Raw genomic sequence first — 72089 nt, forward strand, 5'->3', positions numbered from 1 at the left:
ACATAAAGTTGAAACAACAGCCAACAACCACTGAAGAAAAACCACCTGTCCCAGCAAGACCTGTCTGGATTCCAAAAGTCGGGGATCTAGTCAGAGAAAAGATCGCGGTAAAGAAGGAATTTGGGCCTTCTTACAGAAAAGCAGTTCCTGTCTTGTCTATCAACGGGACAAGATCAGTAGTACTACCGCCCCTTGCTGGTAAAAAGGAGAACTGGGTTGTATCAATCGACCTGATAAAACCACAATCATGTGGCCGATAACAAACAGTAGGCCAAGTGGACTCCCGATAAGTAGTAGAACACCAAGGTTTGCTACAAACACAGAGGTTCAATCTAAGAGGCTACTCACATTTGAAATGCCAACAGAACAACAACAAGGACTATGCAACAATGCTATGGAACTTAAACCTCTAAAAACCCAAATAAAAACATTTAGCAGAGACACACCAATCTACAATGAAGTAACAAATGACTATGCTGCTGCAACAAAACACACTAATAAAGCAAACAGCAATCCTGAAACAATAGGACAATAGACAGAACGGCATCCGGTTACTTCATCAACTTCAATGATTCATCTGAAAACCTGAGTGAATCAAAGGAACAAACATCAACAAAAACCTTTAAAGATAAAGCTAAGGAACTTTTTCAACATCTGAAAGAAACCTATCTGATTTCTCCATGGATTGAATTCTGGGTGGCCTTAGGTGCAATAATCCTCATACTTTGGCTCATCATGGTACTATGTTTGGGACACTTCATTGAGGGAAAATATGCTAAAATGGACACAGCAAGCCAGAAAATCAACCTGGTCCTCAAACCACACACGTCTTCACATGTCGAGAAAAGAGAACTTTCTTCAGTCAACTTCACAGCCAATCCTATACCCGGTGGGGTAGCATGGGACAATACTGATTATGAAATCTATGGTCCGGTTGAAATCCTGAAGTATCCACATCAAATCAAGATCTCATTGAGTGACTTTGTAAAACCAAGCTCAGTTGCTGATGATTGGGACGTTGAAAGCATTAATAATATGATGTCTGACCTAGTGATGTCTGCTAAATTTACAAAACATGATTATTTGCAGGGTTCGTCTAATTATGATAAAATGTTCTGCTATAATCACTATAGTAATCATTATCTGCATAAATCTGCACAACCTAGAAATGTTTTAAATTATAATCAATGGGAACACTGTGCAACCCCTCCAAAAGGTAGCTCAAGAACTTTTTATGACAAATATTCATATTTTCAGGGTTCAACACAAGCAATGCAGAAACATTTTATTTCAAATTATCAAATAAGACAGGTACAAAGACCATGCTTACAAACACTAAATTGATATATTCAGACTCGTTTTTTGAGCAAATGAGTACATTTGGTTTTGATTACTGGGACAAAAATGTTGAAGTAAAAAGTGTTTGGGGTACAAAGGAATGGCAAGTACAAGGTATAGAATCATTGTTTAGAGCCTGCATGATCCCAGAACAAATTATATTTTTGAATGACACTGTTCAACAAACTACCTGTCTTGGCCTAGCCAAAATCAAAGACTTAAACAAACCGTCTATTCCAAAGCCATCAATGAACAGTAATAGCTCTATAGATGTTGAGATAGACGTAAACCATATATTAAGCCAAAACAGAACACATCCTGATTTAAAAAAGTGGTTGATCTGGCCCACAGATACAAATAACTGTCAAGACAGATTCCTGAACAAAATCCAAGGGTTCACATTGACCAGGCCAGACCCTAGATATTCCCAAAGACAACGCCCAGGGATAATTACCACGTACAGTGTGGGCAAGCTCTGCCTTCAATGGCTACAAACATCCACACTGGCAGAAATTAAGCAACACCTGACTTTACTTACTGATGGTGCTGACTTGCGTGATTTCATTATGGGACCGCGCAAACAGCGTCAAAAACGCTTCATAGCAGCCTCTGTATATGCAGCTTATAACGAAGCCTGGAAAATAACTCAAATTGAAACATCAGAGAGAATACGGGAAATTGACCGTATTCATTTGGAAAAATCACTTTCTGTAGTGGACAATGGGTTAATGACTCTGTCCTCCAGAATATACTCTTTGGACAGCATTGTGTCTTCAGCAATCGACATAATATCGCAAGACTTACTGTTGTTACAACACGGTCAGTCTCAATTGCGTTCTATTGTACAACTTGGCTGGACGTTACAAAATCTGCATTCAGGCTATGTGCCTTGGCGTTTAATCAACACAACGTCACTGTTCAATATCTTTAACCTTACTGATAAACAAATCAGTATGGCACGGGTGCTGATTATACAATCCTGAGCATTGAGAAACTCGAGAGATTACCATTGACAATGTCAGAACGACCTGTCAGTGAATGGATAATACATGGAATAATTAATATTCCAATATCTACTTTCAGGTTTCAATATTGCCAAAAATATATACAGGCTGGCATGTACGAAAAATTGGGTAAAGGGTACATTAAGTCAACATGGAACTTGCCCTATTCACATGCTTGTGTCAGTAATAAAGGCCGGAAAGTGTTTCTTAGTGGCAATAATTGTGCCATGTCACTAAGCGGTACACTTCTGTGTAATGGTATTAGTTTACACGGAGCCTGTGAAGGGTCCTCAAATAACCTTTCATGTCACCAGCTAGGCACACCTGCGACACAAATAGAACCATTCTTTAGGAGACTATCGAACGGGAGTTACATTATAATCGTAGACCGCAGATGTTGTAGCTTGGTGCCCGGAATAGCTTATCTCATAACTACGACTGCGAAGGTTATGTGCTGTGAACGAGTATTGTTCCCCAGCGCAATGCCAGACAGGGAGGCAAGGTTATGGCCGAATTTGAAAATTGCTTCCATTCGAGTTGATACTTTAAGCAGAATGAAAACAGTGCTCCTTCAGACGCCGACCAGGCTCACGTCATCAAAAGAAACGTATGATCTCCAAGTTGCAAGGACAACGGCAGAGATTCATTCATTGTTATCAACTAATTCCCCCATACATTTCGCAGAAATCCTGAACGAAATCTTAAATATTTCTGATACCAGTGGAGTCTCAAATGTATTTAAGACAGTGTTTTCGGGGGCTTTAACACCATTTAAAGCAATTCTGGGTATTTTTCCGGACTTTGTCCATTCCATCTTTGGTGGACTTCCTCTCCTTTTGGGACTAGTGGCAGGAATCCTATTTTTGATCCTGTTATTTCGCTATGGCAAACCGTGTCACAGACAAAACACCTGCAACAAGGGAAGAAACAATCCTAGCCATTGGATACCGGGACCGGATATCTAAAATCCTTGGACTGTCCCGGCTTAGAGACCTGAACATGACTTGGTTTCTTTCATTTAGACCAATGTGGCAAAGCTGTGTTTTACCTGTATTAAGGTGCTTGCTATGCGGAGAAGAATGCGTGTTGGACACCTGTCTGACGCTACAATCGGATGCGCCAATGGATGCAGAAACTTTGTTGGGTCCGGTCACGGCTCATGCATTGTGCTGTCCCCAGCGGCTACCAATCCTGATGACGGCATTCGTGGAGACTTCACCACTACGATTGAGGGGTAGTGAGGTTCAAGATGAAAGCAGCATCGATCAGGTACGACCTTCTGTCAGCTATGCTGATCGAAACATCAATGAAGGCAATCATGCTCATGAATGCATGGTAACATCTTTTTCCGAGTTAATGGAACTTTCACAGGAAACTGTTGACAGTTTTTTCGAGAGTCTAAATGATATGATGTTCTCACCAGAGCAGAAATAATGACTTTTGAGCAGGCTAGCACACGGCGTTCCCAACACCCTGAATTTGGCCTTCAACTTTGATAATAAAGTATTGTGAACAATTGTTTCCAGTTTATGGACAGCGGAACATAATTTTTTCAGCGGCCCCAAAATATTTTGCAGTTTTTCGGGACACTTATCTTCTGCTTAAAGTAGAAACTATTCTTAGGGAACTAAATTTCTATTTTAGGAACTTTAGAGACATTAGCTGCCCTCTGGCATGTTCATAAATATTTTATTTTGTGATGAAATGGTCTCGCATTTTTTTTTCTCTTCTGTATTAAGAGCCATTTCATGTGTTAATTTTCATATTTTATTAATAATGATGTATGAATATGCGTAATTTATTTAGCATTGTTATACTGCTTGAGTGCATATAATGCATATATATATCTTTTCGTATATTTCATGGTATCAAAATGCATATGGATGTATTTTGGGGTGGTACGGTATACACGTGCTCTACTAGTATATTTACTATGCCTAGATCTTGTAAATATGGACATAGTCTGCGTGGAGTGGGTGTGATGTATTCCTATAGGTTCTGTATCGATCCCCCTATTCCTGACCCTGCTCTGGTTAATAATTAACTAGCAGCCATCCCACGGTACAAAAAAACGTTATCTGATTAAGCCACACCACGGCACAGGAACGCGTTATCTGATTAGGTCCTAACGCTTGCCATCTAATTAGGCAAGCACTATTCCTCCAGCCCCTGATAAGGCATACGGAGTTCTCAAAACAAATCAAACCTATGACAACCTGGGAAAATCCCTGCGGCCATTGTTTTGATTTCACCGAGAACTTCAGCAAAAGAATGTGCGAACAAGCCCGTTCGTATGACATCCTTATTGACGTATCCATGTCCATCCTTACGTCAATCTCGGCACCTTACAGGTATAAATATTACCGACATTGCCTTAAGCAAACACACGCGGTGGTGACGAGATTGGAGCAGCGAGACGTGCTGAGGAGCCCAGCAGAGAGCGAAGCCCACACGCGCTGCCCCGCCTTCCTGACGCGCTGAGAACGAGACGCTGCTTTTCTCCTGCCGAGAAATCCAGCTCCGGCGCTTCCAAGCAGCCCTCGCAGGCAGCTGGAATATCAAGACCAGAGACGAGAGATACCAGCCCTCAATCATTCTAGACCTCAGGTACAGAACTGAACAACCCCTTGCAGAGAATTCTTGAGTCAGTCCCTTGGCAAAACAAACTTAACTTAAACTGCTACTTATCTACTCCCGCCCACGTATTAGGCTTAGGTCAGGTACACTGGGGTAGGCGTGGTTAGAAGCACCAGTTGAGTACGATTAGTCAAATGTATATATGTATGTATCTATTTTATCAGTTTTAAATATCATATGGCTTAGAAACCATATCAATGCTTCTGCAGTATTATTTTATACTTCTGCTTTTATTGTATGCACTTTACTTAACCATAAGTATCGCAATAATATCGATTCATTTCTCTTGTACGAGAAAAGAGACTGATCAATAAATACCATCTTTTATTGAACATGCCCGTCTCTTCCTTTTCTCTACAATCTGGTGAAACTAAGAATGCACGTACTGACTGAGTAAAATAAGTTGTCTTTTGTTTTCACAGGACTCTAGAGATACACTCTTGATTAGGGGAGAGCAAAGTTGTCATGTTCTATGATTGTCAGAAACTAAATCCCTTCTTGTCTATCCAGGGAGGTTAAACTCCTCCTTGCCTATTCGAGAAAGTTTCTAGTGAACTCTGAGCTAGCTGGCAAAACCAAAAACTTTAAGTCTAATATCGTCAGTGGAAGACCTAGTTAACCTCTGCCCTAGGTCTATACTATTGAAGATATTATTCCAATGCGCAGAGCCTATTGGGATAATAGGAACTACACTACAACGGGCTGGGTAAAAGACAGGACCCCGAAAGTGCAGGTGCCAACAGGATAGAACAGTTGCAGACCAGAATCAGGATAAGTATGAACCAAATTGGATCAGTACAGGACCACCGCTGGTCAAGACCGGCATCCACAGCTAAAGTGCAACGCCAGTGTCACACCCCTCTCTGCAGCTAACAGTCGGACCCCGATTGGGTTATCAAACTCCTTCCCAGAACCCTGATTGGGGTATTGATTCTTCTGACAGAGTGCTCCACCAGCACCTCTGCTCCCGAATCGTCTGACAGAGTGCTCCGCCAGCACCTCTGTTCTCGATCACCTATTGAGTGCGTTGGGTCAGTGACAGGTCAGCTAATCGGACAAGTCCGACAAACTAACTAGCTAAGCCTACCTTAGTTATACCATTTTCCAGGGCAGTGTACCACCCCCCCAATGTTGCAAATGTGTAAATTCCCGCAATTTGGTTAGTCAAAAGACGAGGCAAGGTCATCACACCATACCTGTTATGAGGTCATGCTCTTCAATATTCAGATTTATGTTCCCGCCCAACATTTTATTTTACCAAGCATTTTTATTCCACCCGGCAGTGAATGTATCAATAAGAACTACAATGTAATACAACAGTTCGAATGAGCTTCTTCTCCAAGGGTCAAGAGGTAAGGTTTCCAAGAACATTTTCTAGCAAGTCAGGACTTGGCCGGGTTTCAATGTCATGGCTTCTGGACTCTTGAGCTCTTCTGCACAGTCGCAGGATTGCAAGATGGAGTGCAGCAAAATTACATCAGGCCCAAAGTACGATACATGCAAAGTAGAGAAACAGTTTTAGAACAAGAAATAAATGAATGCACTGTATACCACTAATCTCTAATCTATTTCCATTACTTTATTTGAACTAAAGCATTAGAGATTATGCAGAACGAACAACTTAGTAAAAGCAGCAATGCAAGCTTTAGCACATGAGAACATAGAGCAGCAATCTTTCGTTCTAGTGCGCAGAAGCAACGTTTTCCCACCAAAGCAGTAAGTACGTCATGTCACGTGAGTATGACAGACGCATGCGCAGAAAAGTTCCCGCGTTGCGGCAGCCATCGTGGGTTAATCGAGTTACGGTTAGTAAGACGCACGTAGCAAAGCTTCCCATAGATACTAGAAATGTCGTGTTTTGCATTGTTAATAAGACAAAACATGTTTATTAGTATTTTACAGTTTATTTCGAGAGGGCTGAGTCCAAGCAAGGCGCTTTACTTGCGAAACCTTGCTCCATCACCTCCATTCAATCAACTTGTCCCATATGGTGGTGATGCTATTGGTGTAATCATCTCTATAGATGGGAATGTAAATTGTGCTGTCACTAAGTTGTCTCATGGCCTCAGTAATGTACATGCCTTTGTCAAGTAAAACAACGTTATCCCCCTTGTCCGCTGGATGTATTACAATCTCACTATCTCCCGCTAGTGAGACTAGTGCCTGTCTCTGTGTAAAGTTAAGGTTGTTGGGAGTCCTGTTCCTGTGATCAGATTTGTGACATAGCTATATGAGAGACTTGGAAGGTGTCGATGTTGTCATGTGGGAGTATGGGATAGAATGGTGAACGTGGCTTGAAACTCATGCTGGCTGTTGCATCGTGTGTTATGCCCAGTTCGTCTAACACAGAGGTTTCAGTGATTTCTAGTTCTGTGTGTTCTGGCTCCTGTTGTAATTGTAACAGAGTTACTACGGTGTCCATGCCCCTAATGTCTAGATCTCTCTTATTACCCTGGGTATGAGAGGGATCTCTACTTCCTGGTGCAGTAAGCCTCAATTTGTGCCACATCTTCAATTTAAGTTTGCTAATTTATTTGTATAGGTCAATCCTAGTGTTGGTGTAGTTAAAAGAAGAAGAGGGACAAAAAGACAGACCTAGGCAAAGGGTACGTTTTTCAGTGCCATTGAGAGGTCTTTTGGAGAGATTAATAATAGTTCTATTAACAATCTCGGGATACATTACATTGTCCTCTTGGAGCTCGCGTTGTTGTTTCCCATGCGCCCCCTTCCTCTCGCATAGTCACAATGATCTCTCCACAACTTTGACTGTTTTCTGGCTTTAATGTCATCTTCGTGGTTTCTGAGGTTATCTTTCATGCTCTCCATGAGTCTTTTCAAGTTGCTTTGTTCCACATTGTCTCGAGATCTTCCTGTATTGATTTTATTTCTGCCAGCAATGCCTAGCGGTCAATCCATGCATATTTCACCAATATCTCTGGCATGCGTCTTGAACTAGCAGCTGTATTTTCCAACCATTCCTGTAGCATTTCTGGATTAGGTTAATCATAGGACGGGATGGTAAATATCCTCAATCTTTTAGGTACCATATTGTTGTCTATATAATTCTGTAGTGAATCAGCCTCTCACCATTTGGAGATCTCAGTCTTCCTCAGTTTCTCACGTTTTCTTAGTTTGTCCTCCAGGGTTTGAACCTGGTTGCTTTTGGTTGTTTTAGACACCCCCATCCCTGGTGTTTGTGCAGGTGTAGGTTTTCTGTGTTCTTGTGGTAACGGTATCTATAATAGCAATGTCAATATTAGACACACCTTAGATAAGAGCAAGTGATCACCGAATGTCCTTCCAATAACCAAGCCTGGGTTCTATACGCTGACTTAGGCTACAGTATCCAACTAAATGTTATCAGCGTTGTAGATGAGGACTCCAAAGAACCACTGAATGCTATGTTTTAAGTCCAAAGTACATAAAGGTCATTTTAAAGATTAAGAGTGGCATGAACCAATGGAGACTGTAAGGTTACATATATTAGTGTAAATGGCCATGTATCTACTGCAGTCAGCAGACATCCCCACACTGCTACAGGTTAGTGCAGACCCGGATCTAAGGAGGGTCTGATGCACAGTGCTGGTAGTGGAATATCAATGGATAAGGGGCCCCCGCTTGTGTCACTAAAACCAGTATGGGCTTACCTTATATGTTGTTCTGCCTCATCTTATTCCTTATTGTTCCGATCCCGCCAAGCCTTCCAAGTTTTTCGCCGCCGTCACTGGTATTATAGGGTCCAAATAACTGGGTTGGTCAGCTTATTGCTGCAAGAAAATAGCAGTGGTGATGCTGTAGTCCCTACGTTAGCTGCGGCCGGATTGTTGCCTCAGAGCGGGTGCGTTCCTCATTGGTGTGGTTTCCTCCTATGCTTTGTTAGTCGTCTCGGAGTGTACATCGATATTGTTTCAGTAACATTTCATCTTCGTTACTGTGTGCAAGTCGATCCAAACACTAATCTTTTGATTTGCCTGACTTCCAATTGTTAACTTGGCTTCCGCCTGGCCTGCCCGTCACATTCTCAAAAGTACACCACGGTATATGGCTCGATTTTGCCGACCGCAGGGGTCCGCAATGGTCTCGCTGCGTTGCACAGGGTAATGATGTAGCACACCATACTTACCTCTACGTATTGGTTTGGAAATGGCAAAGTTCTCAAAATATTAATTTCGGTGGTCAAACACAGTAGTGAACACGATGCTCCAGTAAACCCAATGCCTCAGTGAGGTAGATCTTGGTTATGGTGCTCGAGTGTTGTCTCCTTTCTCAATGATGTGAGCACAATGGCCGGTCCAGGGTCAGTTCCTCACTTAAAGTCTTTTCCTTTTTACCCCTTCTGGAACTGGGGGACCCATGCGAGGTGGTGCGCATGCTGGCAGAGCGTACCGGCTAGAAATCCACTGCAAAGTTACGTAGGCGCAATCTCAGGATGCAGCAAAAGTAGTCACATTGGACTCTCATGTGTCCCTTTCTTTATTTCTATCATGCATTCTTAAGGACACCCTTATGGTGATGTAAACACATGTGACCAAGGATGCTGGGCAGTTGAAACGCGTTGTGTGAAATAAACAGCTTTCTGCATAATTGTCAGGGGCGTAACACAGGCCCTGCACCCACTGTAGGGCGGGGGCCCCCTAGCTGTAGGGGACCCCCTCAGCACAGGCCTGAGAGCTTTGGATTAAATCCGGAGCGGGGACCCCTCTGTGTACCTTGTAGGGAGGCCCCTTCAACTTCGTTACTCAACTGATATTTGTGACTACTTTTGCTGCATCCTGAGAGTGAGCCCACCTAACTTTGCAGTGGATATATATATATATATATATATATATATATATATATATATATATATATATATATACACAACAGTTTCCAGAGAAACAAATTAAGCCGCACACCAGTAGTCTTCTTTCAGGGTATTAATTTATTCTTGAATCATTTATTTTCACCAACACAGGACCAACCCACGCATTCCGGTATCTCCTATACCTTGTTCACGCATCGTGTGTTACATATTTTTTTATTTTTTTATTTTGAACTCTTCAGGTAACTCGTCATTTCGTCATTTCCTGTCTGTAGTTAGACCACTAACCCCAGGATTTCTGGTCTTGGTATTTCTAACTTCAAAAAACAAATCACTATTTACATATTTACACCAGTGATCACTATATTTTTTGAAAAAAGCATTTCTCTAAAAACAGAACATTATTGAATTTCATTTGGCCATTATTTTTTAGGCTTTAATCCATTTTAAGATTTTGAACTTTTCTTCGGCCACCCTTTGTGGATACCAATAAAGTTTTTTCAAAACTGGCGAACAAGACCGTCCTTTGTTTTACCTTCCAGGGACCAGCCCTCTCTTTGGAATAATGTTTTCTTTAGTACCTTTTCCTTAAGTTGTAATGAGTCTTATAGTTCAAACCAATTAGTTTCATTTTTTCCGGCCATTTATTCATTTTTTTACCACTAAATAAAGCCCTCCAGTGGGCCCATTTTGTCAATATCCTTTGTGTTCTTCATTAATTTCTATTTAATGTTTTCTGGTGTGTTTATATAATATATGATAGAAGCTAACTTTTCAATCACAGATGTATATAAAATTCTTCCGATTGATTTAAACCGAAAGGAATCATAGTTCGGAAATTAAGAATGTGTCGGGACTCTTTTTGCCGCAAAGTTTTTTCTCGGTGGCCCCCTCTTTCACTTATGGGTACCGAATCAATTCCATAGACTTTGACGACTTTGCAATTTCCAAATATGGTGGCTTTCCATATGTTTTGCCACCACATTATTCCTGTCCTTGTTTTTGGCGGCTCTGATGTGCTCCAAGATGCGTTTTGTAAGTTCGCAAATAGTGCTGCCCACTTATTTTAAAGCACATGGGCACTCGATGATGTATACTGCATATTGGCTCTTGCCCGTGATTAGATTTCTTATTTGCCAAATTTTCCCATTTGCCATTTTTTCATCTTTTGTGGGCTTTGCTATTTCACAGATCTTACAATTATGGCACTTAATAAAGCCCCTTGTATTCAGCCATGTTGTTTTCAGTGTTTTTGGCCTGTAATGGCTGTGGACTAGCTGGGCTTTTAAATTCCTCGCTCTTTGGTACGTTATAACCGGATGGGGCCCCATTTTCTCTCCTATGGTTGCATCCAATTGGAGAATTTTCCAATTCTTCTTTATTTTCTTTGTAATTTCTTTGTATTCTTGGCTATAATCCAAAATGAGTTTTATGGGTTCCTCCTTCGGGACCTCTCCCTTGTCTCTCGATGCTAGACATTCTTCTCTTGTTTTTTCATTTGCTTTGTTCCAGCATCTGTTTATTATGCCTTTACTGTATTTCCTTGTTTGGAATCGTTTAATCGTCCCAGCGCTGTGTTTTCGCCATTCATATTCTTCACTACAGATCCTTCGCAACCGGAGGAATTCCCCATAAGGAATACTTGAGAGTAAGGATGGCTGATGAAAACTAGTTGCCTCAAGAGTCGCATTGGTGGATGTGGCTTTACGATGTAAGGTTGTTTCCAGAGCATTGTTTTTTACATAAATTTCAACATCAACGAAGATCACTTTTTCTTTACACATTTCATAAGTGAATTTCAGTCCTTGTGTACTTTTATTTAAGATTTCGAAATACTCCTGGAACTCTTGATCGTTTTCATTCCAGACGATAAAAAGATCATCTATAAACCTTTTCCAGGTCACTATGTGTCTGGTAAACTGATCATTATTGCTGTCGCATGCCACTTCATTCTCCCACCAGCCCATAGCTAGGCTCGCATAACTAGGGCTGAAGGCAAAACTCATCGCTGCTCCATTTCATTGGCAGTACAATTCTTCTCCAAAGAGCAAAATATTGTTTGTGGGACAAAAAGCAATCATGCTCATCAACATATCATTTTTTTTCTTGTAGTGAATGTCCCTCTCTTTCAGAAAATATTGACAGGCATTTAGGCCAAGAGTATTGTCGATATTGGTATATAGGGCGATAACGTCCATAGTTATTAGATGGTAACTGTCCTGCCAGTTTAATATTTTTAGAGTTCCCAAGAAATCTGTTGTGTCTTTGATGTAAGATTTTAAGTCCACCACATATGGAATCAGGAATTGATCTATGAAGTTGGCCATTGGTTCTAGCAGTGAACCTTTTGCTGACACAATTGGTCTCCCTGGTGGGTTTGTGGCATTTTTGGGAACTTTTGGGAGGAAATACATAGTGGCTATTGCAGGGAAGTCCACAGTCAGATATTTCTTCTCATCATTGTCAATTAATTTCTCTTTTTCCCCATGTGCTTAATTTTTCATCAATGTCTTTTTTGATCTTTCCCGTTGGGTTGCTTTGTAGTTTTTCCTAAAATTGACAATCAGTTAATTGACGTTGTGCTTCCATGTAATACCGTTTGTGATCCCATAGCACCACGTTTCCTCCCTTATCTGCCATTTTAATCTCAATTTCATGGTCATTGATAATATTTTCCAGGGCTTTTTGTTCCATCATGGCTAAATTATCAGTATGTTTTGTTTTATTCATTTTATATAGATCATGTATCACCGCCTCTTGGAGAATATCAATTTTATTCCCAGATGTTAACTGTGGGTAAAATTTCGATTTAGGTTTTTTGTCACTCAAACCTGTCCTAGTTGCGTGCACGCTTGCTCCAAAGTGATTTTTTCACCTTGTTCTGCATTTAGATGTAATAGTGTTAGATAGCTTTCCGCCTCTCTTACTAGGAGTGTTGATGTTGGTTTGGTGGTCTCATTTATTTGTCTTTGTCTATTTGGATTTTCCATGAAGTATTTTGCCAGTTTAATTTTGCGGATATACAAATACAAATCGATCCTTGTTTGTGCAAGGTCCACTTTGTATTGGGCAGAAATTAATGCCTCTCTTTAATAGTGAGATTTCAGATGGAGAGATTTCTCTTTGTGATAAGTTTATTACTTGAAGCTCCTCATTTATTGATCCATCTTCTGTCGCATACCCCGAGTTTTCGTGCCAACTTTTTCTGTTGACGTGCTTGCTTCACCAGCCCCTCCGTGTTCTTGATTTCGTGTTCTCTGCTGCCAGATTTTTCCTCTCCCCCTTCCTCGGGGTTGCCTTTGCGCCATCTAATTTTGTTCCCACTGTCGCTGTTGGAGAACGAGGCGCATATCCCCTAAAAAAGCCTTCTTTGCCTTATCAGTGGGGACGTCTTCTTCATTTTGTTCTGTCGAGGTTAGGGATTACATGCTACTTGATGCTGCCTCTGATGTTAAACCTGGTTGTTTGAAAGGGTCAAATTTTCGGGCAAATGTGAAAATCCTCCCTTCGGAGTAATCAACTGTATCTCTTACAAATTTATTGTGCTTCCCCTGTCTCACAATTTCCTCATGTTTATCTATTTGTCTCTCGAAATCTTCTTTGAACTTAGTCATTTCTGAGTTCAATTTGAGTGATTCTAGTTCTTTTTCCACTTCCAATAATTGGATTTTAACTTTTTGTAAGGCGATCTCAATATGCTTGACCAAGATTTTTATTAAGCCCAGTGACGAATTCAAGGTATATTCTCCCCATTCCTGTAACAGATCATTTGTTGCATCCTGTTGACTGGGCATCAACATAATCCGTAAACCTCTGGGGACTCTTTCAACTTCCAAATATTTCCTTAATGTTATCAGTTCCCATGATTTATTTATCTCCTTTTTGCTCACTTTTTCCCATGTTCTTAGTTTACTTTTCACATCATTTTTTCTGGACATATTTTGCCTTTCGGGTACTTTTTCCATGTTGCCTTTTTTCAAACATGGTCTACATTTGTTCCATCCATTTAGCTTCTCGCTTTTCCATTTCTTAACCTGTGTTATGGTTTTATACTTATTTAAAGGAAGGTATTTCTTTCTTTTCTTCCTTTCCTTTTTTGCCTTTTCCCTGTAGACTACTGTTGGGTTACTTTCCGTTTGGAACTGGACATGTAAATAGCGAAATTTTAATTTTGCATTATCCCCATTGAGATTATTATATTGCAAGATTGTATCGCTTATTTCCAGCACTTAGGAAAAATACCCACTTCCATAATCGAGCAGCTACTTTGTTGCCAATATTTATTTGCTTTCTAGGGATTTCCCCCGCTATGAAAAGCACACTTTAACATCCGAGGCTGTTCGCTCTTACCTCGGTTGTGCCTTCAGGTCTGGTGCGTCTCCGCCTCTCCTTTAATTTCGTGTGCACCGCAGGTATCTTTTTCCTTTCTCGATGAGCACCAGCGGTAACTATTAATCCACAAAACAACGGTTCCCTTTCTCCGGCTCCACGGCGCTACTTTGGAAGGTGCGTCGCATATATAGATATATATAAAAAAACGGTTCCGCACACATGGTAGACTGGATCCCACAACACTCCGGTTTAGTTTTCAGTTGCGTCTTTATTTAAAGCAGAGGCACAAAGACCAGCTCATATCGATGCATTCATTGCACCTTTGTCACGACTCTGACCATGTTTTCTCAAGCTTTTTTTAATACATTTTGTGTTTCAATTCGATCAATAAAGATAGTAAACATTAACCGTGGACTACATCCAATGCATTTTTTGGAGCGGCCATATTTGAGTGTTGTTTATGCAAAATAGATCCTTCTTTAAATACATTCTCCCGTTTCATTTTGTCAGTGCAAACACTTTAACAAAAGGGTTTATGGTTAGACTTAAACTTAATTCTACATCGATTAATCCATTGTCTGTTCTTGTCTTAGAGGTCTGTTAAACATATCAGAACAACGAAAATATTTAAAAATCAAGTTAAAGAAATATCCTATTTCGATACTTTGTTAAATTCTGCCCCAGTGGGCCTGTCTTTCATGGGCCTATATTTCATTTCTGGTCCTTAAGGCTGCATTTAACTTATGGAAGCTTTTTCAGATAAAGAAGCAAAAAGCTAGCTATTTAGTACCTATTTATGGTGGCAGATGAGTGGATATATTTTAGTCTCCATCTGGCCTCCAGGTTCAATAAAAAAGTCTCTAGGATTTCACATAATGTTTACCACACAGAATAGTTACAGAATATTCAATCATCACAAAAGTCTACATAAAAAGCTTAGGTACTTTGGTGACAATCTCATCCCTAAAACTGTGCGAAGTCTGATTATTTTTTTTATTTTTTTAAGTACTCTGCATAAACTGTACTATATATTGACTGTAAGGAGGTGGTTTTGCATTTTGAGTGAATGGTGCAAATAGCTGCTATCCTCCCAACAGAAACTAGCTGGTGGATCATCACAAACTTCCTTCATTTCTAAACACATACCCCCACACTTTTTAAGAAGCGCTTCCATTGCAGTGCATTCAGTGTGAAGGTGGCTCCTTAATCTCTTTATGCTAACAATAGTTTCCATCATGGAATAGAACCTCCGTATCTCAAAACAAGAGACAATCTTGCTGTCCTTAGCTGTCACTTTAGCACTGGGCCAGAAATTGCATTGTGAGCGGCACCGTGCAGGGACCGGAAGGAGCTTGTTGGCTTATCTTGAGATATCTTTCATTACCTAACATATCTGGTAGTCCACTTTCAAGCCTCTGTCTTCTTTTCCCCTTCACACTGCTCCATGCTGAGCAGCCTTAGGGCCTGATTTAGATCTCAACGGAGGGGTTACTCCATCACAGCGGTTACGGATATCCCGTCAACCGAAATATAAATCCCATAGGAGCTAATCTAAGTCTTCACTCCCTTGTGTCTGCCATTGTCATGTTCTTCTCTGGCTCACCTCCCACGTCACTGTCTTGTGTCCACACGCACCCATGTCCTTGCACTCTCTTTACCTTTGATCATCCTTTCACCTTGAACACTGCGCTGCCCACCTTTGCCCCAAGTGTCCTCACTCTTCACCCTCTGCTGTACCTCAACTCTGTTTGTGCGGAGGAACCTTGCATTGCTGATGCCTATGTGTTGATTGTTCTCACTGAGCACTCAGGAAGCTTGCACTGTTGATTGCCATGTGATACATGTTCTTTCTGTGTGCACAGCATTGCTGTTATCTGTGTGGTACTTGCTCTGTGTGTGCAAGTGTAGACTGCTGGTACCTGCTCGGTGTGTGTGTGATGAAGCATGCATTGGATGAACAAAATTTTTGTGCACACCAGTATTTTCCTACTTTCTGTACGCCTATTTCTTCAGGTTGACTATTCATCATTTCTGTACCATGCAAAAAAGGTGCATGCTGCACTTACTCAAACATCACACACAGTACTCAGAAATAGAAAGACACACACATCTCGGGTCAGGATTTTTTTTATCAACCTATACATAGTTTTAACTATTGCTCACGAAATTATCAGGATACTGTACTTATGAATCACACTATTAAGTATTGTGATAACCTAATAAATAGCAATTAGCAATTAAAAAAAAGACGTGTGAACAAAAACAACCGAAATGTACAACCTCAGTCATAAAAGGAGAAAAGACTCTCAATCATTTTGCATGAAGCTATAAAATTAAAAAAACAACTATCTGCAAACCAGTGGAGAGCCACACACCTTTTTCAATGCCCGTAGCTCGAGTCCTAGTTGGGATATTAATAGGAAATTCGGCAACTGATGTTGGAAAAATCCTTAAATGTCCTTGTTCAACATTGTGATACCCAGACTAATCTAATGTAGCACCTATTTGGTGTGCTCAGTGGTCACGCAGCAGCAGTAGTGGCCAGTCATGCTTATGCCTTCCTGTTAGTGTTTTTGTAGCTGCCGCAGTTTGAGTCTCCGTGCCGCCAATAAGCCAGCAACCTAGTGAGAAAGTCAGTGAGGAAGAGCTCCAAGGATCACCTGTTCCCAAGCCCCTTCCACTCTCGCCTCCATCTGGGCTACCACTTTGCCCTGCCCAAATAGTTTCTATATGATTATTCAGAAAATGTTTAGAACTAGAAGATACCTACTTTAAAAACCAAGACCTAGAAAGGCCACCTAATCAAAGATCTAAAAGGCTCAACAGTCCCTCAATTGCATTCCTAGAGATATCAAAAGCCTACCCATGCTCTTCTCTCCCTTTCAACTCCAAGGAACAAGTCCCTTCTCCATTAGCGGACTCTGTTCTTTTTATGAGGCTAATTGTACTGCCAATTCCAAATATTAACCCTGGCTGGGCCAGACAGGATGAGGTAATATTGTACAGGTTATGTAACCACCGAAAAGAATCCTGACTTCATCTGTTCATTCATTCATTCATTCATTATGCTGATGCCCTAAACTGTCAGAGGGACAACATCGTCTGTTCCTCCTGCTATGTAATTCAAAAGGGATAAATGCTGCAAGGAGGCATCGGATATGTGCTTTACTCAAATTATACCAAGCACTTTAGCGAGACTTGGGGACATTTACGAGTTCTATTCGCTCCTCACTCATTGAAGCGAGGACAATAGCCACTGGCCATAGAACCCAGAACAGCATCCAGCAGCTAACTCTTAGGAGAACCACCAACTAGAACTGACAAACTCAAGGGACATGCGCAGTATTTTCCATGGTCATGGGGCCTTGGGATATGGGGATTGTCAACCCAGAAAACAGGATCAACTGCTGCACACAAATATTCTGGAGTATCGAAATATTAGTAACCCAGCCTACTAGCAGGAGGTCCTATTAGCTTGCACACTGCATATTGTACTTTACTTCATTATCGGTAACATCTTGGGGGCTGCTTTTACTTTTATATTGTAGGGTTAGTTTTAACTCTTTTTATACTTATGAAATAATACAGTCAACATTGTTTTTACATTTTTGAAATTCCATTTCGGTTGTATTAGGCATTGTTTTATTTTAAGCTAAAATGTATTGTACAGTTCTTAGTCATGTAACACTTGTTTTTAATTTGAAAACTCTTTTTATTGAAAAAATGGCATGTTAAACAGCAGAGACACAACATTTCACACGTAATCACTGGTACACAGTGTGATAGCACTTCAAAAAACCTTTTCTCACCTATACAGTATGGTTGTTATCAGGAATGTCACGTTATTCAACATTAGCAACCGCCTCCCTCCAACCCCCGGTGGTTCACAAATCTCCCCCCTGAAAGTGTTCCAAGGCTCCCAAATTTGTGACCACTTTTTCGGGCAACCCCTGGAGACATAAATAGGTATCTCGGTCACCATACAGCAGTCCATGTCTTTGGCCCAGTCTGCAATATTCGGTGAGGTCGGTACCCTCAACAATCGTGCGATATCGCTCTTTGCTACCATGAAGCCCAATGTGACCCATGTCCTCTGCTTAGCTGCAAGGTAGGTGGGGTTCCATATGTTCAACAGAATCAATTTGGTGTTGCATTGTATCCACCACCCCAATACTTTCTCCATCATTGATACCACCCCCTCCCAGAATTTCTGAATTGCCTCGCATTCCCAAAGTGTATGAATGAAGGTGCCCTCGTGTCCGCACTGCAGTGTACAATCACTACATTGGGCGTATCCCATATGAACCAACGCGGGTCCAGACAAGTACGTTCTATGGAGGATTTTTAGCTGAACCAGTCGGAGTCTGGAGGAGATGGCAACTGCACGGGGGAAGCCACTGCGGCTCGCCACTCCTCATCTTCCAAGACAGCAACGTCGTGATCCCATTTGACGCTTAGCCGTGTTAGGGGATCGGTCATGTTATTAATAAGCTTCTTGTATATGAGGGATATGGCCTTTTGTGGCAAATCTCCATCTAAAATTCTGTCCTCCAGAGGGGAGGAATCCGGAAGGGCCGTACCCTTAGGGAGAGCCGAGAGTCGTGCGTGCCTAATTTGAAAATACCGGAACTGTTCAGAACTGGCCATTTCATACTCTTGACTTAATTGAGAGAACGGTATGATTTTCCCGGATCTCCAGAGGTCCCCAATTTTGGAGATATCAATGGTGTCCCATTTGTTGAACCCCAAGAAGCACGACAACCGACCCAGCTGGTCACAATGCCAAAGCGACTTGGCCCGAGTAAGTTTGCCCTCCCAGCCCAGGCTTTTAGTTGCGTCTTTCTATATGTGCACAGCATGTTTGGTCTGGCCGGACAAAACATTTTTCTAAAACTTTGTATACAGTGCACCCTCAAACCCACCCCCGGGGAGGATCCATCGATCGATCTGAAATGCCGGGTCATCATGCCGCCTTTAGGTGCATTGGTTAATGAGTCATGTAATGCTTTTAATTAGTTGAACATGAATGAATAAAATTATGAAACACTTATGACTCTATTTGTAAATTTGTTTCCAAATATTACAAACCTCTTCTGCCAAGATTGGAGGAGGCTGAAATTGCAATTTATACTAAGGTCATGGGAGATTCTTCTATTATCCAGATAGAGCAGCAGCTGCCAGAAACAGCGACCGAGCAGTTGGATGATGAGTTAAATTGGGAAAATCAACAATCTCCTTTAGCCTTAGGACACACCCTTCTTCTTCACCTCTGTATGCCAGATGGGATGATGTGCCAGTTTACTTCCCAATTATTCATTGAGGCCGACAGCATTTAATTGCAACCTCTAATTTACCAAGCTCAGATAAAAAAAAATCATATTTATTACCTAGATGAGTCCCACAGAAAGAGTTCCAAATAGTTTCCTGGGCACAGGCTTGAATATTCCGTCTTTTCCAGCTGCATCAAACCTTGATATCCAACTTTTCACCCTAGACAGACCTCGCAGTTGGAGTTATTAAAAGTTGTTGTTGCCAAGTTGAAAAAGATCAACACCATTTATGGTACAACCAATAAAAGGCTACGTTAATGTCCTCTTTTTGGCCACAATTGCAGAAACTGGCACGCAGCCTAGAACCTCCGAAGACCCTAAAACCTCAGTAATCATCTAAGACAAGCCAACACTTGGTTAAAAAGAGAGGTGCAGGTTTAGGTCTAGCCTCGCTTCAGGAATTGTCAACTAAAAATTTCCAAAGATTGGCCAACTGGAAAAAGATGAAGAAAAGACACATCAAATGAAAATAAAAAAACTTAGAATGAAACAACACACGTCTTCAGTGAGTCATCCAAATAATCACTGGTTTAACAGTGTACCAGCAACCCAAAGCAAACAAACCTATAAGAGCAAACTTAGAACCACAAATACAGCCTCAAATACAGCAGGAAAACATAATTAAAACATCTTTTAAACATTATTACTAGCCAATATGCAGCTTTTATAAAGTGATTTCAGCAAGTAACAGAAGAATAAGCAATTCCTTTAAAGTTTTCCAAGGGTGAAGAGTAACTCTTACAATCCAAAAGAGAATCATACTCTTCTTGGGCAGAGGGCCTCTCAAACTAGGCTTGTTTCTGAATTAAGAAGACCCTATTTTATATTTGACACTCGTAGGAGGTGGAAATTGATTGTTAAATCCATACCCTAAATCAATTGTCTATCTTGATATTATTATTTTTTTTTAAAGGTTTTTATTGAAGAAAACAAGAGAATTTACATGAATCGGGTGTCATACACAGAATACATTATATCGATAGGTGAGCAAGTATACCAATGCATAAGACGCAATTTACCGAAGACTGCAATTGTAGCAACAATACATACAATGTGGAGGAAAGACGATCAGCAATCTGACAAAACAACAGCCTGCAAGATTAGCCCACCCATAATCCAGGATAACAAAGACCAAATTAGACACCCGACAAATAAGAAAGTCGATACAGGATAGACGGCCCATCTCTTGTGAAAGAAGAAAGGAAAGAGAAAAAAGGCCATAGAACTAAGCGAGGGTAAAATAACAAACCCCTCCCCATTCCCCCCACCCTACACCTTTGCAATGGCTACGGCCCATCCCCACTAGCAGTGTGCCTGTCGCCCCAGGACTGGTCCTAAAAGAAGGAAAGAAGAAAGTGGAGGAGGGAATATCAAACAGGCCCCCGGTCTCCCTTACCCCCCGCCAGCAGCAACCCACCGCATACATCTCCAGGATAATAAAATGCAACAAGTAAAGTCCACCAGGGGGGAAGCTTGTAAGAACCACCCCGCTCCCGCGCCAACATGAGGTACAAATCCCGTGTCAATGAAGTCATTTTTCAACCCATACGGTAAAAGTCAACCCTGGCCACTACGAATCTTCATGCGAGCCCTGTCCATTCGAACCGCCGTCACAACAGGAGAATCAAAGTATAGAAAAGTTTCCAAGTCAGCATAGAAGAAGTGATACCAGGATAGCCGTGTACAGAGTCCAAAAGTCAGACGCGGTTCACCGCCCACCAGAATTAGGGCGCCAGAGCGTTTTTGAACAATCCGGGAGAAAAAGGGCGAGGTATCAATCCGACAGTCATTGGAGAACTCACTATGAAGTGTAGGAATATCCACATCCATCTCGGGCAATATCGGCATAGGGCAGGATGCACCTTTGATATTCTCGGGCTCACTTGCTGCCGTCTGGGAGTCGAGAAAGAATACAAAGTCCGACTTCCGCGCGGGGCCCTCTGTAGCAGTCGAAGCTTGCTCCGCGGGTAAAGCATCTTGTTCCAGAACCAACAACGAGTCGGGGTCCGGTCTCCGGCAGATGATATCAGCCGTTACAGCCATCCTCTGGACGATGGCGGTGACTTGTGAGTGGAGCTCCCCAATGGCGGCCATTATAGTATACAGCGACGGTGTACATTCAACCCGCTCCATCGCCCCTCGCAAAGCGACCGAGCCGGTCTCTGAACCCTGGAGGTCGACTACTGTGGGCACTTCCAAAAGCGCGAGCTCAACACCGTCGCCGCCAGCGAGGAACCAAGCCCATCGACCCCGGGAGCTCAACGGGGCCTCCGGGCAGCGGATCCCCGACCACAGCAATCGATACGTCAAGCCGCCGCAGCTTCGGGATAAAGCTGCCACCGAGCCATCATCCAAAACGGTCAAGAAAAACTCCACTTCGTGAGACCGGACGCCACCCACGTCCCGCGGCCGATGTTGTTCAACTCCAACCCGGCAGGGTTAGAAATTGAGGCCCCGGCTTCAACTCCTGGTTAGGCCGAGAATGGAGCACGGCGTATCTTCGTCCTTGGAGCCGCTAGAAAGTCCAGGATTGCACCTTTAGAGTCAGGCACACTTCAGCCGCACGGGAGTCCGGTGAGAATTCAGGATGATAATTAGGATTTGTGAGCAACTGGCGGAGGTCGGCGGAGCCGGGAGCTTATGCGGCCATCTTGGTTGCTGGCGTAGCTCCTCCTCTATCTTGATAATATTGAAACAACTTCTTCTGAATTAAAAATGCTTAGATTTTTTACTTATGTAAAATGAAGAGAAGTTACAAAAGTCTGCTCCACTTCTTATTTGATTAAGAGCTTAGTGGAGAATGAGTCTATTGCTGTTCCCAGGTTTATAAATGATCTTGGAGGCTGAATTGATTTGTAGGTATACCACAGGTGACCCACTCTAATATTACACTCTGGTTTGCTTTAGTGCCAATTACACTTTGGCAACTATTCCCTTATCATCTGAATATAGTAAATAAAAAGAAGTCCATTCATCCTCCCCAAGTATCAGAAAGGAAAAATGTATATATCTAGTCTCCATTAAGGAAAATTGTACCCATCTTTCAGAGATTCAGACTTTCACAGTAACCGTTATGGAGTCCTGGCTCATTAGTCATGCTTAAGTGATGTTGACTGATATGTAGGGAGCACACAACAACTAATTCGTACACTTTGGATCATTCATGATTATGGGCAAATATAAAAAAGTGGGTATTTATATGATATAATAGAGCAGAACAATTTGTATAGCTACTGGTGCCCTGGTTGCGAGCGCATCATGATTTAGAATGCTTTGCTATCAAAATGCTAAGATGCAACTAGGAAAAAAAGGGACATTATTCAAGAGGCAGGTGTGTCCAGAATAGGCTTGGATTGCTCACCTCACCCACTGGTATGCCTGAAGGTGGCCCAGCATGACACCGGAATGACATAAACCAAACCCGCATCTCACATCCTTGATCCTATACCCACTCAATTGACCAAAAAGCTGAAACTCTCCCTTTCCACATTTTGGTGGGAGATCATAAACAGCTCCTTGAAAACTGGCAACATACCAGACTGCCCCAAAGTCGGCCAAGTCATGCCACTACTGAAAAAGCCAGGCCTTGACACCAACGATCTGAAGAACTTCAGATCCGTTCCAATCTCCGCCTACTATCCAAAATCCTCGAAAAATGCTTTCTCCTACAACTGACTCAGCACATGGACAACATCAACCTGCTAGATCCCCACCAATCGGGCTTTAGAAAAGGCTGTAGCACTGAGACCGCAAACCTTAACATCGTGGACAACAACCATAATGCTCTAGATACTGACCAATGCTACCCACTCATTCTACTGGACCTCTCGGCAGCCTTTAACACAGTAGATCACAAGCTACTCATCAAGGCTATCCAGGATAGAGTAGGTGCTGAGGAGGTGGTCCTACACTGGTTCTCCTCCTTCCTACACAATTGCTCCCAAAGGATAAAAATTAAAACCTTTACATCGGACCAACACCCCGTCAGCAGAGGTTACCCCCAAGGCTCAGTGCTTTCCCCTCAACTGTTCAACATATACATGGAACCCCTCACCACCCTACTCAAAAAAGCCAACATCCCCTTCCACCTATATGCAGATGACACCCAGATCTACCGGGCAATCTCCTCCATTGACGACATTCAGAGACTCAACAACACTCTTGGAGAAGTCCAAAACTCACTATCAACAAATCACCTCAAACTCAACCAAGACAAAACTGAAATCCTCCTTATCTCCAACAAAGAAGAAAACCCTTAAATCGTGGAATGGCTGTTGGAAAGTGGGCTATTGGTAGGGGCAAATATAGGTCTTCCACTGGCAATAAGGCCACTAACAAATGGTAGGACCCAGCATAGGTCTTAGAAAATTATTCCTATGCTCAAACCTTGGCAACTTGGCTGCGAGCAGACAGGCTTAACTTCAAAGACAGGTATGTAAAGCATTTAAAAACACAACTTCAGTCAATAATTAAGACAAAACACATAAAAACAATCCAACACCAATTTATGAAAATAGGAAATATTTGTATCTTTAAAATGACACCAAAACGACAACAATCCAATGTAGGGAACCGGAGATATGAATTTTCAAAGATTTAATAAAATATAGCGCTTAGAAGATCATAGCACCATATTGTGATACCAGCTCGCGATAGACCGGGGCAAAGTCAACGTTTCAGGCCGGGAGTGATGGAGCCATGAGCGGCTACAGCTCACTACAGGTCCTGGTCTTAATTTCTACCTTCACACTAACCCTGGGCGTAGTTCGCGTAGTAGCGCTACGCGAAGCTACGCGAAGTGCACTTCGCACTACGCAAACTTCACGTAGCACTACGCGAGCTGCGTAGTAGCATGTTCGCACTGTGCAAGATGCGTTTTCAATGATTGCACAGTGCGGACAAGCATCCGGCACTGTGCAAGCATTGAAAACGGCATCTTGCACAGTGCGAGCTGTAGTTTTCTGCTGCTCGAGTAGATTATTACTCGAGCTGCAGCTTTCTCAACGCGAACAGGTAGTTTCTCATTGAGAGCGGTCGCGAGCATGCGCAACCACTCACAATGAGAAACCTGACCTCCTCGCGTTGAGAATCTCGCCGGGATGTCATTTTGCTTGCTCGCGGTCGCGAACATGACGTTCAGGACCGTGAACAAGCAAAAAATGACCGCTGCACTATGCTACGCTGCACTACGCATGTTCGCACTGTGCTACATGCAGCTCGCGTAGTGCGAAGTTGCGAAAACTTCGCAAACTCCGCGAGCGTAGCGTAGTGCTTCGCCCAGGGTTACTTCACACTTAGAAACTGCTCTGGAGCTTTTCTGCCCGAGCCCCCTCGAAGTTCCCAGCCAGTCCAGATTCGGTGAGGGTTCGCCAGCTTGACTTGTGACGAGGTCCCAATCAACTTCCCTGGAGCGGACTTAGAAAATATTTCAAGATTGCTTCAGCAGGACAAACCAGGAATCCAGGCTGACATGCGATGGAAGGAAGGCGGCTTGGCTCTCGCGGTTGCTCCTGGTCACCTTTTCTACGAGCGGACTTAGGAAAATTTTCTGGAGCTTTTTCTCGCAGGGTCTCTCGATGCTCCTCATGTAGCCGGATCCGGTGAGGGTTTGCCGGCTTCAGATTTTCTCTAGTCCGGGTCAATCACTGGAAGTTGGAGCGATGGAGCTTTTAGCGGACGAACCTGATTGGCTTGGCCGGCTCGCAGTTGAAGGCAGGCAGCCTGGTTGGCCAGTTGAGTCGGTCCCTATATGGAGTTTTTTTTCAAAGTTGGTCCAAAGTTCTCCAAACTTCTTGAACTTCTTCCTGAAGTTCTTCAAGGGGTCCCAAAGTGTCTCAAACTCACTCCAAGGGTCTGGAAGCTCCAAGATGGTCATTGAAAGTTGAGGACTTCAGTTCCCACAATTCACTGGTACAAAACCATTACAAATCCACTGATGGGTCTCCAAGGTGTAGATTTAGTTGGTGATGTTCCAGTTGAGCTCTTTTAACCTGTAGCTTTCTGGGATTCTCGTCTTTAGTTTTTTTCCAGCAAGATGATCCACAGGGCTGTAGTTGCAGATGGTACAGTCTTCAGAGGTCAGGCCTTTGAATTCTATGCACAGCAAAATCTTCTCAGCAGGGCACTTCTTGCTTCAATAAGTTTCAAGCAGCAGATCTAGAGGGCTCTGCCCCTCTCAGATACGCATTCAAAATTCTCTGGGTCAAACAGCAGGCCACTCCTGACCAATGGGAGCAGGGTAACTCCTCAAGGCGATGACCACATCCTGTAGAGTGTGGCAGTATTTTGTCCCAGAGTGCATCAAATCTTCCAAATTCACAATGGCTAATTTTCCAGCAGAGAGTCAAGACCTGGCTAAACACACCTCCAGGGATGGATTATTACCCTAGACTCTCCCACTACCATCTGCACATACCTTCCTTAAGCCCAGCCCTGACTCTGGGTCAAAAGTTTAAAAGTTTAGCTAACACCCAGGCCTCCCCTATGCCTTTGAAAAAAAAAAAGCATGGTTTACGACTCCACCCCCTGGCCTGGAATTCCTATGGAACAGCACACTACCCTCCCAGCAGGTTAACCCCAGGGGCTCTTTATCACCTCTTCAAGGCAGCCTGGCTAATCCACTTAACTCTGACCAATCAGGGCAGACCACTGGAAGGCTGAATTTGGACTTACAAACAAGAAATTCTTATAACGTCTTGTATGTACACTTTAGGAGAAATTCAACAATATGATATTGTTGGATTTAGCAATACTATTATGAGCAGTCTTTGAACGGTAGCTCTATCTTCTTCCTATCAGGAGTTATTATTTAATAACTTCCTGCAATGTTAACCTATAGGGCATGGGATTTGCAATGGGAAAAATGACTTGGGCCCGTTTTCTAACATCAGGGCTTATAAAAACATATTTTATAAGTACTTGCCTTATATCTACAGGAACCCCACCCCATGTGCAACTAGGGGAGACTTTAGGGGTCCTGAATCTTGTAGAAATATTGCAGATCCCTCTTCCCCAGTGCTCCTAGCATCAAAGTCGAATTTGAGCAGCACTTTACCACAATGTAGGGAGTGAAATGTGAAATTTCACTTTACCCAGGCATATAAAAACTAATTTTATAAGGGTGTACCGTAGACATATCTGACCCTCCACTCCTGGGATACCTAGGGGAGACAATAACCTCAGTAAAAAGCTCAATGAAATTTAGTTGATCTGTAGGTCCAGATAACATAACAGCAGTAAATCTGAAATCAAGTGGAAGCTAGTGAGCCCAAATATTCTAGTCCTTTTTAGGGTGCAACCAGCCAGTCAGCTTTGCTGTCTGGTTTGCTAAAGACATCTTGGGGACTTTCAGAAAGTTGACTTAGGAATGCATTCTGCCCTTTGATTACCATTGGCTTTGTAGTTTGTAACTTACATTTTCTGGCTCTTCGTTTGCTGACTTTATTTGCTTTAGGTTGACCAAGTTCAGTTTGTCTCTTCCGTTGCCTAAAACATGTTTACTGTATTCTTCCGCAAACTCTCTTGAACGATGTGTACAGAGTGACGAGGCCATGATAGGATTGAAACGTTGTCGACCACTCAGCACAACTTACGGCGCATCTCCTTCTGTGGCTCTGCTAAAATTGATCTCAAACTTTTATATCCAACATTGTAAATCATTGTTTTGAGCCACATCGTTCACTGGATACACTGTACATACTCATGCACATCTGCACCATGCATCGTTTTCGCTGATTACACAATTGTCACTTGCGTCGCCACCTTTTTGTGTCACGTACACATTTAGAGCACCAAGTCCAATTTGGGTTGTTTTTGTATTTATTTACCTACAGTGCTGCTACAACTGTACCTTTGTAATTTTTTATCATAATTATACGATGCCATGAGCACATTTCAAAATCATTACAGAGTCTCCCTGTTTCTGTTCACGTAATGTTTTATACATACATGTCTAATTGTCATTAATTGTGATACCAGTTGAAATATTGTTATTTTGTTCACATTTTACAACACTACATTGTGTGCTGCAGAATCCAATGCCACTGCACTCAATGTCACTATATTCCTTGCTAATGCACTCTACACTAGTCCACTCTACTCTATGCCTCTCCAGTGTATGCTGCTCCACGCGATGCCACTCCAATGCATGAAACTCTCTGCCGCTCCACACTACAACACTCTACTTTACTCTTTGTCATTCCACTCTACAACACTCCACGCAACTGTCCTCTACGTCACTAACTTTAAGCCATGCTGAACAGCAGCCACGCTGGTGTACAATATGGCTAAAACACATTTGCAAAGCCAATAGCTCTTGCATAGGTTAGATCTATTGGCTTTGCCAATGTTTGTTAGATGCATGTCAGAAACAGATCTTTTTCCCGCCAGCTGGATGGGTTTTATAGTTAAGCACTCATTTATAAACGTGTTGTCAAAGCCAATAAGTTTGGCTTTGACTGCCAGCCATTTGGCTTTGTCTGTGCTTGTTTTGGATGTTGTAATGTGATTCTGAGAAGTTGTTGGGCCACCAACCGTATAAAAAAATAAACATTGGATGAAAAAAATTATATTTTTTGGGACCCTCACTGTGTGGTCAGTAGAGGAACTATTATGTGTGTGAATTTGCTCTGTGTCAAAGAACAGAATGCCGTCACTCACAGTGAAGTTAGTGACTAAAGTGGGCAGATCCACTTCACTGCATTGCATTCTGTAGTGGGTGGAGGAAATATGTGAAATACCACAAGAGACCAATGGAGGAAGAGGGCTGGCTGAAAGCCCATATATATACGTTTTTTATAGATATAAAGTTAGTAAAGTCAAAAGGTCTTGGCTAACGCCAAACCTAACAAGCAGTTGCAATGCAATTGGTCTCGCATCTGTGAAAGTAAGAGCTCTTGCAATTGAAAATCACAGTTTTCTTTACTTTTTTTTTTTATTGGCAGCGGAATGATTATATTTGCGTAGCACTATTACCATTCGTATGGCTTTGTGGAGCTGGAGAACCAGAAAATGGGAAATAGGTTATAAGGTAGGGGAGACAAGAGTAATATACTTCCTGAAAAAAAGACAACATCCAGGAAAAAGCAAATACTCATAGGAAATGCAAGTTTAAGTAAAGCAGGTGAAATGTAAGCAGGAACATCATGGTTATCTTAACGCTTTTACACTTATTATTAAGAAATAAATTAGTGTTTTTGCCTGAAACGTAAAGGACATGACTACAGGGCCCGGAAGGGACCAGTTTCAATGTCCATTGCATATATCCTTGCAAAACATAAGCAGTATGGCTTAAAAAGACCGCATCCCTGAACCTAGAGCAGGGGTACACATTTTATAAACTAAAATAAGGAAAACAGCTGAGAAAGATCACATTAAATATTTTGCCCTCTACTCATCAACCAGGTATTGCAGTACCTCCAGGAATGGTGCACTTTCCCACCCTCGGAAAACAATGTCGATTTTTTTTTTTATTTTAAAGCGACATTTGCAGCAAACGTATTTCTTTCTTTAATGGATCTACTTCACAGGGGATCAAATAAAGGAAAGAAGAGGTAAGAGAGGGTAAGAGCAGTTTGTTGATGTCACGTTTTTCTTCAAGTGAGGCGGAGTGAGACAGAGTCAGAAAGAGAGGAAATAAGAGGAACAGGAAGAAAGAGAGAAAGAGGGGGTAGCCAGCTGCCAATTGCAGAGCAGGAGAAGTGAACACTGCAGGGAGGTAGGCAGTGTGAGATGAGAGTTGCAAGGGGGAGGGCGGCAGGGTTCATCAAAAGGGGGCCCCTACACCGTGATGAGGCAGATAGAGCCATGCGATTGTATTTGTTGCGAGTAGACCAAAGAAGTGCATTGTGACCAAACATATACAAATAAATAAAACATTCTTGCTTGTGGATTTAAGAGTTTCTTCTTCTTTTGGTCTGTTAACGAGTCACATGTACAGTTTGGGAAAAGACAGCTGTTACCACACCCGTTTTATTTGTTACCACAACACTTCCTAAAAAACAAAAGTCAAACGCTGTAAGCGAGGTTGGGTTGGGGAGGCAGATGGCCTGCATCCTCATTTCTGCTGTGCTGTTTAAGCAGTGCCTACACCAAGTAGCGGCTGGTATGGATTGGGGTGGTGGAGCAAGGGTCTGAAGAAAAACAGAAATACACTTATTTCTTCACTGCGTCTCTCCTCGGACCTCTCTCCGCGTCTCTTCCCGATGAGGTTGGCCGTAAAGGAAGTAGAAAGCACAAGGCTTCCCTAAACCAATCATGACGCTGCTGTCAGCAGCGTCATGATTGGTCTGAGCACCATGGTGTGGCGCTCAGACAAGGAATGGGAGCCTGTACATGTTCTCCACCCAAGCTGTGCAATACAGCATGATGAAGAACATGCTAAGTGTGCATGACTATTTGGCCTTCCCATGACGGCCGGCCAAACCGTCAAGTGCCCTTACAGAGTTCCCACCACTCCTCCCCCCGCTCTGTGAGCAGAACAGCCCATCCCTGCCAAACTGCCTCAGCAGAGAAAATGTAAATAATATTACCAACCTGTTATTATCATTTAACTTTTTTACACTGCTGAAAAGAAGTGGAGTGATGCTCCTCCGCCTTAGCGGAGGAGCGACCACTGCCTAAAACTCATCTTTGAGTTTCAAGGCAAAGGGGTTACCGCCTGTATGCAGCATGAGGATGTTCAGGCTTCAAGCATGTGCAGAAGAACAGGGACCATTAAACAATCAGGATGTTGTAACATGCATTTAAACTCACAGCAAAGAAAAACAGCTGATAAGGATCACACTAAACATTTTCCACTCTACGTAACAACCAGGTATTCAGTACCTCCAGGACTGGTGCACTTCCCCACCAGGGGAACAGAATGTTGTTCAAATAAAAAAACGAGACAACTGAAGTAACGCTTCACTGGAAAAATCTGTAGAGTGGTGCTAATGTGTGTGTGAATTAAAAACAATCTTGGCCACTTTGCAAGCACTTTGTCTTGCTTTATTTAGTTTTTTTATTTATTTTTCACATTGAGAACCTTTTTTTTGTCTCTGTCCGAAGGCTGCACTTTGGAATAGAAAAATTTCAGAAATAGACTACGTTTGCAGCAAAAGTGTTTCTTTCCTTTTTAGATCCATTTCACAGGAAACCAAATAAAGGAAAGGAGAGGAAAGAGAGGGGAAGAGGGGGAAGAAGAGGAAGAACGAGACAGAGGGACAGCTGCCAGCGGCAGAGCAGGAGAAGTGAACATAGTAAGAAGGTCGGCGGTGTGAGATTAGTATGGTGAGGGGGCGGGTGGGGTTCACCATATTCAGAAGAGGGCCCCCACACTGTGGCGAGGCAGATAAATCCAGGCAATCGGTTGGATTTATTGCGAGTGGAACACAGACATGCATAGTGACCAAATATATACAAATATATAAAACATTCCTGCTTGTCCAGAAGAAGAAGCTTGGCGTCCGTGAAGGGAAACCAAAAACAAAACAAGCAGAAACAGGAGGTGGTGGGGGGAGGGCATCGCATGGGGAGTTTAGGCAGCCAAAGCAGGAACTATGATTAAAAAAAAAAGGTGGTCTCTGAAGTTGAACGCGCATGGCACTAAACACATGAGCTGGGATTGTAGTGTATGGAAGGGCTGCAGAAGAGAAAGAGTGCTCCTAAACAAAAGATAACCCCTGAAAGTATAACAAAACTGTACTTGGTTGGTGATCCTCAGCCTTCAACGTAAGTGGCGTATAGGCTGTGTGAACGAGTTGGGAGCAGGAAAGAAGAGCGACACTGGAGTCAACCTATTGGGAGCAGCAGGCAAGAAATTGATGAGAGCAAGTCTTGCAGAACGCTCATGCACGCTTAGGCTAGACTTAAAAATAGATGCCAACCTTCTTGCTATTTACTGTATTATAAGCCATAAAAAGTATACTCAAAATTAATTCTTCACAACTTAAATGTTTGGTTCGTGATTTACTACCCTGTGCCTGTTCGGATTGAAATTGATGTGATCATCTGAAAATATGCTCGGATATGTAACCATTGTACTGGATAATACTGACATGTAAGTTTTTACCCTGCAAGTGAGAATTGTTGTGCGGTTGCTAAAACCAATAACAACAAATGTTTGGTTCGATGAAAATAATTTAAACAATACAGCTTTAGAAAGGCATCCTTCTCCTGTACACAACTCGATCGTGCCAAAAATAGACCCAGAGAACTGTTCATCATTGTTAGAAACCAAGCATCCTCTGCCCCCCCCCACAGCTGATGGCCTCAACTGATAGATGCGAAGAAATTGCAAACATCGTCTCCGAAAAAATCGCCAAAATAAATCAATCCTTCCTTTTAACTCAGATCCCATCCAACACCCAACTTACAGCTGACGTTACTTCAAAATCACCTTTGTTATTAACTCTACCCCCTGATTCCTCCTCTCACCTATTTGCTACAACCCCTCCTGATACCAACCTCTCAAACTCACAGCTTAAAAACACTGCCTCCTGGCATAATTTCCACCCCGTAACTGAGCTCAAAGTCTTTCACATAATTTCTAAACTACAACCGTCCTCTCACACTAAAGACCCTGTCCCTTCTAAACTTGTCCAAGATTGAAGCATATCATTGCCCCATATTGGACTACTATCATCAACTCCTCCCTTACCATGGGATGTGTCCCTGTCTCCCTCCAACTCGGACAAATCACTCCCATTCTTAAAAATCCCAATGCCGACCCAATCTCCGCCCTATCTCTGACCTTCCCCTTCTTTCCAGAGCCATTTGAAAAATGTGCCCTGCTGCAACTGGATAAACGCATTGGCCCACATGCATCAAGCATTTTTGGAGTCGCAAACGGTGCGATTCCTTAAAATCGGCCGTTTGCGATTCCAAAAGTGCTTTTTGGGATGCATGAAGCAATTTTAGAATTCGTAACTTTTTTGTGAGTTCTAACATTGCGATTGCTTTTAAGAAGTCGCAAATGTGCGATTTCTTTAAAGCAATGCATCATTACTTTTAAAAGTTCGAAATCGCAATTAGGGTGTCAAATTTACCGAGTAGTTGAACCACTCGGTAAATGTGGAAAAAGTGTTTAAAATGCTGAAAATGCTTTTTTTTCAACATTCATGACACACATGTCCTTAGGACATGTGTGTGTGAAACATGATGCGAAAAATACATTTCAGGGGTGCAGGGGGGGGTCCTTTGGACCCCCCCCTGCACCCATGAAATTTTCAAAGTGCCACTCGCAATTTGCTAATGCCTTCCCATTGACTCCTATGGGCCTTTTGGCCCATAGGAATCAATGGGAATTGCGAAAATTAACTTAAGAATTCTGTATTTATTTGGGATTCGGTAAAAATTGCGATTTCCGAATCACAAATGAATACCGAAAAAAATGATGCATAGCATTTTGCAATTCTTAATTTGCGAATCGTTATTCTTCGCAAATTAAGAAGTGCAAAATGTCTCAATGATGCATGTGCCCCAATGACACTTTCAACCTACTTGACTCCTTGTAATCCGGCTTCCGAAAAGGCTGCAGTACAGAAACTGCAATGCTAAATTTAGTTGATGACATCCACCACTCCCTTGATAATAGCGAGACCTGCCTACTTATTCTCCTAGACCTCTCTGCTGCGTTTGATACAGTTAACCACTCTGCTTTACTTAACGCGCTCAAAGTTAACTTTGGCCTCGATGGTACTGTCCTCAAATGGTTCGCCTCCTATCTCCAACACAGAACACAACAAATCAAAATCTACGACTACCTCTCAAACCCTACACCTGCCTCTCTAAGTGTCCCCCAGGGTCTGTTCTCTCTTCCTCTCTCTTCAACCTCTTTATGGAACCCCTTACCCTCATTCTAAAAGAAGCTGGAAACAACTACCACCTTTATGCTGATGACAACCAACTTTACTATAATATTAAATCCCACTCAGATGTTCTGCACCTTAGCAACACCCTGACTAAGATCCAATCCTGGTTCCACTCTAATCATCTCAAACCCAACCCTAAAAAAACTGAACTCATTCTCTTCTCTCCCAAAAACAACCTGCTCCCCATCCGAACATGTATCTCTGACCTTAAGGTCCTCAACTGTTCACGCTCCTTATGCAACTCAGTAAAATCCCTTGGTATCACCATTTACAATAGCCTAACTCTTAATGTCCACAAAAAAAACTCGGCTAAAGAGGAGCACTCTTCACTCTCTGTCATCTCAGGAAAATAAAACCCTTCATTCCAGCTGACGACTTCAAATCGGTTGTCCAATCTCTAGTCCTTTCGAAAATTGACTATGGTAACGCTATCCTCTCCAGAATCCCTAAAGTTCACCTAGCCCCACTCAAATCTGTGCTCAACCTAGCGGGCAGGCTAATCACTGGCTGCAAACGTTTTGACCACATCTCCCCAGCCTTTAAAGCCCTTAAATGTCTTCCTGTCGAAAGCAGATCTCCTACAAGATTGCATACATTACGCACAGAGCCCTACATCAAAATACCCCGCTGTACCTCCCAGATAAACTCAATAAAGCCGGCTGCTCCCGACCGATGAGCAGCACCAACACTCTCCTCCTTGTCCCACCCCTGTTAAAAAAGAAAACCACACAATCTCACCTTTTCTCCGGGAACGCCCCAAACATCTAGAATGCCCTCCCTAAAGACCTGCGATGTAACCTCTCCTACGTCAGCTTTAAAAAAGGACCTCAACAGCAATGTAGAGCCAATATGGGGGGTGGCAAATACCCACAGCAATGTAGAGCCAATATGGGGGAGGCAAATACCCACAGCAATGTATAGTCAATGTGAATTGGGCAAATACCCACAGCAATGTAGAGCCAATATAGGGGGTGGCAAATACCCACAGCAATGTACAGCCAATATGGGGAGTGGCAAATACCCACAGCAATGTATGACCAATAGGGGGTGGCAAATAACCACAGCAATATAGAGACAATTTGGGGGGTGGCAATTACCCACAGCAATGTAGAGCCAACATGGGGGTGGCAAATATCCAAAGCAATGTACAGCCAATAGTTGGGGGTGCAAATAACCACAGCAATGTAGAGCCAATGGGAGGTGTGTCAAATAGCCACAGCAATGTAGAGCCAATATGGGGGGTGGCAAATACCCACAGAAATTTAGAGCCAATATGGGGGGCAAAATACCCACTGCAATGTAGAGCAAAGGGAGGGTGGCAAATACTCATTCATGCAGATGTATATCTGGGGTTTGGGGGCAAATACCCTCATTCATGTAGATGCATATCTGTGGTTTGAGGGGCAATTACCCCCATTCATGTAGATGCAAATCTAGGGTTTGGGGGGAAATACCCCATACATGTAGATGCATATCTGGGTTTTGGGGGCAAATACCCCATTTGTGTAGATGCATAACTGGGTTTTGGGGCGCAAGTACCCCCATTCATATAGATGCATATCTGTGGTTTAGGGGGCAAATACTCCCATTCATGTAGATGCATATCTGGGGTTAGAGGGCAAATACCCCCATTCGTGTAGATGCATATCTTTTGTTTGGGGGTAATTACCCCTATTCATGTAGATGCAACCCCATACCCCATATGTGTAGATGCATATCTGTGGTTTGGGGGTCAATTACCCCCCTTCGTGTAGATGCAAATCTAGGGTTTGGGGGGAAATACCCCATACATGTAGATGCATATCTGGGTTTTGGAGGCAAATACCCCCATTCATGTAGATGCATATCCGGGTTTTGGGGGGCAAATGCCCCCATTCAATGAGATGAAAATATGTGGTTTACGGGCAAAATACCCCCATTCGTATAAATGCTTAGCTGGGTTAGGGAGCAAATGCTCCCATTCATGTAGATGCATATCTAGGGCTAGGGGGGCAATTACCCTCATTTGTGTAGATGCAAAACTGGGGATTGGGGGAAATACCCCATATGTGTAGGTGCATATCTGGGTTTTGGGGGCAATTACCCCATTCACGTAGATGTAAATCTATGGTTTGGGGGGTGTCAAATACCCCCAGCAATGTGTAAATGAACAATGTAACTTGTGCTCAAACAAAGTGCCTCTAGTCCTACAGGTAGAGTACATGCTGCAGGAATGTCTACATAAACAAACACAAAGGTATTTTTAAATTAAATGCATTCCCATACTGCTGCAGCAAACGTAACTGGCAACGTTGAGGAATGGGCAGAGTGGAGATGCAAGTGCTCCAGGGGCCGTTAACAAACAAACAAAGACTCATCATCCACTAAATGGTATCTAACAAACCTGTGAAATACTGAGGACTGATGCACAAACAAGACAGACCAGCCACCTACAGCAGCTCAAGGACTGTATGTGTGTGTGTGGGGAAAAGAAGGTGAAAAACAGAGATGTTGTGCTGCAATTTGAGCAGATATTTTCTGAGCTAGAGACTGCACAGAGAGAAACCTTTTGATGATGCTTTTATTTTTCAGCGGGCAATTCATATTAGTTTGGCTGCCTAAGCTGTAGAAGTTCAAAAGCTTGATTCATTTATTTTGTGTATCCATTCAACAGGTATCCAAATATGTATTGTTGTGCTTTTCAGTTTAGCACCGGAGTTATTGCTTTTACATGTATTTGGGAAATGCAGTCTTCTTTTAATTATGACATGTAGTTTTAGATGGTTTGCTTTCAATTGAGAAATGGCATAATTGTGTCTTTCAGTTGAGACTTGCTTTGATATATGCGTTTGTGGTTTGTGGTTTTATTGAGTATATATGAATGGTGATGGTCGAGGGTCATGGGGTGGAATGTAATAAATGAGCCACTCTTGTGATTTTGGCACCATATGATGACCCTCACCACCACCATTTTAATTGATTTTAGTGTGTTCCTTAATGTAGGATGGTCCTGCATTTGCCTGCTTCTCTTCTGTTCTGTAATCTTGCTGTCTTTCAGTGGGAGCTGTTACTGAGTGGAACAGTCTTGCCAAGAGCAGAGCGTGTGGGATGTGCATTTGAAGGTGTGCAGTTGTGCAGGAATGTGTATTGCATTGTGCATTGGTGAGAATTATGAGTTCTTACTATTGGCTTTGACCATTCTGTTTTCTGACTTTATCTTGCTTAATGGCAGGGCTTGCCTATTGGCTTTGGCATAATCTTATGCCATCTTGCATCTTTTTGCAGGAGTAGTGGCCTATGCTTAAGCGACTCCATCTTCTGAGCCTTTCTAGGTGAGAAGTTATGTTTTGCTTTCACTTGTTTTCTGCACTCTGTGTGCTAGTAGAAACCGTTTTTTATCAGAGGAATGTTTAGCCTCCTTCTCGAAGTCATAGCAAAGGCCTGATCAACCGATGCTGTGTCCTTGGCACGGAGTGGTACGGAATCTGATGGGAAAAGGAGGCGAGACTTGCTAGAAGCTTTGACCAACGTTTTCACTTGTATTAAAAGGGGGAGCCTCCAGTGGTCTGGTGGAAGTGGAAGTTTGGGAGTTTGGATTCCGAGTGAGGGCTGACTTGTCTATCTCGGATTGAACCCTGATTGCTGAGCTCTGATCCCCGGCTGTGTGAAGACTTCCCCCGGCCAGAAGTGGGCAGTGTATGCATCAGGTGATGTATTGAGTTTTGTGATTATTGCCATTGTGATGTGAGCCAGTGGCTGTGATCGTTTGAGGTGTTTTCTTTGTGGTATGGGAGGCGCACATCCAGAGTGATCCTCTACTCTGTATATATATCTTTCTGATCTCTTGCAGGACGTCCAGTGTATCTTACCTTACATCAGTTATTGCTTGTTTATTAATCAGTATAATTATTGATTCATGCCATTTAGATTATAAATTTGCTCAGTTATTGATTCATGCCTTTAGATTATAGGTTTGCTACATATATTTGAATATAATGCATTTGGTATCTGAGATGTAATAAACCCCAAGTCTTATTCTAAAAGTGATAGTCTGTTAAATACAACTCCTTTTCAAAAGGTGCTGTTTGTTTTGTGTTACAGTCTTGCTGTGCCAGGGGTGGTAAGACATGCTTAAAAGTGTATATTATTCAAAGGTGTAATGATATATTTGCCTCCCAGGTGGGAGTGCAGTGATTGGATGTGGCTTATTGGTGAGAAGCCACATTCAAAACACGCTGCCATTCTCACATACACACTTACATGTACAGCACCACTCTTCACTATGTACACAACTCCTCTCACATGCACACAATGTACTGTACTCATCACCTCCTCATCAGACGTCAAACGTAACAAGTAAAAAGGAACACGCTCCTCACCAGGTGCACCCTCTGAATTGTCTTGGACTGCACTCATATCAAACCTTGCAGCATCATTGCTCACTCTGACATGCAAATTTTCCACATCATCACATGTCACAATAAGACACCTTGCTCAATGGATATGTCCTCAGTCAGTCACAGATCACCACACACACACACTCTACTCTGCTTAAGTTCTACATATTGTCATTTCTGAAACACATGCAAACACAACATACATCAACTATACAGCACTACATAGTTCACAGTTCTGCACACCAAGGTACACAACTGGTGAATACCCTTCACATACACTTATCCACTTTGTCACAAATGACAAGTTGAATCTTGTCTCACCGAGGCCCTGTCAAATCCACATATGACTAAAATGCTCAATACCACCATTGACGTATGCACATCAACAACTATCCTCACTCATTGCAAATGCCTGGTTACAGCCATCCCTCACTGTAGAGGCACAGACTACAGCTCACCTCCTGCCAGAATACAACTTGTCTAAGTGCTTTAACACCTATCACATCTACTGATTAATCCGATACCTTGCACAGGACTTACCCAGTTGCATAGTCTGAGTCACATTATTATATCTGTAAACACTCACATAGGGTGAATGTGGATACCTCATGTGTCCTACACAAGATCTGCCTATGCACCCAACTCATACCTCACACTCTCTGACAATCACTAAATTTGTCATGTAACCATGACATATGTATCTCCACTCAAAACAGAATTTTAAATACTAGTCACTCTCACCTTCACCCTTGTTTAAGGTGGCTCAGCACATGCAACATGAACCCTTGACTATACATCTCTGGATGCATATTCCCATTAAAACATGCTATCATGTATGCCAACTCAGAGCATGTTTGAGACTCCAGATCTTGGAGCATTTGCATAGTAGACAGACACACATCCTTTCTGTGCACGCACTGTCCACTTGCCTTACCACATGTACCACCTGGCAATTCAACAGACTTCACAGCACTCATAGCTCAGTTTGGTGTGACATGGAACAGCATCATTCTAAGCTCAAATCAACACCTTTGTCAGTCATCCACAAAATTCAAATAACACACAATTCATATGCTCAACTATAACAGGCATGTGGTTGTAATATGAAATCCAAGCTGGGACAATCCATAAACACCATACTTGTAATGTCACAAAACAAAAGCAGGATGGCATGAACGACTTGTAAATGAGTAAACTATAGACTATTAAAACAACACACACCTTGCTTAACAAGAATTCCTGCAGTAATTAGAGTCCTGTCGAGGCAGAGGGTCAGAAGACTGTGAGAATACTGTTCACATTACACTCATCATGGGTTCAGGAAATGCAACAGATGTGTTCACAGCCATGAAGGGTTTTTGCCCACAGTGGCATAACACCTGAAGCAAGGTTGACGTTGCCACTATTCTATAAGATCTGAAGAAGCCACAGATATTGATTCGCCACTCTCAAATCACATACAAGTATTGCAACATTATTTTTTGTACATGGGTGTGTACAAAGTCACTGCCATGCAGACAACATCCATATGTATCTAGATGAAATAGACGAGACAGGTGCCTTTTTGCAGATCACAAATATATGCAGCATGCCTCGCCTAAACTGTTGCACTTTGAGGCACTTGCACTATGTTGTCAAATTAAAGCATGACCTATGTGTAAGTGTTCTAAAAAAATTAAAAGGTTTGTGACTTCATGTCACACTTTTATCCAAAACTGAAGTTGGCAATGGTACCAAGGAAATGTAGACACAACATTCTTCAATACATACTGTGAAAGTGCTCATACTCCATTGAACATATGCAATCCATGCCATACTAACATCATTGTACATGTAAACTACTGATTGTACATGTTATACAGTTAACTCAAAAACAATTTGGTGAACACAGAAATTTGTAAAAAAAAATGAAAACATGCTTTATTCAGCCTCAAAATCAAACTTTAAAGAATAGCAAAAGGCCATTGGCCACTCCATCAATGTTCACGCTTCTGATGAGCCAAAAAAACATCATGCCTATCTAGTCTTGCCTGCACAAGTCCTGCTAGGGGACACCTCCCTGGGAGAGGCATCTAGGGGGCATGCCAAGCACCAAAGGGGAAAAACTAATGGGGACTGGGTTGTCTTTTGGGAGGGATGGGATCAGGAGGGGTGTCAAGGTCTACTACAGTGGTCGATTCTGATGGTGTGGGGTAGGACTCCACTGCAGAGGTTGTCGCTAATTGTGAGGGAGGCAGCTGTAGTGGTATGGGCAGATGGAGCTGGGGATGGTGTGACATGAACTCATTTTGGAATTTTTAAGTTTTTGAGGGATGTGTCGGAAATGGGGATGTGAGAGGTCTTTATAGTGGTTTTTCTTTTGAGACAGAGGTACTGAGGTGCTGGACAGGTATGGGGAGCTATGGGTTGCAAGAGTGGATGTTTTATTCTGGGAACGGGGGTATTTTCTGACAGGAGTTGTTGGTTTCTGTCATTTCTTCTTGGGGGGGAACAGATGCCGATGCTGGGTCTCTTTTTGGGGGGTGTATGTTTGGGGAGGGAAGAATTCTATGGGAGCAAGGGTGTATGCCTGGGCTGAAGGGGGGAACGGGACAGGAAAGGGTATGGGTTGTGGAGGCAGAGGGTTGTGAGGTATGCAGAGTGTCTCTGGATGCATGTGTGTCATGTGCTGGTAGAGAGTGTGCTGTCTGTCCCCAGAGTGTGCGTGTGTGTGGTATGCAACTTCTGTCTGTGTGTTTGTGTGCTGCGTGTGGATGTTGAGGTGTGTGTTTGCATGTGCTTGGGTCAGGTAGTTGGAACAGTGGATGAGGAAGAGGTAGGAGAGGGAGATACTGCTGGAGAAAGGACAGTGCTGCCATCAGTGTTGAGGCCATAACCTGATTTGTTCTCTGTAGGTCAGACATGTTAGAGTGCCCTCCACGAACTATAACATTTCTGTCAAAAGAGTGGTTTGTGCACGGAGGATATTCAGCATGGATGTCTGCCCCACAGAGATATTCAGCTCAAATGTCTACCTTGTCAAACATTCACATGCATAGTCATTGCATGAGTCATGGCACACAGTTAACAGTGATCGATCACATGTGTCCTGTTTAGCTTCTCTACTGGAAGTTTACACATATGACTGTTATTGGTGAGATACCAAGGCAGTATGTATAGCTGAGCTGACACACATGTGGTACACTGTCCTGTGTCATCTATGCATGGTGGCATGTAGCAGAATCAGAATGATTTCCATATTGAAAACAGCTCAAGTTTCACAGATGTGAAAAATGGTGTACAAACTTCCAAGTCTAATCACTGCAGCTTCACAGTGCCTCAGATGGAACACCATTCCACTGGCACATCTGGGTGCAATGACTGTAGAGACTGTTGTTACTGAACCAATATCCATCATGAGTACAGTCAACACTGTCGAACAGTCTTGGCTAGACTGCACAAGTCCCCATTTGCATGGACCAAGGCTGAATGTCGCTCATTTCGAGTACACACTATGCACACTTTGTACAGCTGATGATGCTCCTGTTTAACATCTCATTTGGGTAACCAACTCAAATTTGATGCATGTTTGACATCTCTCAATCAGTCAGTGATGCATCAGACACATTGTTTACTAAGCCATCAAGTTTGAATAGTAAATACTATTAACACACATGTCAACTGTTGTAACTGTGTACCTCACATCATACCTCACAAGTGCAGTCATGTTGCGATCGGTGACAATCTGTGTTTGATTTGATTTATAAAGCGCCCGAATCACCCCAACAGGGGTATCTCTGCGTTAAGACTGCTATAGTCAACCACGGAGTGTTAATTCAGAACAGTAGGGTTTTCAGCAGTTTTCGGAATACCAGGAAATCAGTGCATTGGGGTAGTTGGATAGGGAGTTGGTTCCAGTAGAGGGGAGCTAGATGGGAAAAGGCTTTGCCTCCCATGCAAGCTTTTTTGAAGCGTGGGATGTGCAGCAATGCTTTGTACCCTGACTGGAGTGACATGGATGGCTGTTATCTGACAAATTTGTCAGCTAAATAGCTGGGACCTAGGTCATGTAAGGATTTGTAGGCCATGCAACACTGAATGGCTTGTGTTTTCACCCTTACAAAGTCCCACACATGGACTCACTCTTTAGAATGGTGAGAATGGAATTTTCAACAATATCATGGGTGAGGTCAGTGTGACATGTGACCACAGTTAGCCTAGCTGTGACTGTACCATGGGATACATGTGATTACACTTAGCAGCACGACTGGGACCAAACATTGGCACACGGACCAAGCCAAACTAACCTAGGCCTGAACATAGACAACGCATTCTTCTAAAAAAAATTGGGATATCCATAATTAAGTGCTCCAATCACAACTTACTTCAATGATTTGTTTAAACCACTCTGAGAACAGGCTCACCCATCAGTGAATGTGCAGACACGTGAAACTATGGGATTCATGCTGAAGCTCATCCACATGTGTTCAGAATTTTGGATGAACACATGTGCATGGCACTACTGTTACTATCCTGACCATAACTCACTCACATGTCCCTGATGAAAGAGGTATTACCTGCCATCTATTGATCGTTCTGCATTTGCATCTTGTGAAAATAACTGCACATATGGCAGACTTATGACCTGTAAAAGTGCCATCAGGCTAAGATTTTACAACATGCATGATTAAAGATAGAAGTGCAAGAAGGCAAATACTCACCCTCTCCTTGCTGCTGTTTGGCCTTCAACTGCACATCCAGGTCAGGGAAGACCATCACTAGGATGCGGAGCATGTGGGGGGGTCAAGGTTTGCCACCCGCCTCGCTTGCCAGGTTGTGACAGGCCCAGCTGGACCTCAGCTATCTTCTTGGCCCAGCCACGATGGTCCTGCCACTTCTTTCGGCAATGACGGACATGGCAATATGTGACCCCCACATCACGCACCTTCTTGGTGATGGTCAGCCACATCCTCATGGGAGTTGACCTGTAAGGATGACATGGTGACAGTCCCTTAGTTCACATGCGACATGTTTCCGAGTCCGAAACTTCTACACATAGGTCATGTTCAGATTGAAAAAAAAAACCTATGGGGAATGCATATGGCATCACGTGCATTAGTCCTGTGTTCAATGACAACTCTGTCCCATGAGAACAGTGATGATATGTTTGCCCCATTACACACACTTCTACAGCAGTGTACCTGCCCAACAGTTCCCCACACATTTTTAAATTTGCAAAAACCCTAATGAGTATTTACAAATGAGATTCCTAATGCCACTGATGCACGGTTTTTGCACATGTCCAAGGGCAATGACTGTTATTCTAACTCACCTGCTCCTCTGGTTTGCCATACATCTGGCTGTGCAGTGGCAGGAATGTGTCCAGCAGGGCCCGGCTCTCCTCCTCTGAAAAAGCTGGGACCCTGGGCTGTGTCCGCGCCATAGTGGCTAGCAGAGGAAGTGGTCACAGCAGCAGAGAGATGGGGAGGTGCAGGAATGAAGCAGGTAGTGCAGGCAAATGCAGTCTCTAGGGAACAGACAGACATATCTTAACAGCAGAGGCGGTCTCAAATCCATTCATCAAAAGTGATAGGTTTGCTTTGGTCGCATTGACCGAATCAGTCCAATGCATCACATTGATTGCACACGACACGCCTACCACGACGTTCAAAAACTCTTTATCGCACCACGATTGACTTTGATACATTGGTGATGGGAGGTAACTGAGTTGGTTTCCATGCTCTGAAGACATGAGCCCAAACGTGTGTCGCTCACCATAACAACCAACAGCCAATGGCTGTGACAGAATCATTTCGGATGCGGCTGGCACGTCCTCTGAATACTCATCCGCGTCTTTCACCATAACAACCAACAGCCATTGGCTGTGACTGAATTATTTATTTTATTTTATTTATTTAGTGTTTTCTATAGTGCGAACATGACCCTGCATGGGTATCAGAGTGCTTTACAGAAGTATTTCAACATTAGAACCTTATAGATTGCAAATCACAAAATCTTTACAACAATAAACTTCAGGAAAGCGTATAAACATATATACCAGTCAACAATTGACTTAAGATCAAAGTGCATAAAAACACACAACCACATGTACTACATATATACAAGCTCATGTGTGGGTAGTGAAAGGCTAGCGGATGCATGGAAGCAGACATGGAAAGTTTGTAGCCATAGGTTCTGATGTATGGTCTTAAGGTAGACATTTTCTCATATAAAACGATTTTGCTTCTTTTTTTAAAGCTGCGATGGATTGAATTCTTCTAAGGCTTGGGGGGAGTGCGTTCCAAATTCTAGGTGCTGCCCCGGAGAATGCTCGGTCATAGGTTATTGTCTTACAAAAACGAGCTGGTTTCAGAAGTAGATCAGTTTTGCTCCTGTAGACTCAGTATCCTCCTGAAAGCGGGAGTTTCTGTGCAAGGTAAACTGGCGTTTTATGGTGCAGTGCTTTATGAGTGATGCATGCTAACTTGAAATGAATTCTTGCTTCGAAGGGTAGCCAGTTGAGCACTTTCAAGTGAGGGGAGATATAGTCAAATTTTTGGGATCCGATATCAATCTTGTGGCTGCATTAAGACATGCTTTTCAAGGGGGCTGTTGTGACCTTGGGAAGCCCAGCCAATGTAGTGCAACCATATTCGATCCTGGATATGACCAGTGCCTGGACTGCTGTTTTAAGATCTGTTTTATTTTAGGAATGATTTTAGTTTCCGCAGGTAGCTGAGATGGAAGCGGGCGTTCTTTGCCATTGTGTTGATATGTGCTACCATGTTCAGGTTTTTGTCGAGAGTATTTCCCAAAGGTTTAGTGGTGTCGACAATCTTCGGGGTACATTTTATAGCAGTGATAAGCTTGGACCATTCTGCTATTTTAAATTTGCTTTTCTGTGGTGTAATCAGTAAGAATTCAGTTTTCTGCGGATTTAGCTTCAGGTGGTTCTTGGTTAGCCATTGGGGGGTTCTCGTTAGGGCTTGGTTCATAGCCTTTATATCTCCTGTTGATGCCACCTTGATATACAGCTGCGTGTCATCCGCGTACATATGGAAGGAAATGTTCGCTTTTTGTAGTATAACCATTATTGGTTCTACATTTAGATTGAAAAGCGCCGGGGATAACGTTGAACCTTGTGGAACTCCAATTGTATTTCTGGTTGGGCCTGACAGGGTTTGGTTGACAATCAATTTTTGAGATCTATATTCTAGGAAGGAGCTGAACCACTTTAGGACTGTACCATCTAGCCCCATTCTGTTTTTCAACATATCAAGAATTTTGGCATGGTTTACCGTGTCGAAAGCAGACGACAGGTCCAACAGTATTAGGAGACATGTGTCAATGTGGTCGAGAGCCAGTAAAGCGTCATCTACTATATGCAGGATTGCAGTTTCTGTACTATGGTTCGGTCTGAACCCAGATTGGCAATCATTTAACAGATTGAAATCTGAGATGTGAAGACTCAATTGTTGTTTGACACATTTTTCCAGAACTTTGGCTAGCATGGGAATGTTAGTTACAGGTTTGAAGTTGTTTGGATCAGAAGGTTTCTCTGTTGGTTTTTTTAAGAGAGGAATGACTTGCCCTGTTTTTAGGCAGTCTGGTATTTGGCTTGTGATAACGAGGCATTTATGATCTTAGTCCAAGACGGGATTAGCAGGTGGTTTAGAGGAGACCAGTACTTTGCTGGTAGGGGTCATTATAGTGGTTGTTAGGTTTAGTGGCCGACATGATCTTTGAGATGTCTAATTCACTGACGGGTTTAAATCCTGACCATCGAGCATTGTTTTTTGGTTATTCCAATTCTTGTTGAGCCTGAGGTTCATCTGAGAAACCCTTCTCCCTTTCAATGTCTTCAGCAGTTTTTTTGAGTTCCCTCTTTAACGCATTAGCTTTGTCAGTAAAGAAGACGGAGAAATCCTAACTATTTAAGCTCGTTTTGGTGGTGACTGGTGCTGATTTGGCAGATTTATTCGATTGTTCTTTAAGTATATTGAGTAGTTTCCTTGGTCTATTTATTGCATTGTCCAGTGGAACCACGGATTTTTGTCTTTGTCAGAGATCCTTTTCAGTTTTAGAGGGGCTAAGTCCTCGATAATGCTTAAAATTGACTTGTTATAATGCAAAGTGAGGTCACTGATGTCAACAATGTTCTTAGGTGTCTGCAACTCTATTTCACAGCGAGCTGCTATGTTTTCCATATTGATTCCTCTAGTGTCCCTGGTCCATTTATTTAGGCTTAATAGCTTGCAAGGTCGATTTTGTTTGTCTCAGGGGAATTTCGAATGTAATTATGTGATGATCAGACCAATCTCAGGGTGTGATTATAATATTCTCGATTGCTTTTTCTTTGGCTATTATCCAGTCTAAGGTTGATCCTTTGGAGTGGGTGGGGAGATGGCAACCCTGGACTAAAGATTGTTCTTCCAGGAAGGTTTTAAGGAGGGTGACTTGACACCCTCCGCATGCTCCGTTGGATCTACAAGTGGATCCCCACTGAAACGAGAAGAACAGTAACCCAGGCCCTTGTCAGCAGCAGGTTGGACTATGGAAACGCCCTCTACGCAGGAGCCTCGGCCAAACTCCTGAGACGGTTCCAATGCATTCAGAACGCCTCTGCGCGCCTGATCCTCGACATCCCTCGCCGCAGCCACATCACTCCCCACCTGAGAGACCTGCACTGGCTCCCGGTCAACAAGAGGATAACCTTCAAGCTCCTCACCCACGCACACTAGCCACTCCACAACACCGGACCAACGTACCTCAATAGGCGACTCAGCTTCTACACCCCAACCCGCCAGCTCTGCTCCGCCGACCTCGCCCTCGCTACAGTCCCCCGCTTCCAAAGAGCGACCTCAGGTGGCAGATCGTTCTCCCACCTCGCCGCCAAGACCTGGAACACCCTCCCCATCCACCTATGGCAGACCCAAGACCTGCTGACCTTCAGAAAACTCCTCAAGTCCTGGCTTTTCGAGCAGTAGCAGCATTCCCCACCCCAGCGCCTTGAGACCCTCACGGGTGAGTAGTGCGCTTTACAAATGATATGATTGATTGATTGATTGATTGATTGATTATCAGCCTTTTCCTCCCAGTCAATATTGAAGTCACCTAAGAAGATATTGTTTGACTGAATATTAGAGTTGATGGTAATGATTTCCATCAACTGGTCTATGAACTTGGTCTTTGTACCAGGGGGTGGTAGAATGCATGGGGTTTACAGTTTTGGTTGTCTGCTGTTCTTAAAACATGCCTAGATATTCACTAGACTCTAAAGGGTCAGAATGAATTTTAGTGATGGTAATGTCTGACCTATGTATGCAAGCGCTGCCTCCACCCAATCTGTCTTGTCTGTCCTGTCTCATAATCTGGTAGTTCGGGGGGACTAACAGGTCTAAGCATGGGGAAGACGAGTCGGAAAGCCAAGTTTCAGTTAAAATGGTTACGTCAATTTCATGGTTTAGTATGAGGTCGGCTATGTCCGCTGCGAGGTTTGTTTGCTGAACGACAGTTGAGTACTATGTTTCTGGGAGTTGATTATTGGTGGAACAGACATTTCAGGCATTAATGTCACCATCTTTAGGTTGCTGGCATTAATCCTTCTATTGTTAGCCTGGGAGGAAGTTCTATCCGTATTCGATACGATAGTTTGGATAACGTTTTCTTCTATCTTACTTTGCGAAGTGTGAATAGGTTCATATGTAGACAGAATGGATGCTAACTCACTGTCTGTCAGATAGTTGAGTTGCGTGCGTGGGCGGTAGATTCTATTTGATGCCGCCATAGGGGTGGAACAGCGATTGACATATGTTACAAAAGAGGAAGACTGAAGAGCCTCCATTTTTGCCAGCCAATTTTCTGATAGGCACAGCAGGTTCTTCATATCTCTGATGGCGGAAAGCATGGCTTTGTAAGTCTTGCAAGATTGTGAACTGAGATAATTAAAATCCCAATTTGTTTGTGTGGTTCTAGTTTTTTCCGAGTCTAATCTATTATGTATAGTGGTTGGAGGTTTCGTCCCTATTGGGTGGCTAGCTTTGCAAATCTCTGCTGGATCTGTGCCTGTTCTTTTGAGACTGGAAACAGATCTGCAATTCCCTGTGCATGTCACATGCGTTCCTCTCCAGTTAACTTGTTTGACTTGTGTGTTTTCCAACCTGCTTACTGTTCCTATTAGCTGGTCGGATGCAGCTACTGCATCCTTTGATTACTCACCATAACAACCAACAGCCAATGGCTGTGACCGAATCATTTTGGATGCGGCTGCCCCGTCCTTTGAATAATCGGTTGTTAGGGCACACATTGCTGAGATTGTTGGATTTTTGTCCATTACATGTGTGGATGCCCTTTTTAAATTATAAAAGTGACCTTTAAACAAATAAGATACACTCCCAAGAGGAGCTAAACTCGAGGCGCCCATGACACACTGTTTTATTGGCACATACAAGCATGTTAGGACTGAAATCCAGTTATCCGCATAGTATTGGTAACAGTGCCCATTATTTTTGTGTGGATGTACATGTGCATTTTTGCCTTGTCACTGAATTTGTGGACTGTATGACCCATTGTCCAATTGTTGTCATTTCAGACTTGAGATGTCTGTTGTGTAAGTAATGGCTAAAGCTTGTGCCATTGGATGAGTAGACAGTGAAAGTATTCTGCATCTTCAGCTTGTTTGTTAAATGTGAATTACTATTCTATATGTGTGGCCAAAACTGCAGTGTATGGTGTTGTTACATCATCAACATTGAACATAGTCTGTGTATGGGATTGTATGTGTAATGTAGACATAACTACATGACAGTGTCCAACCTGTGACATTAGTGGGCATTGTTGAGTATGTCAGATGGTGTGTATATCAGGTATCACACATCTCTTGCATTACATGTTCCTATTCTGTTTACCTATTGAACATGCAATTGTTAATGAGGTGGTGTGTCGCAACTGCAAACATTATCATTCCATCAATCTCCATCTCCCACATCTGTGCACGTTTTCCTGGATCTGCACATGACGCATATATCATGAGGAACAGTGCCATCCCCCGTTTGATGTCTCAGCTACGACCTGACTGTGCCTGGCTTGTTGGTAGGTGATGTGGTATGTGTGTGTTGTGTGTAGATTGTATGTCAGATAATGGTGTTTTAACCAACAACTGATTCTATTTTCTTTTTTCAATATAGAAGACTCTGGGTACCCCAACCAACCTTGGTTACTGACACTACTTCGTAGCCCAGTCACCCCTGCAGAAGTGCGGTATAATGAGGCCCATGGTAGGAACCGGAGAGTTATTGAGAGGATGTTTAGCCTCCTTTAGACAAGATTTTGCTTTCTTGATCGGACGGGAGAAGCCCTATAATATACACCATTGAAGGTGTGCCACATCATCATCATTTGCTGCATGCTCCACAACCTGGCTAAAGGGAGGGAAATATACCACTCATACAGGATGACGGAAACCAGCAGCCGCCAACAAGGGGTGACCCTGGGCTGGGACATGATGACAGTGGGGATGAAGATGATGGCGTGGATTTGAGGCAACAGCTCATCCAGAACTTTTTCACATGAGTGTAGGTATGCAATGAAAGTAGGGGACTACCCCCAAGTGTGTGTTGTTGTGTTGCTGGTGGACAATGTGTATGTATGCTTGTGAGTGTATGAAAATTGCCAAGATGTTAGTTGTACGATAAGTTGTTGTGAGGTGGAAAAATTGACATGTACAGTGTTACCGTGAATCATAGCTAGTGTCCACACTGAAAATCTTGTGCTTCAGATGACATTGTTTGCTAAAGTGAACAGTCTTAGTCCTGTGTTCCTAACTCTGTTTCTCCTTACCAGGCTACTTTGCCGTGTCAACCTGCAAGTTGTGACTTCACCGTACCCCTGATTCTGTGATACCTAGGCCAACATTGGAATGTTTTGTAAATCCATGGCATGCACTTCCTTTTGGACTTTTGAACATTTTTATTTACTTTAAGAGCCTTTTGTTAGTGTGTGATGTCCTTTGAAATTGGGTTAAAGTACAAGTTTTTATCAGGAAAATAAACCTGTGCTACACAATGACTTGTGCCTTGTCTGATAATTTTGAAAGTGAACATGCTCCATGATGCACTGGTTTGCTAACAATGTTCGCTTATTGTGCTTGGTGTTAGTATTTTAATCAATAGACATGTATTGCATCTGTAAAATGTCCTACGTGTTGGGTCATGACCTGGTTGTGTCTATCTATCATGCTGTGACATGGTACATATACTTACAAGCCAGTAATTTACTTCTTTAAAGTGATGTGTTACCAATGTTGTAAACACTTTCTTCTTTGAGTTAGTTTTAGAACGTAATTTCAATTATTACATTCAAAGTCACAACATGACCACTTTGTGGGTGCACAGTGAGTTATTTTAGTGCATAATGTGATTAAATCAGTCAACATCTTGGTGGTGTACTCAACCAGAAAAGTTAAAAATAAGAGCAGATAAGAGTTGGTAGTGTTTTTAGATGAGCGATTCCAAAGTAGATCCACAGTTATTTGAGCCCATAGTCCAATTTAGACCCTTAAGCCTGTGTGGGAGAGTTCAGTGACAGTCAACAAAGTGAATGCTTGGCACACAATGGAGGATATCAGGAGTAGGTAGTCACTTCCTGGGGGGATGCATATCCACCTGTCTCTCACCTTTTTTCTTTGGATGACTGACTCCACGTTTCTCCAGGAGACACTCAGCTACAGGTAGTAGTGGTGCAGTGTGCTCTCTGCCAGAGTCCACATCCCTCCCTGTGGCTGGTGCTGATGTTGTACTAGATGTGGTAGGCACAAATGGAGGAGGGGACGTGTTGGTGGAAATCTAGAAGAGGCATGTGACAATGTCTCTGTGCACCACAGTCTGGTCATCAATTTTTTTCATGAACCTGTCCAATTTGTCATTTTGGGCTGCCTTTTGCTGTTGGATGGTCCTGAGGATCCCAACGACCTGGCCAAACTCTCCTTATATGCATGGAGGATTCTGGAGAAGTTTTGGGTCTCCTCATCAGTAGCATCAGCTGCATGATGGTGATCGTCTCATAGCCCCTCCCACCACCCTTACCCACTCAAGCAGGACCAGTTGGTGCTGGCACAGTTGACACAGAGTCGCCTTCATCATTGGCATTGGTGTTGTTGTTGGGCAACTCAAGAGTGCCCCGTGTTGCTGTGCTGTTGGTGGTCTCCTGGGATGCTCTGTCTGTGTGGGTAGGGGTCAGCTGGGTATTGGCAGCTGAGGTGGGAGTAGTCGCAGAAGATCCGGACGTTGCCACCGTAGGTGCTGTGGGGGGACCCAAACCAGAAGGGCCAGCTCTGTTCTTGTTGTCCGAAGAATGATGAGATTCATCAGCACCAGAGGGCTCCTGGTCGAACAGAGTCTGCGCCTGGCTGCCCTGGATGGTTCCAGTGGTATCCCCAGAAAGCTTTGTGGGTACAAGCATAGCACAATGACTGCTGTGAATGTCCACTGCCCCTCAAAGCATACACATTACATAGGCTAAAGAACCTAATAATGAGTTACTGTAGGTAGATTGGATGACTCCATCCATGAGGCAGGCCTATTTTCTGGGATGAATATGTATTTGGGACGAGAGGGGGTTTGATGGACATTTCCAGGTATGTACATGAATGGGCCTGTTGTGTTTAGTTTACATTACATCTTCTAAGTCATTGACTTGTTCCTGACACCCTGTGAATGACACAGGTGTGTTTAGGTTGTCCACATCTTTACTTTCACAGTAAGATACATACACTTTCTCTCCCTATGTGGGTACTTGTTGTGCCTGTCTACTGGTCTTAGTGCATGTCTTTTAGCATTCACATTGGTGTGGCTGCCTATATTTATTTATTTATTTATTTATTTATTTATTTAAACTTATAAAGCGCACAGCTACCCGCAGTGGGTTTCCCGGCGCTCAGGGACAGACTAAAGAAGAAGAACTTGCATGCTGATTTTGCTGAAGGAAGCTTCAGATTACTGCTGAAAGAGCCAAGTTTTAAGTCCCTTGCGGAAACGAAAAAGATTGGTTTCTGTCTTTAGGGTCAGAGGAAGAGTATTCCAAAATTTAGGACCCAGATGGGCAAAAGAGCGGCCTCCCATTTTTGCTAGCCTAAATCTGGGAACGGAGAAATCACCATTCCCTGAGGATCTCAGGGTTCGACTAGGCTTATAGGCCGGGATAAGGCCCTGAAGGTATTTAGGAGCTGAGCCTTGTTTGATTATAAAAACATGACAAAGGGCTTTGAATATAATTCTATTCGGGATTTTGAGCCAGGGAAGGTCACGGAGTGCTAGAGAGGTGGATGTTCTCCTGGGAATGTTGCGGAGCAGCCGAGCAGCTGCGTTCTGAACAACCTGGAGTTTTTTTATGGTTGTCAGGTCGGCTCCAAGGTATAGAACGTTGCCGTAGTCCAGGCGGGAAACAACCAGCGCCTGGACTACCGTTCTTTGTGTGGAAGGGGGCAACATCCACAGGATTTTTTGAAGCCATCTCAAGGTGGCAAAACAAATAGAGGCCACCTTCACAGCCTGCTGTCTCATTGTGAGCTTCTCATCGATGAGGAACCCGAGATTGCGTACTACTGTTACAAGCTGAGGGGTAGGTCCCATATCCTTGTGCCAATGGTGGGGGCCCCAGAGATCCTTACCCTTGCCTAGTATCACAACCTCGGTCTTGTCACCGTTAAGTGTCAAGAAATTGCTCTTCATCCACTCGGAGACACAAATCAGACCTTCTTTCAAAGCAAAGGTATCATTGCACTCTTTATTGGAGAGAGAGAAAATGATTTGTGTATCGTCGGCGTAAGAGTATAAAGTAAGACCAGCTTCCACCACGATAGTGGCCAGGGGTCTTAAGTAAATATTAAATAATAAAGGACTAAGTATAGACCCTTGTGGAACGCCATACGCCGATGGACAAATTATAGAGGAAGCAGAAGCAGAAAAAACCTGAAAAGTGCGGTCTCTTAAAAAAGAGGCTATCCAGGCTAAAGCAGCGCCCTCTACACCCAGGGACCGAAGAGTCGCAAGGAGGATGGAATGAGACACAGTGTCGAACGCCGCGCTCAGATCGAGAAGAATAAGAGCGGATGTTTCTCCGCGATCGACACTGTGTCGCGGACTCTCGGTAACTCCTAGAAGTGTGGTTTCGGTCGAATGATGCGCTCTGAAGCCTGACTGGGACAGATGTAAAAATCTCGAGCTCTCCACAAGATGGGTTAATTGTGTGTTAATATGCCTTTCCAGGATCTTTGATAGAATGGGAAGCAATGAAATTGGTCTGAAGTTTGACAAGTTGGCAACATCAGCTCCAGCCTTTTTCAGTAAAGGAACGATCATTGCATGCTTCCACTCCTGTGGGGCGTGTGACTCAGATAGTGAAGAATTGAGAAGTTGCATTGACACACGGCGTGGGCCAGGTTCAAGTAGTTTTAAAATTTTGGCCGGTACCGGATCCCGTGGGGAGCCAGATTTAATGCTATTCAGGCAAGAAGAGAAGGAGGCATCATCGAAGGGTGACCAATTTGCAAGTTTAGCCGTTGCGAAGGGCGAGTGATCTGGAATCAGTGCTGGCTCAAGCAGAGGCTCATCATTAGATGTAGAGGGACTTAATGATTCGTAGATATGCTCTACTTTAGATATAAAAAAAATTGCAATAGAATTGCATTGAGTCTCGTCTAGGGCAGGGGGGGCCAGTACCAAATCTGCTCCTGTTAATTTTTTCACAACCGAAAAAAGAGTGCGGGGACAATTTTGGGCATTGGTAACCATATTAGAAACATAGGCGGCTCTGGCCATTTTACATTGGTGGTGATAGTCCCTGAGGGCTTCCTTATAGGCCACTTTACGAGAAGCGGAGTAAGAACGTCTCCATTTCCTTTCAAAGGTCTTACAGTTGGATCTCATGCGCTTGAGGTCTTCAGAAAACCAGGGTGCAGGAGGTCGGTGAGATGTGAAATTCTTGGATGTTAGAGGGAGGAGTTCATCAATAGCAGAGCTCAACTATACACTCACAATCTGTTAACTTATCCAGAATGTTGTGGGAATCAAGTGATTGAGGTGCTTATTGTTATCATCTCATTGTACACATGTGAATGGCTGTGAGTATCAGAATTGTGTGACTGGTTAACTTTGTGGCTACACAGATCATGTACTTTGTACATTGACTCCATGGTCAAATGATTTCACAAACTCAGCTTTATGCAATTTCGTGACAATGAACTATGAAATTGTGATGTTTTAGTGCTTGTTCTCTATTTGTGAAACTTACACCCCTCCTCGCACCTAGCCCCACCAGGCAGGAAGAGTGTTGTCCAGACAATGTTTGTAAGTGTACTTGAAAGATATTTGTCACTATTGGCTGGTGTTTGTAGCACATAGGCAAATTTGGCAGTTGTGATAGTTTCAGACAGAGTTCTCCAGTGTCTGCCATCTTGTTGGTACACATTAACTCACTGTGAGATAGACATAGCCCACGATGAAGGGGTTGGGCTGTGTGTGTAGGAGTATTTGCTGTTCTTGCAAGTCCCATCAGGCCCAGTCCTACATACACCTTACTGCCCAGTGCTAACGGGCCAATTGGACATAAGCTCGCCTGAATCTCCCTGCCGGCAGTCTGGCACTGGGAAATGGTACCTGACTTGGGGACAACTCCCCTCAAGGCCTTGTGCACCACACAGCAGGCCCCAGTCTCTGCCATTCTATAGTTGGATGTCCACTCACTGTCAGGTAATCCTGGTTCTTAGTGGTCTTCTATGCCTGTTTGTGCTATGAGGGTTTATAATGGCCAGACATCATATTGGGCACTGTACTATGCATACTCTTTCCTGCATACAAATACAGCATCCCTGGAACTATGCTTTCATGCAAGTGAGTTGATATGTACTGACAAAGCTGGCTGACACAGGTGCCTGGTGTTTTGAACACGTCACTGTTAGTAGTTGTGGAAATGTCAGACACCAGTTCCCAGTGTCATGCATCCTGCTAGTAAATTCAAAATCACTGTGTGTACACTTAGTCCTGTTGGTCTGTTTGTGATGATAGGAAAGGTGTATGTTGCCCGGTGCCTGATGTGAGTTGTAGGCTTTTGAAACACTTCCCCTCCCACCAGCCCAGGTAAGTCCTCTGAGACTATGGCTGATTGGCAGTGAGGGTAAGTGTGCTGACAAGGATGCTGACACTGGTGCATGTTGTTAAACCTGAATCCAAATCCCATTGAGGCCTTGTGACGAGAAACATCATGCACCAGTGTCAGGGATCTTGCTGTTGCACTTTCACTGTCAGGTAGTGTTGTATAGCATTTTAGGACCCTAGTGTAATTTTCCCGATTCATGCCCTTATATAGGTATAAATCACCTTGTCCTTATATAGGCATAGAAATCATAACCATATTTAGACATAGCCCATGCAGTCCAAATACAGGCATGGATACTTCCAGTAGTTCTGGACAATCCACAACAATTTCTTGGAAAACTCGGCTTCAGCAGTTAGGGACTTCCCCTTGCTTGAATATTGATTTGTCCAAGAACTCATGGAGTTTTCAAAGAACTGAGACTCTTTGATGACGTTATTATGTCCACCTTTACATCAAACTTGGCACCTTCAAGGTATAAATATGCCCACTCTTGCCCTAACAAACACACGGTGGTTTGGAACAGTACGACTATCTACTTGCCCGACACATCTCGCTACAGCAAGTGCTGAAGGAAGCCGACCCTCCAGCTGATGCACTGAGAGAGACATTGTCTTTTCTCTTGCCGGGAAATCCAGCTCCAGTGTTTCCAAGCTCCCCTTGCGGGATGTTGGGAAATCGAGTCCCGAGACAGAGAGATACCAGATCTCCTTCATTCTAAACCAAGGTACGGAGCTGGTTAGACCCAAAGAGAAATCTTGGATAGATTCTTGGCAAAAGAATACTAAACTTATGCTACACCACACTTACTTCTTCCTTCGTACTAGACTTAGGTTAGGTACATGGGGTAGGTGTATTTTAGAAGCACCAGTTGAGTACTTTTAGTCTTTATTTATTTATGTATGTATTTTATGGCTTAGAAACCATACCATGCTTTTACAGTATTATTTTATAATACTCTTCTTGCTGTACGCATTATACTTTACAGCTAGTATTACGATTGTAGCAGTTAAATTTTTCTGCATGAGAAAGAAGACTGTTCAATAAATACTTTTATTGAAAACGCCCGTCTCTCTATTTCTCTGCACCTCTGATGAAATGAAGCATGCACGATTGACTGCGTAAAATATCTATCTATTGTTTCCACGACTCTGAAGATATGTTCTATCTTGGGGAAACAAAGTTGTCATGTTTATGCGGTTGTCAGAAACTAATCCCTGCTTGTTCATTTGAGAAAGTTTCTCGTGACCTCTGAGCTAGCTTGCATTCACCATTAAGTTTAATATATTCGATAGAGACCTAGTCGACCTAAGTCCTACGTCACATCTATAGGATATATTATTCCAATGCACAGAGCCTATTGGGAATATAGGAACTACACTACATGGCGCCCAACGTTTGGTAAGGCACTAATTTAACGCTAGATACTAGAGTAACTTAGTCGTGCTTTTCACAGAGACCCCTTTTTCTCGTAAAATACTCCAATAGACGACTAGAGTGGATGAAAGGATAAAATCCGCCATAACTAAGTAGGACGAAAATCCTATGTATTAGTTTTTGGTTTTGTTCAACGTTGAAGGATACAGTGTTCCAAAATATTGTGCACCTTATCTTTGTTTCCTTGAACAGTGCTCTGCAAAACTTCCAGTCAACAAAATGTCGACTAGTGACGAAGAAAACGGTGGAAATGCACTAAATGCAAACCAACCGGGTTTAAACCTTACAGGTTTTCAAAAAACCGATACGGATGCTATAATCATCCCGGAAAACGTACGGACAATCATCGCTATAAAGCTTATACAAAATGGCCTATCATCGAGAGGTAGTAGGGTAATATTTGTCATAGAGGCACACGAATATCGGCAGACAGAGGCATTCTATTCATGGATTATCTTCCCTGAAGCAAATCCAAGATCACATGTGTTCCACTTCTACAAGATAGAGGAACCTCCAGCGGAATACACTCCTTTCGAGGACATTGAAATTCCACTAACTTGCCAAGAGCATCAGCTCTGGTTTAAAGGCACCCTACAACATGAAAATCACATTACCAGGCTAGGTCCACTGGGTAGACCAGGAGCAACATGGCCGGTACTAGCCAGATATACACAACATCCTGATATTGAAAGAATGTCAAGTGAAGAACTATTAGCTCAGCTAAAACAATTATTTAAAATACATAGACAATTGGTTCAATATGTCATGCGGACTCTAACAGTCCAACCTGCTATAAGAATTCCACAGCACACCCCTCATCAGGGGACCACAAACAAAATTACACCACAGACTATACAAACGGTCATTGGTAAATTACCGACAAAAAGGGAACAAATTCCATTCTAGTTAGCTCAAAAAATTACTCAAATTGAGGCAGTATTTCCTGATAGTCTACCTCATGAGAAACACAGGATTCTAACAATCTGTTTACCAATGGGGATCGCATCACACCTGGAGGACTGTGACACTTGGGGTACAGTATTTGCTGCAATCTACACAAAAACACATGGGGGTCGATTCCGATCCGGTAAAATAACCGTCCGTACAAATCGTATCCGGAGCCCTCTCCGTACGACTCGTACACACACGCCGTATGACCCGACGAGTACGATCCGGACCGGGGCATCAGGACGCGATCCGTACGGTCCACGTCAGGTAAGGGCGATTCACACTCACATACACACCATACGGTGCGTACCCCCCATGATCACAGGGGTACGCCCCTTACACCCAGCATACATGGGGTACGGTGCGTACCCCCCATGATCACAGGGGTACGCCCCATACACCCAGCGTACATGGGGTACAGTGCGTACCCCCATGGTCGCAGGGGTACACCCCGTACACCCAGCATACATGGGGTACGGTGCGTACCCCTGCGATCATAAGAGGTACGCACCGTACCCGGAGGGGGCCGTTCTGTACCTGTTTCGGCGCAAACTCTGCTTTTACGGCTGTTTTCAGCTCCCGTAAAAAAAGGGTCATACGGTGCGTACCCGACACGTATCGTACTTGCTGGGTCATATAAACCAGCCGTGAGCCGTACAGATGTCGCGTACAGCGGGTTCCGATGGAGACTCGTACTGGGATTCGAGTCGTACGGTCTCTGTACGATTCGTATGGAGTCCGGCTCCTGGTACGAATCGTACTTCGTCGTACGTACGCGGGACATTGCAGGGTACGATTCGTACGGGAAAAACGCTCCGAACGGCTATTCGGAGCGTTTTTTCCTGAATCGGAATCGACCCCATGGTGTTCCGTCTATGGCGGTAATACCAGACGTCCTGAAACAGATTCAAAATGAATTTGGGGCAGAGCCTGCTTTAAATCTGGGTATGAAATTACTTCAAGATTTCAAACAGGTTTCAGCTATAATATTAGCTAATATTAAAAGTGAAGCAGCATCTGAGGCAATCCACCAAAAACTAAATGAACTTCATGTAACTGAGCAACCATATGAACTGGCCAGAATAAGAGAAAAATCCTATGAAGAACTAGGTAGAGATAGTGTGGGTGGGAAACCAATAAAGCCCGAACTAACAGAAAATCCTCAAAAAGTTTTTATTAAAAACACACTCACTACTCCTAAGAAGAAGTGGGAAAATACTAGACAGACACTTCCTAAAGAGAAGCGTTCTCAATCCAGAGGTAGGTCTCCTCAAAAGGAGCCCTCTGAAAAGAGGTATAACCTCAAAAACAGGGATAATTTGAGAAAACCTGATAGATATCAAGATACTGATACACGTTCCTCTCGTACCTTTCAGACTTCCGCACAGAAATCGGAAAGAAGAGAACGGTCAGAACACAAGAAAGAACACATGAAGTCCAAAGACGATCAACACGTTTCAAAAAATAAGAAAACTCAATTCACCAAAAAGAAGGTAGCAGGTCTAAAAATCAGACATGCTGAGAATCTTGAGAACACAACTCAAGAACGGGAGTGGGCTCTGACAATGCTGGACAGCGCAGCAGAAGTTACCATAGCTCGCAAGATCCTGAAGGATCAGCTGTTGACAGTGGACTTGAATGAATACATTCAAGTTGAAACTGCCGATACCAGGGTTGGTGTTCCCCATAAGTTATATGAAGTAACACTCCGGATAGAAGGGGACATAACTAGAAAAATAAGAGCACTCTTTTGGGAGAAACTCTCTAAGGGTTATGATATTCTTCTAGCTGAAAAAGACTGGCCACCTGAATTTGTCTACATGGCGAAGAGATCATTATGTCAGCCTTCTCAAATCATATTCCTATTCATAAAAAATACACCTATGCCAGAAAATGGGCTGTAGCCCAGGCTCCAGCATTATATAAAAATCATATAGGATGGGATGAGGATTCTCATCACCACAAGATCCAGGTAAAAAATCAACCAACTGCTCAGAGGCAGTATCCAGTTAAGGAAGAAGCTAAAAAACAGATCAGGGAGATCTTGGATCAACTTAAATACCAAGGGGTGATTGAAACATGCACCTCGTCCATGAACAATCCTTTGTTTCCTGTCTCCAAACCAGACAATACATATCGTCTAGTTTTGGACTACAGACATTTAAACTCCTGTTGCAAAACCTTTGCATTACAAAATGCACACAGCGCAGCACTGATGAATAACTTTGTGCGCAAAAAATATAAAACCACATTAGACATTTCTAATGGTTTCTTCCGTCAAAACATTGCGCCTGAAAGCAGGTACTTGACCGCTTTCTCAATTATGGGGACCCAGCGTAACTTTTGTCATCTCTCCCAGGATACAAGAATAGTCCTGGGTTATTTTCAGCCAGAGTAAAAGAGTTACTACAAACGTATGATGATGAGGCATTATCTCATGTCGATGACATCTATCTTACAGACGATGACTTGGATAGGAACTTGAACATAGTGAACACCATAATACTTGGTTTCGCATCCGAAGGGTACAAATTCAACTTTAAAAAATCAAGAATTGCCCATCTCAACATCCTATTCTTAGGATACAAACTTTCAAATGTAGGCAAAAGCCTGGCAGCAAACTTTTTAGAAAAATGTGCGCTGCTCCAACCTTCAAAAACGCAGAAAAACTTACAGTCAATTCTAGGTTTCCTGAATTTCGGAAGAACTTACATTCTAAATTATGCAGAAAGGGTTACACCTCTCTACGAACTAATCAAACCTGATTTCAAATCAAATATTTGGACTCAAAAACACACAGAAATTCTGCGTTCAGTGCAAACAGACATGTTAACAACAACCCATTTACAGACATGCGTAAACGTACGCAACCTTGTAATCCGAATCATCCCATGGAGATGCGGATTCACGTACTTAACCTTTAATGAAGGTGAAAAGGTACCAATAGCTTATAAATTACACTTGTACACACAAGCTGAAATGAAATTCACTTCAACAGAAAAAATTCTGACAGCGGTTCAAACTGCAGTAGCAAAAGAGAGAGCCCTCGCTCAGGGAATACGCATAATGGTCGTTACGCCTGTACCTGCCTTAGAGGCAGTGACAAAATTGAGCATACCGAATGCAAAAGCTTTACATCCAAGGTGGATACAATGGGTTAATTCTCTTGCTGCAACAGACGTTGAATACGTTTTTGACCCCTACTTGAAAACTCAAGAATTTCTACAATACAAACAAGAATGTCCTCTGTCAACTGAGATTCTGCCTCTAGAACATTACAGATGTATAGTTTATACAGACGGATCAGCACAGCCCGCAATCGGGGGTAAAGAAGCTGATAGTGCTGCGTGCGTCAAAGGTCGCTGGCGCGATGGTAAATTCTGACCTATGGTCACAAAAACTCAATCTCTAGGAGACTATACAGCTCAGCGAGCTGTACTACAGGCTTTCAAGATGGCACTTGAAAATACCAATCGTGAATACCTCACACTCATAGTGTGCGATTCGTATTACTGCATCCAATCTTACAATGAATACTTGCAGAGCTGGGTTCAAAACGGTTTCAAAGACGCAAAAGGTGGCACAATCAAGCATAAATTACTTTGGGAACAAGTAGTTCTATTACAGAAAGAACTACAAAAGACTCACGTGATCCATACACTGAGTCATCAGCGTGATGGCGTTCACATTGCAGGGAATTCATTGGATGATGAAGCCGCGAAGGCAGCTGTGCAAACGGCTTCCATAGCTGCAATCACTCGTTGAAAAACACAAATAGATTGCAAAACTATGCTCGCTGTCAATGCCAAAAGCAAAGGCAGCGGTGCAGCGTTACCTCTAAACTATCCACTCGAATATTCATACATAATTGATACAACTCCGTCCCTTTTGCTTGAATCCCTGGAGTGGGGGATAGGGTCATTCCAAACAGGAGTTGGAGAGGTGCTTTGATTCAAGAATCACATATGGGAGAGGGTCTGATACATCAAGGGATTTCAAAATCTCTACTAGAATTAAAAGAGATGTACTGGTGGCCAGGAATGAATGGCCACGTTTACGAATTTGGAATTATTTGCGATGTCTGCTACAAAGATCACAGCATAGAACGCCGCCAGATTCCTGACTTGTAGCCAGCCCAGTACAGACACCATTGTTAGATAGCATTAGACTATCCACGCGCATGAGGAAACAGATCCGAAACTATGTTTTGGAATGTGAAATCTGCCAGAAAATGAAAGTTTCAACTGTGAAACGCCCGACGCAGACGCCCCTTATAATTTCAGATAAACGACTAGCGTGTGTTTACCTAGACCACTGTGGTCCCTTACAAATGGATGGCAACTATAAATATATGGTCGCAGTGGATTCATGCTCAAGATTCATTTGGATGTGGCCTCAGCTCTCGGCTGACGCCCGAACTGTTATAAAAGATTTGCGAGTCTTTATCGGCACATACGCAATCGGCACGGCTTGGCAGTTCGGGCTGGACTGTTCCCATGAGGCACAGGGTTAGACTGATCTGCATATGGCCATGTCTGAACTGGGGTGGCAGAGTGGGCTAAAGAATGGTGATGGATTAAACCCAGATCAGTTGACTGGGGGTGAGTGCTTGTATTGCCAACGCTCCGTCCATCATTTCCTTTGGTTTTGCTCAGTCTCAATTATGTTCTATAATGCTGCTAGGCTGAATGTTACAAAACCTTCGTTCCGGCTATGTGCCTTGGCGTCTAATCAACAACACCATCATTGTTTACTGGGTTTAACCTTACAGATAAACAAATCTCTTTGGCACAGAGGGGAGTAGACTATACGGTGCTGAGCATAGAAAAACTGGAAAGATTACCATTAACCGTTTCTGAGAAACCAGACATAGATTGGATAATACATGGCACCATCTCGATGCCAGTGACGATTTTCCAGTTTCAGTATAGCTTGCAACACATACCAGCAGGCCTGTATAAAAGGTTGGGTAAAGAATACAAAAATACGGCCTGGGATTTACCATACACGCACAAATGTTGGAATGGGGAAAAGGAGGTATTTCTTAGTGGTAAAAATTGCAAAAGCACACTAAGCGGTACACTTTTATGTCAGGGTATTAATTTGCATGGAGCCTGCGATGGTTCTTCAAACAACTTATCCTGCCACCTGCAGGGTTCACCAGCAGCAGTGATAGATCCAATTTTTAGGCAGCTTTCCAGTGGGAGCTACATAATGTTGAATGATCACAGCTGTGTGGAATGATGCCAGTAATAGCCTATCTCGTTAGTGTGTCAGACAAAGTCACTTGTTGTATGCAAGTATTGTTTCCTAAAACTAAGACAGACGGGGAGTCGCCGCTATGGCCGTTACTGAACATCTCTTCTATTCAAATTGATACTTTAAGCAGAATGCAAGCCATTCTTTTACAAAAAACTGTGCCACTGACCTCGTCCAAAGAGACGTATGATCTGCAAGTTGCAAGGCCCTCTGCAGAGATATATGCCCTATTATCAACAAACTGCCCCATACATTTAGCAGAAATGTTAGGTCGTATCTTAAACATGTCTGATACTAGTGGTATTGTACATGTATTTAAGACGATTTTTTCGGGGCTGTTAGCACCCTTTGAAGCAGTCCTAGGCATTTTTCCAAACTTCATGCACTCTGTGTTCGGCGGCCTGCCTCTCATCTTGGGACTCGTAGCAGGGATACTATTTTTGTTCCTTCTCCTCCGTTATGGGAAGTCCAGTCACCAGCGAGACCCAGATTACCATGGAGAACACTCTTCTGGCAATGCAGTATCGTGAGCGCATAACACAAATTCTTGGCTTGGCTCGTTTGAGAGACCTGAATACCACGTGGTTCCTTTCATTCAGACCAATCTGGCAAGATTGCATCTTACCTGTTCTACGATGCCTGCTTTGTGGAGAGGAATGCGTGTTGGATATTTGTCTGACACTTCCTTCAGCACTGCCAACGGATGTTGATGCTTTTCTTGGTTCGGTAACGGCTCATGCATTGTGTTGTCCCCAACGGCTACCAATCATGATGACGGCATTCATTGACATCTCACCATCAATTCCAGCTGATGGTGAGATACGTGGACCAACAAGCACACAGGTACCATCTACTGCGAACATTGCTAATGCGACTGACACTGACGATGATCTACTTAATGAAGTTGTTCAACTTTCACCTACTGTGGTAGACGATTTCTTTGCCAGCTTAGAAGATTTAATGTTTTCTCCTGACACTGAGAATAACTATTGAAATTAGCACACAGTGTTCTATCAACTTTGAATTCGACCTTCATTTTTCAAAACCAAAAACTGCTAACTTTGGAACTATATTTTTTCAACGAGTTGATTTGACTTTTTTCCAAAATTGAACTTTGGCACAAAGTAATCTGCTAAACGTAGAACTATTCTTAGAGAACAAGAATTCTTTGAATACTTCCAAGAAACAATATTGTCCTTATCCAGAAAACTACAACAGTTTATATATTCTGCTATGGGATGGTCTCGACCTTTTCATTCTGTATTTAAGAGCCATTTCATTAATGTAAAATGTCATGATTCATTCAGCCAGCATTGCCAATATCATACTATATGCTTAAAATGAAATAATTGCTTTTAAATGCGTAAAGTACAAATGCTCATTTTTCGTGTACAACCATTTTCAAATGCATTTTATGTATTTTTTGGGTGGGATTGTAAACACATGCTTTAGATATGTTTTAGTGCTTAATTTAAGTAATGTCGAACATAATAAAGTGGAGTGGATGTTGTATAGCATTTTAGGACCCTAGTGTAATTTTCCCGATTCATGCCCTTATATAGGTATAAATCGCTTGTCCTTATATAGGCATAGAAATCTTAACCCTATTTAGACATAGCCCATGCATTCCAAATACAGGCATGGATACTTCCACTAATTCCGAAAATCCACAACGATTTCTTGGAAAACTCGGCTTCAGCAGTTAGGGACTTCCCCTTGCTTGAATATTGATTTTTCCAAGAACTCATGGAGTTTTCAAAGAACTGAGACTCTTTGATGACGTTATTATGTCCACCTTTTACGTTAAACTCAGCACCTTCAAGGTATAAATATGCCCACACTTGCTCTAACAAACACACGGTGGTTTGGAGAAGTTCGACTATCTACTTACCCAACGCATCTCGCTACAGCAAGTGCTGAAGGAAGCCAACCCTCAGGCTGACACCCTGAGAGAGGCGCTGTCTCTTCTCTTGCCGAGAAATCCAGCTCCAGTGTTTCCAAGCTCCCCTTGCGGGGTGTTGGGAAATCGAGTCCCGAGACAGAGAGATACCAGACCTCCTTCATTCTAAACCAAGGTATGGAGCTGATTAGACCCTAAGAGAAATCTTGCATAGATTCTTGGCAAAAGAATACTAAACATATGCTACACCACACTTACTTCTTCCTTCATACTTGACTTAGGTTAGGTACATCGAGGCAGGTGTATTTTAGAAGCACCAGTTGAGTACTTTTAGTCTTTATTTATTTATGTATGTATTTTATGGCTTAGAAACCATACCATGCTTTTACAGTATTATTTTATAATACTCTTCTTGCTGTACGCATTATGCTTTACAGCCAGTATTGCGATTGTAGCAGTTAATTTCTTCTGCATGAGAAAGAAGACTGTTCAATAAATACTTTTATTGAAAACGCCTGTCTCTCTATTTCTCTGCACCTCTGATGAAACGAAGCATGCACGATTGACTGAGTAAAATATCTATCTATTGTTTCCACGACTCTGAAGATATGTTCTATTTTGGGGAAACAAAGTTGTCATGTTTATGCGGTTATCAGAAACTAATCCCTTCTTGTTCATTCAAGAAAGTATCTAGTAACCTCTGAGCTAGCTGGCACTCACAATTAAGTTTAATATATTTGATAGAGACCCAGTCGACCAAAGTCCTACGTCACATCTATAGGATATATTATTCCAATGTGCAGAGCCTATTGGGAATATAGGAACTACACTACAGTAGGCATAGGCCCAGACGAAGGGGTTGCTCGTGGTGGGTGTAGTAATGTTTACTGTTACTCATACCAGGCTCTGTCCTTCACACACTTTCCACCCAGATAAAACTGACCACATGGCAGAATGTTTTCCTGACTGTGATTGGAAATGGATTATCAAGATGTGTGAGACTGGTGCCTGGTGACTGAGTTTTCTACAAATCCCAACAGGGACTTGTGGTCCAAACACCAGTCCACATTGTCAAACATCTTGTCAGTACACTGTCACTCACTGTCAGGTAGGCATAGATTCTGGTAAGGTATTTGGGCTGGGGAAGAGTGTGTGCATGACAAGGCCTAATGTGAGTTGCAGCCATTGCAAATACACCTCCTCCCACCCAGTCTTGCTAACTCCTCTATGCCAATATTTACATGACAGTGCAGGTAAGTGTACTGGCAAGGTGGCTGGCACAGGTGCATGGTGTTGAACTTGAAGGCAACTCCCATCAGTGGCCTGTGCTCCAAACACCATGCAACAGTGCCAGATATCTTACTAGTCTACTTCCCGTCACTGTGAGGGTGGCTTAGGCCCAGAGGAGTTACCTAGTCTGGATGGGAGGTGGAGTCTTTGTAATGTCTAAAAGTTGCATAAGGCACTGTCCTACTTCCACCTTCCCACCCAACTCGAACAGCCCAGCATGTACTATACTTACCTCACTGTGATGCAAAATGTCCAAGCCGGATACATGGCACTGGTGCCTATTTTTTTGACTTAACTACAACACCCATCCAGGCTTACTGTTCCAGACACCATGCAGCAGTGTCAGCCATCTTGGCAGCACATTGCCATTAACTTTCAGGTAAGCAGAGTTTGCCAAGTAAGCTATTTGGCGTAAGTAGGAAGAGGTGTGTATGCCAGTGCCTGATGGTAGATGAAGTCAGGGCAAACACTCCTCCCCATATCAGCACCACAGCTGATCTGTGGCCATGGCACTTGCCAGTGAATGGAAGTATACCTACAAGATGACTGACACAGTTGCGTGATGTTTTGTGCACAGGACCTTGATGGGAGTTGGTTTCAAGATCAACACCACGCAGCAGTGCTAGTACATTTCCACTGATTGGGAGGCTCACATAGTTCCAGTGGGTCTGTTTGGACTGTGTGTGAGGATGAGTGTTTGCACTGACTTCAACTCCCATCATGCTTTGTACTACACACACCTTCCAACCAGCACAGACAGCAGACCTGGGACTATGCTATCCCTGATGGTGAATGGAAATGTGCTATCAAGATGGCTGATACTCGGGACTAGTGTGAGGAGCACAAAGCCATGATCGGAGTTGTGATCAGGCTGACAATGGCAGCGCGTTCCACAGCCTTGATGCCGTATAGCTGAAAGAACGACCACCCATTCGCATCCTCAGGATCTTAGGAACTACCACCAGGTAGGCTGAGGCAGAACGAAGGGATCTAGTAGGGGTGTACCAGGAGAACAGCTCCTGCAGGGGGATCGGCCCCTGACCGTGGAGGGCCCGAAAGACCAAGCAAAGGGCTTTAAAGTCGACACGTTGGGAGACTGGCAGCCAATGAAGATCCGTAAGTGCTGCCGAAGAAGAATCAAAGCGCCGACGAGAGAGTGCCAGCTTGGTGGCAAAATTCAGCACCCGCTGCAGTTTGCCCAACAAGGTTATAGGTGCCCCCAGAAGTAGTGCGTTGCAGTAGTCAAGTCTGCTTAATATGATACTACGCACTACTTCTGGTCTGGCATGGGCCGGGAGCAGGGGAAGAATCTTCCGCAAGGTGCGGAGCAACAACATACAGGTGGACACAGTTTTATTCACAAAGCCATCCAGTTGGAGATTGGGTTCGAGCATCACCCCTAGATTCCGAACGGAGTCTGCCGCCGCTACCATACCCTGAAAGGAGGGGGGCCAGAAATCCTGTGGTAAAGGCCGGGAGATACATTCCATCGAACAGTGCAACACCTCGGTCTTAGAGCTGTTGAACTGTAAGGAGTTGTTGCTCAACCATTCTGCCGTGGTGGTCATACAATGATGGAAGGTCTCCTGTGACACCGCATTCTTACCTTCAAAGGAGAAGATAAGCTGGGTGTCGTCGGCATAGTTGGTGATCGCAATGCCGAAAGATTTACTTAACTTGAACAAGGGGCGGAGGTAGAGATTGAATAGGATGGGACTGATGGCCGATCCCTGAGGCACGCCCTGTTGATGTTAGATTTAAAGGGTGGCAAGGCGACCACCTGGTGTCTGTCACCAAGTTAGGAGATCAGCCAGTCCAGGGCCAAGCCCGACACCCCAGCCTCCTCCAGCCTCCTGACCAAGATGGCATGGCTGACCGTGTCGAACGCTGCCGACATGTCGAGCAGCACTAAAAAGGCTGCTCGATCTTGGTCGGAACGCGAACGAAGGTCTTCCAAAACGGTCACCAATGCCGACTCTGTCCCATGGGCTGGTCTGAAGCCAAACTGCGCCACGTCCAGGCAAGCATTGATCTCTAGGAAGTTGGACAGATGTTTTGTGGCCAGTTTCTCCAAGATTTTAATCGGGAAGGGAAGCAATGAGATGGGCCTGTAATTTGCTGGACACATAGGGTCCAGCGTTTCCTTCTTCAGGAGCGGGGAAACCACCGCAAGCTTCCAGCTGTCCGGGACCCATGCGGAGGCCAGGGACTGACAACAAATCGCATGGAGAGGAGGAAAGAGCTCGTCACGGAACAATTTCCAAAATTTGTGCGGGAGTGGATCAAGGGGAGAGCCTGAGGATACTCCGTCCGCTAAAGCGCAGAAATCCACCAAAGAAGGAAGGCAGAAACTATCAAGCCGGGCTTTCCCGGCCTCCACCTCCATAGAAAAAGGCGGTGCAACAAGAGATGGCAGCTGGCGATTGGAGTCTGACGGAGTACTCAGCTTGCTCAAGATGGTAGCGATCTTGTCCTCGAAGGCCTTTGCCAACGAGTCACACAGCGATTGAGAAGGGTGGGGGCTGCCCAATATGGGCAGGTACTTGGACCTCCTACACGACTGAGGCACCATTTTTATCCGGAGGCCTGGCGGAACGCTGGGTGGTAGGAAGTTTGTGTCAGCCCGGTGATGCCACAACTTTCCCACACAAAAATGTGTGAAAAAAGTGATTTTTTCAGCTAAATTTGAGGTTTGCAGGGGATTCTGGGTAAGAAAACGTTGGGGAATCCATGCAAACCATACCTCATAGAATTCCCCAGGTGTCTATTATTTAGAAATATGTGGATTTGGTAGGTGTACCTAAATGGCCGCCGAGCATGGGGCCAAAAACCCAGGTCACCCCCTTGCAAAACCAGGTTGTTTTGTGATAGGCAATTTTGATGTTGCCTCAATAGGTTTTGGACCCTTGCCCGTTGCTGGTACTTGGGCCTCCCACACGATTGTCAGCCCAATGATGCCATAACTTTCCCACAAAAAAATGTGTGCAAAAAGTGATTTTCTGCAGCTAAATTTGAGGTTTGCAGCGGATTCTGGGTAAGAACACGCAAGCCATACCTCCCTAGAATCCCGCGGGAGACTAGTTTTAAAAATTGCATAGGTTTGCTAGGTTTACTTAGGTGCCGGCAGAGCTCGGGTTAAAAAACTACAGCTAGGCACTTTACAAAAAAAGGGTCATTTTTCACTGTGAAAATGTGGTGTGGCCACCTTGCGTTTTGCGCCATTTCCTGTCGCGGGCCCTAGGCCTACCCACACAAGTGAGGTACCATTTTTCTCGTAAGACTTTGCAAAACGCGGCGTGTGTGGAATTTTGTGGATCACGCAGATTCCAGAACTTTCCACCACAGAAATGTGAGGAAAATGTATTTTTTTATAATTGTTTAGGTTTGCAAGGTATTCTGGGTCGTAGAACCTGGTGGTGCCAGTCAAGTCACCCCATCCTGGATTTCCCTGGGTGTCTAGCTTTCAAAAATGCATAGGTTTGCTAGGTTTCCCTAGGTGCCGGCAGAGCTAGGGTTTAAAAACTACAGCTAGGCACTTTGCAAAAAAAGGGTAATTTTTCACTCTGAAAATGTGGTGTGTCCATCTTGCATTTTGGGAAGTTTCCTGTCACGGGCACTAGCCCTACCCACACAAGTGGGGTACCATTTTTCTTGGAAGACTTTGGGAAATGCAGGGTGGGTGGAATTTTGTGGATCCACACAGATTCCAGAACTTTCCACCACAGAAATGTGAGGAAAATGTGTTTTTTTGGACAATTCTTTAGATTTGCAAGGGATTCTGAGTAGCAGAACCTGGTGAGAGCCAGTCAAGTCACACCATCCTGGATTCCTCTGGGTGTCTAGTTTTCAAAAATGTATAGGTTTGCTGTACATTTTAGCCTGCAGAGCTGGGGTTCAAATATTACAGCTAAGCACTTTGCAAATAAAGGGTCATTTTTCACTCTGAAAATGTGGTGTGTCCACCTTGCATTTTGGGCCGTTTCCTGTTGTGGGCACTAGGCCTACCCACACAAGTGAGGTACCATATTTCTCGGGAGACTTTGGGGGACGCGAGGTGGGGGGAATTTTGTGGATCCACGCAGATTCCAGAACTTTCCACCACAGAAATGTGAGAAAATTTATTTTTTCAATATTTTAGGTTTGCAAGGGATTCTGGGTAACAGAACCTGGTGAGAGCCAGTCAAGTCACCCCATCCTAGATTCCTCTGGGTGTCTAGATTGCAGAAATGTATAGGTTTGCTAGGTTTTCCTAGGTGCCGGCAGAGCTACGGTTAAAAAACTACAGCTAGGCACTTTGCAAAAAAGGGGTCATTTTTCACTGTGAAAATGTGGTGTGTCCATGTTGCGTTTTGGGCCGTTTCCTGTCGCGGGCACTAGCCCTACCCACACAAGTAAGGTACCATTTGTATCAGGAGACTTAGGGGAACTTAGAATTGTAGAGCAACTGTTTTTACCTATTGACTTTTGATGCATTTCTGTCTTCCAATGTGTAAAAAAGAAGTCATTTTGAAAAATTACCTATAATTCTCATGCTAGTATGGGTACTCCCGATTTCGGAAATGTGCAAATATCTACTGTTTCTAAACACTATCTTTTGTTCCCATTTCAGAAATATATAGGTATCTTTCATACCTATTTTTCCATGTATACATTTCCCCAAAATAATTGCTATCTACCCGGGAAATAATTAAAAACCATTGCTAGACGCTGCTCAGTTATTGGCTCTGGATTCGTCGGGTTCTTTGTGAACCTACAAGTCCTATATATCCCCACAACCAGAAAGGTCCAACAAATGTAACGATATATTGCTTACATACAGTTGTCATAATTAAAAGAAGTTACAGGTGAAAACGTTAAAACAAACGGCTGTTTTTTTCAACTAAATTTCAATTTTCCTATATTTAACTGTTAGTTTCCATGAAGAAACTTTGAAGGATCTACACAAGTGACCCTTTGCTGAATTGAGAATTTTGTCTACATTTTTTAAATGTATAGCTCTCCAGGATCCGTCATTGCTTTCATACCCATTTCTACCATTAACTTAAAGGAGGTTGAAAGCACAAAAAGTAGCAAAATATGTCCCAGAAAAATGCCAAAACGTTGTAAAACATTTTCGTTTTCCGACAAAAGTCTGCTTGTCCCTGAAAGCTGAGAAGATGGTTTTTTCAGCACCACAACCCCTTTTTTGATACCATTAGCAGGGAAAAAAACAGATGCTTTCATCTGGTGACCTTTTTACCATTTTTCAAAAAATATCCAAAATGTAGCTGTATTTTGGCTAATTTATGGGTCCCCTCCAGGGAAATCCACAAACCGTGGGTATGTTTTGAATCCCCAAGATATTGGAAAAAAATGGTGCAAATTTGGCGTGGATACCTTATGTGGTCACAAAGTTACAGGGGCCTAAGCACGAACTACCCAAAATAGCCAAAAAAAGGCTTACCACGGGGGAGGCCTAGCAGCAAAGGGGCTAATAACTTTATTGGAATGTAGATTGTGTACTCACCGTACTCTCTTGCTCCTGGTATTCCATAGATGCCCTCCAGCAGAAGGATATCACGCACCTTCTCCTCCCAGGAGATAAAGTGGACAGGTTGTGCAGTAGGGCCACCACCAGTCTGCTGGCTTTGGGCGTGTTCACTGCCCATCAGCCTCTTGACCCTCCTTCGCACATCACAGTACCTGTTCCTGATATCATTCATGCTTTGCTTGGAAGGATAGCGTTACGAAAGACTCAGCTGGAGTTTAACATGGGATGTATTGTACTCCGTTACTCGGAGGACTCGAGGTCGAGTCGTTCTGAAAGAATTCCGGATCTGATTCATTCTGGACACTTTGCAAACAAAATTGGAATTGGGCCCTTAGTCAGGAAGTGAAAGGCTATAAGAAACCTAAGTAGCTGTTGATGGTGAGCTGTCCTCATAAGATACTGTCAGTCTCTTTTTAACTTCACCACATAATTGCTTTCCCTCTTCTTCCTGTGGAACCCCTAAGAAATTAAGGTTGGATATCCTTGTCTGATACTCCTGCATGCTAATGTTCCTTTCAAGAAATAAGTAGCTGACACAGTGCATTCCTGGATGGAAGGGAACTCTTCTATTGTGTTTACTGGTTTAAGGAGAGTTCAGTATTGACAAGACTCGTTCTGCCTCTTCCGCCCTTGGTCCTCATTTCCCTTTGTCTCTTTAATTCATTATCACTTTACATTCTGCTGTGCTCATACTTATGTGGAGCATCCATTAATGCCATATGTATATTTGTGCCCCATTCTGGGCTTTTATGAAACACATTTTACCTCTGGAGACCTAGAAAGTGGGTGCTGTATCTCCTGTACGTCTTCAGATATTTTAGTGTTTGCATTTTTAGTTTGTGATCTTTAATATACCTCAGTTCCATCGTGAGCAAATCAACCACTCACCCCCAGTCAACTGATCTGGGTTTAATCCATCATCATTCCTTA

This window comes from Lissotriton helveticus, chromosome 5_1 (genome assembly GCF_964261635.1).
Source record: "Lissotriton helveticus chromosome 5_1, aLisHel1.1, whole genome shotgun sequence".
In the NCBI taxonomy this organism is placed as follows: domain Eukaryota; kingdom Metazoa; phylum Chordata; class Amphibia; order Caudata; family Salamandridae; genus Lissotriton; species Lissotriton helveticus.